General features: G+C 44.6%; 2 protein-coding genes and 1 long non-coding RNA gene across 3 annotated transcripts; 1 reads left to right on the top strand and 2 right to left on the bottom strand.

Annotated features, from left to right (window-relative positions):
- Nucleotides 1–5,718: 5,718 nt before the first annotated feature.
- On the bottom strand, nt 5,719–10,266 carry LOC143942685 (uncharacterized). The gene is made up of 2 exons (XR_013264817.1): nt 9,990–10,266; nt 5,719–6,064 (listed from the first exon to the last, which is right to left on the bottom strand). It is a non-coding gene; the product is annotated as an uncharacterized LOC143942685 (long non-coding RNA).
- A 23,505-nt stretch (nt 10,267–33,771) lies between these two features.
- LOC143942164 (low affinity immunoglobulin gamma Fc region receptor III-A-like) lies at nt 33,772–40,403 on the bottom strand. Its single transcript, XM_077463423.1, has 4 exons — nt 40,286–40,403; nt 38,565–38,585; nt 34,169–34,435; nt 33,772–34,085 (listed from the first exon to the last, which is right to left on the bottom strand). Exons 1-4 carry the CDS (start codon nt 40,314–40,316, stop codon nt 33,772–33,774), a joined length of 633 nt encoding a protein of 210 aa, XP_077319549.1. The 5' UTR covers nt 40,317–40,403.
- A 2,598-nt stretch (nt 40,404–43,001) lies between these two features.
- LOC143942661 (Fc receptor-like B) lies at nt 43,002–63,469 on the top strand. Its single transcript, XM_077464039.1, has 6 exons — nt 43,002–43,215; nt 45,698–45,718; nt 47,973–48,239; nt 48,323–48,592; nt 59,796–60,077; nt 63,023–63,469. Exons 1-6 carry the CDS (start codon nt 43,095–43,097, stop codon nt 63,112–63,114), a joined length of 1,053 nt encoding a protein of 350 aa, XP_077320165.1. The 5' UTR covers nt 43,002–43,094; the 3' UTR covers nt 63,115–63,469.
- The last annotated feature ends 3,125 nt before the right edge of the window (nt 63,470–66,594 follow it).

Raw genomic sequence — 66,594 nt, 5'->3', positions numbered from 1 at the left:
CCATACATCAGACCAGATCACCTTCCTCCTACATCAGAGCAGAGCACCTTCCTCCGTACATCATACCAGATCACCTTCCTCCATACATCAGAGCAGAGCACCTTCCTCCATACATCAGACCAGAGCACCTTCCTCCATACATTTTGGGAGTCTCCCACATGCATTTTCGCAAACTCAAAACGCGTCATTTTGTTTTTTGCTGAAAGTAATGGTTTTCTTCTGCCCACTCTGCCATAAAGCCCAACTCTATGGAGCGTACGGCTTATTGTCCTCCTATGTACAGATACTCCAGTCTCTGCTGTGGAACTCTGCAGCTTCTCCAGGGTTACCTTAGGTCTCTGTGCCGCCTCTCTGATTAATGCCCTCCTTGCACAGTCCATGAGTTTTGGTGTGCGGCCGTCTCTTGGTAGGTTTGCTGTTGTGCCATGTTCTTTCCATTTGGTGATGATGACTTGATGGTACTCCTAGGGATCATCAAAGATTTGGATTTTTTTTTATAACCTAAGCCTGACTTGTACTTCTCAACAACATTGTCCCTTACTTGTTTGGAGAGTTCCTTGGTCTTCATGGCAGTGTTTGGTTAGTGGTGCCTCTTGCTTAGGTGTTGCCGCCTCTGGGGCATTTCAGAAAGATGTGTCTATGTAACGACAGATCACGTGACACTTAGATTGCACACAGGTGGACATCATTTCACTAATTATGTGACTTCTGAAGGTAATTGGTTGCACCAGAGCTTTTTATGGGCTTCGTAACAAAGGGGGTGAATACATACGCACATGCCAACTATCAGTTTTTTATTTATGAAAAATAATTTTATGTGTATATTTTTATAATTTTACTTCACCAGCTTAGACTATTGTGTTCTGATCCATCACATATAATTCAGATAAAAAAAAAACATTGAACTAAAGGCTGTAATGTAACAAATGAGGTAAAAAGCCAAGGGGGGGGGGGGGGGGTGAATACTTTTGCAAGGCACTGTAATTGGTTCAATTTTTCTTCTTTTTTTTTTCTTCTGATGTCTGGCTTCTAGATGATAGTTCCTTTTAAATTTTTACGTCGAAAATATGTTTTCTCAGAGTTTTATTGAGGTCATCAGTTTAATAGAAGTTCTTCCTCTTTTCTACCGCTTTCTACCAGTTCACATAAATGCAGTATATAGATCCACTGTAATCAACATGTACACTCGACCCGTTTCAAATGATCTTCTTTAAGAGTACATGTGAATAAAATCAATACAATGAAGCCCACAGTAATCTTTGAAAACAAAATGATTAAGTCAGCTGGAATCGGGGCCGGATAACATTGGGGCTATTGGAGCTGCAGCTCCAGGCCCCTTACCTTAAGATAGGCCCATTTGCCCAAAAAAAAAACGAGTTTCGAGATTCGTGGTGATCCCAAATTTGAGGGGTAGGTTACTGAAGACCTACCCCACGACTGGTTGGGGTTCCTAGGACCTATGGTTCGGGAGGTATGGGGCTCCTTGCGCAGTCTGTCAGAAGCTGCATACAGAGCGGCCAGTCCGACTGCTCCCAGACCGCCGGTGGGAGAATGGCTCCCCTGTGCGAATCGCTGTGGCTGTACGGTGGCCAATTTAAGGGGATTGGGGAGCGCATGCACACCGCATCACTGAGGAACCTGTGTGCATTGCCGGCGGCCACGATGTCCGTTGGCGCACTCGCGATCCCCCCTGACTGTGCACTACCGCAGATGTGTGTGTGTAAACACACACATACACGTCCTGTCAGGGGAGAGAAGACAGACCATGTGTTCCTAGTATATAGGAACACTGATCAGTCTTCTTCCCTAGTAAGTCCCATCCCCCCTACAGTTAGAACACACAAAGGGAACACAGTTAACCCCTTGATCGACCCCTACTGTTAACCCCTTCCCTGCCAGTGACATTTATACAGTAATCAGTGGCTATTTAAAGCACCAATCGCTGTATAAACGTCATCAGTCCCAAAATAGTGTCAAAGGTATCCAATGTATCTGCCGCAATGTTGCTGTCCTGATAAAAATCGCAGATCTCCGCCATTACTAGTAAAAACAAAATAAATAATAATAAAAATGCCATAAATCTATCCCTTTTTTTGTAGACGCTATAACTTTTGTGCAAAGCAATCTATATACGCTTATTGCGGGCCAAGGGCAAACAGCAAGGCAGAAGGTCAGGTCAAGAACATGTGAGGTCAGCAATGGCAAGAACATCCAGGATCAATCAGGATACAGCTGAAGATTAGTCAGCAAAGGATATGAGAATGATTTCCCTTTAAATAGCCTGTCTGGTGCCAAGGTGGGATTGTGCCTAAGCGTGTGCACATGGCATCCGCGATCGTGAATTACCACGTGCATGCGCACGTCTGTTAGCCGTTCTTTGGGAGCTATCCTGCGCATTCGCATATCTATACGCCAGGCGTATCACAGGGATTCCCCGACAGTGGCATGGTGGTTAAAAAAACGGATGATCTACTGGGCTTTTCACGCACAACCATCTCTTGGGTTTACAGAGAGTGGTCTGAAAAAGAAAATATCCAGTGAGCGGCAGCCGTGTGGAGGAAAATGCCTTGTTGATGTCAGAGGTCAGAGGAGAATAGGCAGACTGGTTCCAGATGATAGAAAGGCAATAATAACTCAAATAACCACTCGTTACATCCAAGGTATGCAGAATACCATCTCTGAACACGCAACACATCGAACCTTGAAGCAGATGGGCTACAGCAATAGAAGACCACATCGGGTGCCAGTTCTGTCAGCTAAGAACAGGAAACTGAGGCTACAATTCGCACAGGCTCACCAAAATTCGACAATAGAAGATTGGAAAAATGTTGCCTGGTCTGTTGAGTCTGCGGCATTCAGATGGTGGGGTCAGAATTGTACATAACCAACATGAATGATGGATCTATCCTGCCATGTATCACCGGTCCAGGCTGGTGGTGGGGGTGTAATGGTGTGGGGGGGATATTTTCTTGACACATTTTGGGCCCCTTAGTACCAATTGAGCATCGATTAAACACCACGGCCTACCTGAGTATTGTTGCTGACCATGTCCATACCTTTACTACTACAGTGTCCCCATCTTCTGATGGCTCCTTCCAGCAGGATAATGCCCCATATCACAAAGCTCCAATTATCTCACCACTGGACAATGAGGTCCCTGTCCTCCATTGGCCTCCACACTCACCAGATCTCCATCCAATAGAGCATTATTGGGATGTGGTGGAAGATTGGCATCATGGTGTCCCCATCTTCTGATGGCTCCTTCCAGCAGGATAATGCACCATGTCACAAAGCTCCAATCATCTCACCACTGGACAATGGGGTCCCTGTCCTCCAATGGCCTCCACACTCACCAGATCTCCATTCAATAGAGGACCTTTGGGATGTGGTGGAAGGGGAGATTGGCCTCATGGATGGGCAGCCGACAAATCTGCAGCAACGGCGTCATGCCATCATGTCACTATGGACCAAAATCTCTGAGGAACATTTCCAGCACCTTGTGGTATCTATGCCACCAAGAATGAAGGCAAAAGGAGGTCCAACCCGCTCCAACCCGCTACTAGCAAGGTGGACCTAATAACGTTGCCGGTGAGTGTATATATTTATGTGAACCTTCAACACAGTTATACTTTATTCTTATTGTGGATTTTGCACCATTCTTTTATTGATGTATAAATAAAAAAAATAGTTTTTATATTGTATACAGTGTTTTGGTTATATCTACAGTGTATGTGCCACCTAATATTTTACTATATTTGTGTTTTGGATCTTATCTTAGTTCTTTTTAAAAAAAAACACTTTATTTCCTTCCTTGTAGACTCTCCTCAATGTGTGACCTCAGTGACCACATCTGCTTTCTCCACAACGTACTATATTCGGAGTATAAGCTCAGTAGTTTCATTTTTCTTTTTTAGATTAACCATTTCCGGGGCCACCCCCCTCCCCCCCACGTAGATATACTGCTGCAGAGTGACCGTTCTGTTCTGGATCACTTACCTGATATGTGACCAGCGCTTCCGGGTAAGGGGGCACGCCACAGGCCTGCCACCCTGGCACTGCTGTGATTTGTTACAGCACAAGCCAATCAGCAGGTGCCGGCCAATGATTGATTGGCGGGAACTTGCTGATCGGCTCCATCATTCAGGGAAGGGAGCCCTGTGCTGTAAACAACACAGAGCTCCGAACTCTGACGTTTTCAATTTTTTATTCCCAGCAAAGCAAGGAAAAAAAAAACAGCTTAGTAAAAGCAGCGCATACAGTAACGCACACATTACACATTGTTAGGCACACATTGAACCCCTTTGATCACCCCTAGATGTTAACCACTTCCCAGCCAGTGTCATTAGAACAGTGACAGTGTATAGTATTAGCACTAACAATTTTGGAGGAACACCAAAAATTTATTGAATGCCATAACAAGAAAAAAATGAATTAAATGATGCAATCTACAGATTGACCTTAATTCACCTTAGACTGACAGTATCAATATCAGTAACTGTAGGCAGAAGGGTCATTGAGTATATCAGCAAGCCCCTGAGATATTGCCATTACACATAGTGTTAGTGCTTACATCTGCTGCATGCTGAGCGGAGATGGTAGAAAGACATCCTCAGCCGGTGGAAATGGGAACAAACTGACCAGGCCCCCAGTGTAGCTGCAGTGGAGGATTGAATTCACTGGGTTGAAGATGGACTTGAGAAAGCGCATGAGTGCGAAACACGTTGTCAGTATCAATATCAGTAACTGTAGGCAGAAGGGTCATTGAGTATATCAGCAAGCCCCTGAGTTATTGCCATTACACATATTGGTAGTGCTTACATCTGCTGCATGCTGAGCGGAGATGGTAGACATCCTCAGCCGGTGGAAATGGGAACAAACTGACCAGGCCCCCAGTGTAACTGCAGTGGAGGATTGAATTCACTGGGTTGAAGTTGGACTTGAGAAAGCACATGAGTGCGAAACACGTTGTCATATGAATGAATGAATGAAATACTTGTATATCGCACAATGCGAACTGAATCGCCTCTAGGCTTGTCATAGTAAAACCCCTCACCATTATTTGTGTTCCACCTGCTCTCCATGGTGTGCAACTGCTTCTCAGCTTTGGTCGGCATTTGGCTGGCCTGTTATGACATCATTCTTGGGCACCGCGACCCTATCCCACGCACAGGGACGCCACATTCTGTATCTCCATCTGCGGCTCTTGATGTGAGCCAGAAGCCATGACTCCATGTTGCTATGACAACACATTTCACGCGCATGCGCTTTCTCAAGTCCAACTTAAGCCCAGTGAATTCCATCCTCCACTGCAGCTACACCAGAGTTCCGGTCAGGCCTTCTTGTTCCTTTTTAAGTGTCTCATAGTAATTATTAGCACTGACCACTGTATTAGTGTCACTATTGATGTCAGTGTCAGTTAGCGTACCCCCCCCCCCCCCCAGCCAGTGTCAGATTGCCCACCACACTATCACAGAGCCACTCACAAGTCGCTGACCAGATACTATAACTTTCACAGAAACCAAATAATATACACTTATTGGAATTTTTTTGGACCAAAGACATGTAGCAGAATAAATTTTTGCCTAAATTCATAAAAAAATATGGATTTTTGAATTTCTTGATTGGATATGTTTTATAGCAGAAAATAAAAAATCCAGTGGTGATCAAATACCACCATAAGAAAGCTCTATTTGTATAAAAACAGTTATAAAAATAAAATGTGGGCACAGTGTTTAATGTCCTTACAATAGCCAGTTAAAGTAGCACAGTTCTGAATATCAAAAAATGCCCCGATCACGATGGGGGTAAAACCATCCGGAGATCAAGTAGTTAATACCAATTTTTTTGGAGAATATTAATTTAATTGTAAAAATGTTGAGGTTCCTTGAAATTCAACCAAGACTATTTCCTTATTCACTTGGATGTCACTTAGATTTCAATGAGGTCCTCAGATTCCTAGATGTTCTTTTTCTCTACCACTTGTTGTGGAAGTAGATGAAACATACGGCAGCAGACAATAGAAATCCAGAGATCACCAGTCGTATTATATTCTGCACCGTGTAATCTGAGGAGAGAACCAGTGATGGAAGTTATTTGATTTTTACAATTGTGAAATATTACAAAAAGTGTATATGAAGGGCCTAGATAAGCTTCCGTCTCATTGGCCACAAGAAATAATATTGTTTCATGCTCCAATAATACAGTATATTCTAATATATTCCATTAATAAGAGGAGAGGTCACTTAACTGGGAGAAAAGTGCGTCACCTGCTCCAGAGGTACGCAAGTCACCAGACTGGCTGACCAAAATTACAAATCCATTGGCAGGCAAACCATTAAAAATATTTATTTCAACTGCGTATTTAACTTTATGTTTTCACTTAGAAGAGCTTTTTCTATAACTTTTCTCCCCAGTGTCTTCACATTATGGAGGTATACATATTTTTTTTTTTAGCGCTTAAAATGTTACTGTCAGAACCCGGATCACCTGCTGGTGGCATTGCGACTGCCAGAGCGGAAGGTTCTAGTTCCAGTGTTCACCAGCAGGTGTCTCCCAGCAGCCAGCAGATCCCAGTGATCAGTCTCCACCTGATGCTGGCTGCTGGGAAGGTATTTAGTCCCTCCTCTATCAGTACCTCTCACTTCAGTGTTTTGCTTTGCTAGCCAGATACTCCTTCCTATTTTTTCCTGACCCTGCCCTTAATCTTGCTTTTGCTCTGTATCCTCTACCTTGCTACCTTGTACCTGCTTCCCTAATCCCTGATCCCAGTCTTGGTTCCCCTCTTCCTTGCATCTCTGGTCTTACCTTTTTTATCTGTGTTTCTCATTTTGTACATATTGGATATAGTTGGTTTTCTAGTTAGAATTTCTGTTACTTAGGCTTTCTTGTTAGAATTTTTTGCCACTTAGGCCGCGTACACACGGGCGGACTGTCCGCCCAACTAGGTTCGTCAAACAGTTTGACAAACAGTCCGTTCAAAATTAGCATGAACGGACTTGACCACACACGACGAACGAACAGTCCGCTGAAAACTTGCGCGATGACGTGAACGGCACGTACGACGGGACGAGAAATTCGGCGTCCGATACACTGCAATGCAACCTTCGCCGTGTAAATTCTTTCTGAGCATGCGCGAGACTTAGTTTGCCGAACAAGCCTACACACGAGCGGACTGTCCGCTCAAACCAAGTTTCAGCGGACAGTCTTACGGAAATTCCGAAAAACGTTGTGCGTCAGACTGTCCGCTGAAACTGTCCGCTGAAGCCCACACACGAGCGGACTGTCCGCTGAAACACTGTTCAGCGGACAAAGTTGGACGAACAGTCCGCCCGTGTGTACGCGGCCTTAGTTGACGGTTCACTTGTATATTTTCATATTTTAGTTTTTTTCCTGTTTGCTGGTGTTTGGATGTCTTTTATTTCAATGCTAATAAACTTTCTTAAATCATATATAGTCTGGTCTCTAGTTTTCTAGTGCAGCTACACAGATTTGGCCATCCCTGCTGCTGATTCCCTGACTTAGAAGAAGGGATCAGTGGTTGAATATAGTTGATGGTTAGAGAAGATAGGTTGGACTTGATGGACTTGTGTCTTTTTTCAACCTCAACTACTATGTAACTATGTACGATTCAAAGCCCGAACATCAGGGTCTTGTTTGGCTGCTGTAGGTCCATCTGACTGAAGGACAAGAAGAAAAGGAAGAAGGAAGCCTTAAAGAGGAAGTAAACCCTGATGGGTTTACTTCCTCTTTTTTTCCCTGCAAAGGTAAAGCATAATGGACTACTATGCATCGCATAGTAGCTCATTATGTGTCACTTACCTGACACAGGAGCCAGCGAAGTCGCCGCTGTCCCCTGTAGTCTGCCGCATCCATGTTGCTTGTGGCGTCTCGCAGCTCCGACGAATCACAGCGGCGCAACCGCGATGACGTCACTCCCGCGCATGCGCACGGGAGTCGCGCCTCGCAGCTGTCATACGGCGAAGCCGCGATGACGTCACTCCCGCGCATGCGCACGGGAGTCAACAAATTTGGCAAATCCATTCTTGGATTTGCCGCATTTAGTGCGCATGCGTGCCGCTGTCTACGGCGCATGCGCCGTAGACAGCGGTGCCCATTTTCGGGCAAATATCTCCTAAACCATATAGGTTTAGGAGATATTGCTTGGACCTACAGGTAAGCCTTAATCTAGGCTTACCTATAGGTCCAAGTTGTTTGGAAGGGTTTACTTCCTCTTTAAATGTCATGTGGGCCAGGAAGAAACCAAAACCCTACTGAAGTAAGTGAAGCTAGGTTGGGTTTTGGTTTCTTCCTGGGACACCTATATATATTTTTGTTTTTATACATCCTCTATATCTCTCTTTACAGCATACTCAGATATCCACTATTGTTAAGTTCTTGCACCATCTTTATTAAGGACGTCATGTTGACCATATAAATGCTGATGTCCACCGAGCTAGCACCATCTACGTTGTTGTTTTCCGAAAGTGTTGTGTAAGTGGCACAGACAGTAATTTATGATGTTGAGAAGATTGTTATGTTAGTAGAAATATTTTTATTTCATATGTTTTGTTTTCAGTTCTGGCCACATTTATTTGCCACCAAGATTTGAAGGTCTGTAGGAAGCTAATAGATGTGAAACGCCTTGACCTCTTGGGATAATCCAGCAAAGATATTTCTAATTGATACTAGATATGGTCTACATTGCCTGTGTTGCTTTTATATATGATTCTACGCTTTGTAATAAAACTCAGTGTAAATTTTTAATATAATCATGGGTCTATCCTTCAGAAAAGTGGGACATGTAAAGGGTCTTTTTGAGGTTGATACAAATAATGGGGAACAATAGAAACAGACATTTTTTTCTTCCAGTTTACAAATCTTGCTTAAAGTTCACAAACTTTTCAGTAAACGCTTTTGAAGTCTAGGGAGGGGGCAAATCTTGTTATTCTGGACATTTTAAGGGATAATTTGCAAGCTATTGCCAAACAAAAGACATGGGAATCTGGGCACTGCCATGGGGCACTGATATGTACCAATGGCAAAAAAGATATGCAATGTGGCTGTTATTGTGACCATCCCTTTTTTAGAATGGGACTGGGTAATCCGTTTTTTCAAATAATTGGCTTTTGCTTTCCCTTATTTTTGGGGGTAAACCTGCAAAATTTTTGGCCAAAAGTTTGTGATTCACAAACTTTGCAAGTCCCTGAGATTTTCTACAAATCAATGGTGACTGTGAACCCGAGCCTCATTCCCTGTACTGACACTGGAATGAAATGAAAAGTGTACATAAGGATAATGTATAATTGATCCAAAGGCATTCATTTTGGTTTACATGCTCACCGTGTATTTGGATATAGAACCCATCACTCATCTTCCCCATTGTGTTATTCACCGTCCTCACAGACAGAGGCTGATTGCAGGTGCAGGAAGACTGGCAGCACATGGCAGGTGGAGAGCCAGCGGCAACCAGGCAGTATGCAGAGCAGGACAGGTGAATGACTGGATGGAAGGTCAGACAAGCCAGGTCAGAAACAGACGGTCAGATATAGGCATAGACGTAAGCAGAGAATGGTCGGAATACAGGCAGAGGACAGCAACACAAGATCGGGCAGATGAGCAGGAGGTAAGCGGAGTCCAGAGGCAAGCCAAGGTCAGGGCAGGTCATGTTCAAGCGAGGTCAGGTCATTCCGGCTCAATCACAAAAGTTAGCACTCGAGCAGATACAGGAACACGGGTAAAAGCTGCAGATCAGACAGCAACCAACTAGTACAGCTGCTGAACTTATATAGGCCGCTTGGCTCCAGTATCATTTGAAAATGAACGCACGCTTGCACATTCCCATATGTGCACGCCTGTGCATTGCAAGATTGCAAGGGCACCCGCAGGGCCGCACCTGCACATTTGTCTGCGACTTGGAGCTTCGACTGCACTATGACCAGTGCGTCCGTGACACACACGTAACTAAGGATGGCCTAATTTCATATGCTCACCATGCATCTGGATATAGAACCCATCACTCATCTTCCACACATTATCAGACACCGTTCTCACTTCACAGGTATAATTCCCAGAATCCTCCAGCTGGGATGACGGCACTCTGTATGTATCAGATACATTGTATCCCCGCACAGTCCATCCATCTCTGTAGAAGGCAAAGTGCAGCTTTGTGCCGCCTCTGAGCGGATCCAGTCTGGTGTCACATCTCACCGTCATCTCATCTCCTTCTATTACCCTGGACGGGGTCACTTTTATTTCTGGAGGAGAGAAGAGTTCTGCAAGAGAAAATTGATAGAAATGACAAATGATGGGAGTATATTAATTATTGCAGGGACATAAAACAATTTATATCATATATATTTATGTCTTTGGTTAAGTGGACCTGTTGTATCCACTATAGTATTACATAGTAATAGAGAACCTAGTAAGGTCAGACAATGGCCACCTCCAGAGCTGAATGGACGTCTTGGCACACATATTCACTACACATCACTACACCGGTTCCTCTAAGTTCCTCTAAGCAAGAATTTCTAGAATTCATGTGAATTTATCATGTTTTTAGGGCAAAATAAAAAATGTGTCCATATCTATCAGATCTGCACCTGGACAGGTTAGACCAATGCCAACTTTCACATCACGGCTCATCACACATTGGGTATTGGCATATCTGAGAGTTTCAGTGTTTTCTGCTGATATCAGAACCAAAGCGAACCAAATTATGTTTTTTGTTTTTCCAACAATGATATAGAAGGATTTACAAGCATCTGCAGGTCAATGGCAATATGCAACTTCTAAAACGAACATTAAGAATGAGCAAAAATGAATGGTTTCTCCAAAATTTTTATGATGTTGGGACTTTTTGGGGATGTTTGCCAGTTTGTTTTTCTTTTTGTTGTTTTATTTATTTTTTTATTTTTTTGGGCAGGGGGTAAAATTAGCTTTAAATGGCTCCTGGGGCAGAATTATTCAACATTTTCATTTTCAATTTTTACATTTTACATTTTTTTTAAATTTCATTTTTCATTTTTTTTTATTAATTTATGTAGCACCGGCTCCTGAAGAGCACGCGCAATATGTTTTGAAATGTAAGTTTCACCTAAACTGCAGTTGTTTTGGGTATAATTGTTCCAAATTTTGACCTCAGCATCAGTCTGACTGGACTATAGGGTGTTCAGCCTGGTCATAGGGGGCGCTGTCTTTTCTGGCAGGCATGGATCCACAGTCTGGTTGGATGCTTTAAGGTTACTTTCTCTCAGAGCCCGCCCAGTGGGAGTGTCACTCTTGCGGTGCTTTCTGAGAGAGGGTACTTAAGATGCAGATGTCACGTGGTTCGGGGTTCTGGTCCAGAAGTATGTTCTGACTCCATGGTCCTGGTCCTCCTGACCAGTCCCCGGGAAGGCTATGGCCTGGGGTGTGGATCCACCCGACTTTATGTCTCGGGGCTGGCTAGCCCAAGGCAGGGAAACTAAAGAAAGGATTCCGAGGTGGTCCGTGCCGTCTCTGGTCGTAGCTATCCAGGGGAGGACTCTTCAGAAGAAGGCCACATACGGGTTGGCTTCTTAGCAAGAGCCTGGTGAGGCTGAGGGACCTAAGTGAATCCAATCTCGTGGGTATCACCGAACCGGCTGAAAGATTCTGGTACAACATGAATGTTCTACAAATTCTAGTTTCCTACATGTTCTACAACAACGTCTGTGGCAGAGACTTGTTCCTGAGTTAAGCACCTTGTTGGCTGCTAGGCCTTGTGAGAGAGGAACTGTCCAACTTGAGTGATCATCCAGTTGTGAATGGTTATTCTCTGGATTTAGTCAAAGTAAGCAAGTCCTTTATTATTGACTTTGACACTAACGCCGCGTACACACGTAGCAGACTATCCGGCAGACTTAGTCTGGCGGACTTCCCGCCGGACTGTCCGCCGGACTTTCCGAACTAGCTACTTTTTCAGCAGACTAATACGGCGTGCTAAGTCCGCCGGACTATCCGCCGTACTTTTGAAATGAACGGACTCGCCCACACACGCGGAGGAAAGTCCACTCATTTTGAGCGCGTCTCCAGGTAGCCGGGGCCAGCGAAGTAGGCGTCGCTGGCCCCGTCACCTGGTATGGACTTAAAGGGGAATACCTACGCCGAAAAATCGGCGTGGGGTCCCCCCTAGGTCCACATCAGACCCTTGTCCGAGCACGCTACCCGGCCGGCCAGGAAAGGGGGTGGGGATGAGCGAGCGCCCCCTCCTGAGCCGCACCAGGCCGCATGCCCTCAACATGGGGGGTGCCTTGGGGAAGGGGGGGCCACGCGGCCCCCCCCACCCCAAAGCACCTTGTCCCCATGTTGATGAGGACAAGGGCCTCTTCCCGACAACCCTGGCCGTTGGTTGTCGGGTCTGTGGGCGGGGGGGCTTATCGGAATCCGGGAGCCCCCTTTAATAAGGGGGCCCCTGGATACTGGCCCCCCACCCTATGTGAATGAGTATGGGGTACAATGTACCCCTACCCATTCACCTGTGAAAAAAAGTAAAAAAAAACACAACACACAAGGGTTAAAATAGTTTATTGCACAGCTCCGGGGGTCTTCTGTCCGTTTTCGGAGGTCTTCTCGCCAGACTCCTCCGCTATCTTCTGCTAGCTCTTTTGCTAGCGGAGGAGCCCGGCTTTCTTCTTCGCCGGCGCTGCCCTCTTCTTCTGACCTCGGGATCTTGTCCCCCTCTTCGGGGGTCTTGTCCCCCTCTTCGGTTCTTCTTGCCGGGCCACCGCGCCTTCTTCTAGCTCTTTTACAGGCGGTGGCCCGGTCTTCTGTCGCCACTGTCGCCGTCTTCTGTTCTTCTCTTCTTCTCTTCAGATGTTGCCTCGTTGCATCCTCCGCTCACTATGGCAGGGACGCAGCGCGCGGCGACTTATATAGGGACATCACCGGATGATGTCCCCGGCTATTATGGTGTCACAGTCCCAGCATCCTCTTGACTTGACTTGACTTGACTTGACTTGAGTCCGCCGGACTTTTCCACCGGATTTTTTGATCGTGTGTACGCGGCATTAGAGTACCTGAACTTCCTTCCTAACCCTCTGATCCTATTTCAAGAGACTGTCCGTTAACTACGTGTTTGCAAATAAAAATCCCTTTATGCGGATCTGTCGTCAGTCTCTAAAGTTTCTGGGCCATCTACCACGGGAAACCCCTAGACACAGATCGAGTTGAAGAAGGTAACGGTAAGCCCAATCAAACCAGCAGCTCCTTTGAGGGTTAGTGCTACATTTATTTGCATTTTTTTTTTTAGGGAATATATTGCTTTCTATGTGCACTCGGTATGCACCTATAAAGAAATGTAGTGCCAACAGACAATGATGGATTTTTGCTTATGTAAGTCATGAAAGAAACCTGGAGCAGCGCTCAGAGCAAGAAGAGAAGACTTTCCTGAGTGTCCAGCAATAGGGGTGACGGTGTCTGTATAAAATCATCCAGCATGCAGACCAGAGAGACTCCACTCTCCCGTCAATGCAGGCACTGACATACTTATGCAGCGTACACACGGTCGGATTTTCCAATAGGAAATGTTGGATGTGAGCTTGTTGGCTGAAAGTCCAACCCTGTGTATGCTCCATCGAACATTTGTTGTCGGACTTATCACCAACAAATGTTTGCTAGCAGGTTCTCAAATTTTCCGCCAATAAAACTTTGTTGTCGGAATTTTTGATTGTGTGTATACAAGTTTGTCGCACAAAAGTTCACGCATGCTCGGAATCAAGCAGAAGGAGCCGCACTGGCTATTGAACTTCCTTTTTCTCGGCTCGTCATACGTCTTGTACGTCACTACATTCGTAATTGTTGGGCAACATTTGTGTGACTGTGTGTATGCAAGACAAGTTGGAGCGTACAACCTTCGAACAAAAATCCACGGTTTTGTTGTCAGAAAGTCCGATCGTGTGTACCAGGTATTAGATTTATAGAAAAAAAAAATGACTTTGAAAGACTCCAGCATGGTGAGGCCAGATGCTATTTCTGACAAAATTTCAGCAAAGACAGAATTGATTTTCAATCAAACATGGATGGAAACAGCTGCGTTGCTGACATCGCGGGACTCCAGGACAGGTAAATGTCCTATTGTTAAAAGCCAGCAGCTGCAGCATGTGTAGCTGCTGGCTTAAATTTTTTTTTGGGGCGAAATACCACTTTAATGAAATGTGTTTGCCTTGCTACGATATACGGTTTCTATGGTTACTGATATGCTACCCTATTTGCCTCCAACCCTTGAGGAAGTCACGTGTCAGTGACGTAACGCGTCAGGAGGAGCCGGGTGATGTCACGTCTGGTCACGGCCGACTGGAGTTTCCGAGTTTCCAGCGATCTGTTTGCGTGTGACCCCACAGTCCCAGCTGCTATACTCATAGCAGTTATTTTAACTGTAAGTCTACCTTTGTTTCTTAATAAATGTATTGTTATATACTACACCATGAGGATTATCATTCTTATTACATGTGCGAGCCGATCGATTGCTACCAAATATTGAATAACATCTACTATACGGAGATCGAGTTTGCAGTTGATACGTGCTACCTTTTGATTTAAGGTGAGCGGCCAATGCACATGGTGGTAGAGTTTGTCTCGGATTGAGCACGGAATATATGATTGCTCCTATTTCACCTGGATAATTTTTTGGGAAGCACTGTTATTAGAGATGGCCTTGCAGTTCGCCCGGCGGTCGGTTTGCGGCAAATTTTGCTTGTTCGCGATTCGCCAAACCAGCGGACCTCTGGCGCTGTTCGCGCGGCGGACATATGCGTTTACATTGTGAAGAACTTTGACCCATGACACATCCATCATGGGGTACAGGACAGCCAATTGAGACATTTCAGCACATGGACAATTGGACATTCCCCCTATCTTATAAATAGACCTGATCTGATGGCCATTTTACATTCTGTATTTTGTCAGTGTAGGGAAAGGAAGCTGTGTGGAGCAGGGAGAGTCAGTCTAATCACTAGCTATTACTATTAGGTCCACAAAAGTTCTACACGTATAATATACTTTCTTTCAAATATAGAAAGTATAATATGGTGCATTGCTGACTGCTGTGCTGCTGAGTGCTGACCGATTCTGCAGCTGTCTTTTATCAGTGTAGGGAATGAGGGACAGTTTGGTGTTTGGAGCAGGGACAGTCTGCAAATCACTAGCTACTAGGGCCACAAAGGTCCTTTTAAGGACTGGTATAGGTGTACAGTATATAGGGTTGTAATACACATATAATATACTTTCTTTCAAATATAGAAAGCATATTATACTGCACTGCTCTGCTGCTGACCGATTCTGCAGCTGTCGTTTCTCAGTGTAGGGAGGGATAGTTTGGTTTTTGGAGCAGAGACAGTCTGTAATTCACTAGCTAGTTACTATTAGGTCCACAAAAGGTCCTTTTAAGGACTGGTATAGGTGTACTATTTGGTGTGCAGTATATAGTTTTGTAATACACGTATAAAATACTTGCACATATAGAAAGCATAGTATAGTGCATTTCCACTGTGCAGCATTGTGACTGCTGAGTGGTTCTGCAGCGATACTACAAAGAGTGACAAACGCAATTAGAAAAAAGTATTATAACTGGTGTGATAGACCAGTGGCCCCCCAAAATGACAGATTGAAGCAGGGTGTTATATACCTTCTTCCACATACATACTGCACTTCTCTAGAGACTTTTGTCACAGGGTCATTTAAAAAATGACAGGCACAGGAAGAGGCAGGCCCTTCCGCAGGGGTGGTAGGGGTAGGGCAGGAGCAACAGGCTTGAGCCAAAGTGGCAAATTGCAGACGGTGCGTTCGATTACGTCAAAGGACGCACCAGACTTGGTTGAGTGGCTCAGTCAGCCTAACTCTTCTGCACCCTCCTCATCCTCTCGATCTGCACCCTCTTCACTCTCTGCTGTGTGCACCCCCAAAGACACTACCACCAACACCACCACCACCATATACCTTCCGCTTGAGTCACAGGAATTATTTTCTGATCCATCACAAGACATTGTTGATGTGCAGCCACTGTTGGCATTGGATCAGGAAGAGGAGGTAGCAACAACCGCCACTAAGCAGTTTGACGACAGTACCCAGATCAGCCCAAGGAGGAGGTTGGTCCCTGGTGTTGCTGCCTACTCCGAGATCTCTAATTATAGCGGTGGGGAAGGTGACGTAGATGATGATGTGTCTAGTGATGTCACATGGGTGCCCACAAGAGAGGAAGAGGAGGGGAGTTCAGAGGGAGATATGGACCAGCAGATAGGGAGGAGAAGCAGGCGGAACTTAGATTGCACAGGAGGGACAAAGCAGACTGCTAATGTATCAGGAGTGAGTCATCGACCATGTACGGTCACATCTGGCGCACCCAGGACGCTCCGCAGTGTGGGCTTTTTTTAACGTGTCCGCTGCTGACAATAGCGTTGCCATCTGCAGCCTTTGCAGTCAACGCATAAGTTGACCTAGGGACGACTGCCTTAACCAGTTGCCGACCGCCGCACGCCGATGTACGTCGGCAGAATGGCACGGGCAGGCATAAGGGCTTACATGTACGTCCTTGCCTGCCCGCGGGTCGGGGGCCCGATCGGGCCCCCGCCCGGTGCCTGCGGCGGTCGGTATTCGTTCGGGAGCGATCCCGGACGAGGGGACGGCCATTCATTCATGGCCACCCCCTCGCGATCGCTCCCGATGAATGAAAATCCCCCGTGACATCACTTCCTCTCCTGTAATGTAAACACAGGAGAGGAAGTGAAGTATTCTCTCCTCGTGTCGGTCTTTTTCGTTCCGGCACGGAGGAGAGAGGATCGGTGAGTTGCACCTAACACTACACTAACAGTAGAACATGCCAGGCACACTTTTCACCCCCCTGATCACCCCCAAATCACCCCCCAATCACCCCTGCCCCCCCCCCCCAGTCACAGTGACACCAAGTGCATTTTTTTTTTTTTTGCATTGGTGTCATTTGTGACTGTAATAACTGTTAGGGCAGTTAGGGTTAGCCCCCTTTAGCTCTAGGGTGCCCCCTAACCCCCCCAATAAAGGTTTAACCCCGTGATCACCCCCCGTCGCCAGTGTCACTAATAAGCGATTTTTTTCTGATCGCTGTATTAGTGTCACAGGTGACGCTAGATAGGCAGGTAAGTATTTGGGTTCGCCGCAGCTTTTTATAGCGTCAGGGACCCCCATATACTACCGCATAGCCCCCTGATTGCCCCCCAGTTAACCCTTTCACCAGTGATCACCATATAACTGTTACAGGTGAAGCTGGTTGGTTAGTTATATTTTTTTGTTTCAGGGCACCCGTCATTTATTACCTAATAAAGGTTTAACCCCCTGATCACCCGGCGGGTGATATAATTTTTTTAGGGTCAGATAAGGCCTGCGTCGCCCCAGCGTCAGGTTAGTGCCAGTACCGCTAACACCCACGCGCAAAGCATACACCTCCCTTAGTAATATAGTATCTGATCAGATATATATTAGCGTTGCCAGCATTTTAGGTTTCCCAAAACGCATTGTTAGCGGGATCAGCCCAGATACCCGCTAGCACCTGCGTTTAGCCCCTCCGCCAAGCCCAGCCCAGCCCACCCAAGTGCAGTATCGATCGATCACTGTCACTTACAAAACACAACACACATAACTCCAGCGTTCGCAGAGTCAGGCTTGATCCCTGCGATCGCTAACAGTTTTTTTTGTAGCGTTTTGAAACAGTCGCTGACAGGCTAGGTGCTTTTTTACCTGTGAGTCTCACTAGTGTACCCCTAAATTTAGAGCCCAAAATGGCAAAGCGAAGGTACACTAGTGATGAGGCCTACACGTTTCTGAGCATGACAGATAGTGAAGAGGACGTCACTCATCTGTCAGATTCAGGCTCAGAATACGATCCTGTAGAGGACAGCGGCTCCATGACAGATAGCTCTGACGACGGAGATGAGGCCGCTGCTAAGAACAGGTGTGCCCAATCCCGTATGTATTCTGTTGTTGAGGTGCAGGAACCACAGGTCACTCGTATGGAGCAGAGACGTACTAGAGCCGCTCATCCTTCTGGTGAACTGGCAAGCACCAGCGGCCTAGTACACCCTGGACCTACATCCAGCACTGCAGTAACACGTGGTGACGTGGCGAGTCCCATAAGTGCAGTTCAAGCTGGCGAGGTGGCAAGCACAAGTAGTGTCCCGCTGCCACCAAGAAGAAGACAAAGACAGGCTCGTCGTACCCATAGTGCCCTTCCTGCAGAATTCGCCAATCCTATTTGGGTGCCCACCACTTCTGCAGAACCCGTACTTCCCCCATTCACTGGCCAACCTGGCATTAACGTGGAAACAGTTGATTTTACGACACTTGACTTTTACTCACTGTTTTTCACCGAAGATCTCTTTAGATCTATTGTGGACCAAACCAATTTGTACGCTGCTCAACACATCGCCACTATTCCCCAGTCCGCCCTTGCCAGACAATGGAAACCAGTTACGGTTTCCGAATTTAAAATCTTTCTGGGCCTCTCCCTCAACATGGGCATAACCAAAAAGAGTGAGTTGCGGTCATATTGGTCCATTGACCCAATTCACCATATGCGCGTGTTCTCTGCTTCCATGTCCAGGGCACGATACGAGATGATTTTGCGGTTCATGCACTTCAGCGACAATGAACTCTGTCGTCCTCGTGGAGACCCTGAGTATGATCGGCTCTACAAAATTCGGCCCCTCATAAACCACTTCAACCAACGTTTTGCAGCCTTGTTTACTCCCGATCAAGTTGTCTGCGTTGATGAGTCCCTGATTAAATTTTCTGGTCGCTTGTCCTTCAAACAATACGTCCCCAACAAGCGTTCCAGATACGGGGTCAAGATGTATAAGCTCTGTGACAGGGCCACAGGCTATACACGTAGTTTCATGGTTTATGAGGGAAGAGATAGTCACGTAGAGCCGGAGAACTGCCCTGACTACATAGGAAGCGCTGGCAAGATAGTGTGGGACTTGGTGTCACCCTTATTCGGAAAGGGGTACCACTTGTACGTGGACAATTATTACACAAGCGTGCCACTGTTTAGTCACTTGTTTGATCAGCAGATTGGAGCATGTGGCACCGTGCGACCTAATCGCCGGGGCTTTCCCCAGCGGCTTGTAGAGTCCCGTCTTAGGCTGGGGGAGAGAGCCTGCTTGCACAGTAATAATTTGCTCGCTATGAAGTGGAGGGATAATAAGAATGTTTTCTTACCTCCCTTCATGCAGACACGACGGTCCAAATTTCTACGGCGACTGGTATTGTGGAGAAACCCCTCTGTGTCCACAAATATAACCTTAACATGGGAGGGGTGGACCTCAATGACCAGTTGTTGGCGCCGTATCTAGTTGCCCGTAAGTCCAGACGCTGGTACAAAAAAGTGTCTGTTTATTTATTCCAATTGGCTATACTGAATGCTTATGTACTACACAAAGCTTCAGGACGGACTGGATCCTTCCTCAAATTCCAGGAGGATATCGTCAGAGCCCTTCTGTATCCAGGCGGTGCTCCACCTCACCTTCCCCTACCAGATGCAGTAAGCCGGCTGCATGAGAGGCATTATTCTTATGTCCTCCCGAGTACCCCTACCCAACGAGCCCCCCAAAGAAAATGTTGTGTCTGCAGAAAGCGCGGATTTAGGCGTGACACCCGTTCTTATTGTCCCCGCTGTCCTGGCAATCCTGCTCTTTGTCAGGGTGAGTGTTTTGAACGCTACCATGAACTAGTTGAGTATTAGCGTAGGGTACAGCATTTCACAAGCTAGGCACACGTTCACAGGGTCTCCCAAGATGCCATCGCATTTTGAGAGACCCAAACCGCTGGAACCGTTACAACAGAAAAAGTGTTAAAGTTACAAAAAAAAGTGTTAAAAAAAAAAAAGTAAAAAAACCAAAAAAAACAAAAAAAATATAAAATAAAAAAACCAAAAATAGTTGTCGTTTTATTGTTCTCTCTCTCTCTATTCTCTCTCTATTGTTCTGCTCCTTTGTACTGTATTCTATTCTGCAATGTTTTATTGTTAACCATTTTTTGTTTTCAGGTACGCCATTCAGCTGTAGCGTGGATTTATTTATCTTGACAGCAACAGCGTTTGCTCCCACGATATGTAAAGCCACGACTCCAGCGCTGTCGGAGGTGATTTCACCACCACAGTTAAAAAAGAGCATATATGCCGAAGCATGGGGGCATAAGGGGTGGAGGATCGATTTTGCTCCTAATGCCGCGTACATACAGTCAAAATTCCGACGGAGGGCTTGCCCGTGGAAAAGTTTGAATGTATGTACGCGGCATAACTTTTTTGCGGGAGGATGCCCCCATGCTTCGGCATATATATATTTTAGGCACAGATTGTGTTAAATGTGTTATTTTTTGTGATTTTTTTTGTATTTGCTTTGCAGGTATGGTAAGTCCTACTGTTATACTGTAATGTTACTTTGTTTTATTGTTAACCATCATTTGCTTAGCAGGTACGCCATTCTGCTGCAGAGCGGATTTATTTATCTTGACAGCAACAGCGTTTGCTCCCACGATACATAAAGCCACGACTCCAGCACTGTCGGGGGTGATTTCACCACCACAGTTAAAAAAGAGCATATATGCCGAAGCATGGGGGCATACGGGGTGGAGGAGCGATCTGCTCCTACCTTTTGCGGGAGGATGCCCCCATGCTTCGGCATATATAAATGGTGCATGTATGCCCACCATTAGAAAGTGGGTGGATGAAGGGTGGTATCTAATGGTGGGCATACCCACCGATCAATATTTTTTTTTCGTTCAGCCCACAGGCTGCATGAAAAAAAAAATACAATATATGCCCAACCAGTTCCAGCAACATACTGGTATGTTGCGGGACTTTGAGTGCTTATACCAGAATGATGCCTGCAGGTTTAGGTATCATCTTGGTATCATTCTTTTCAGCCAGCGGTCGGCTTTTATGTAAAAGCAATCCTAGCGGCTAATTAGCCTCTAGACTACTTTTACAAGCAGTGGGAGGGAATGTCCCCCCCCCCCGCACCATCTTCCATGGTTTTCTCAGGCTCTCCTGTCCCAACAGGGAACCTGAGAATGCAGCCGGTGGTTCCGCCAGCTGACCATAGAGCTGATCAGAGACCAGAATGGCTCCAATCATCTCTATGGCCTAAGACACCGGAAGCTACGAGCATTTCATGACTTAGATTTTGCGGGATGTAAACAGCGCCATTGGGAAATTGGGAAAGCATTTTATCACACCGATCTTGGTGTGGTCAGATGCTTTGAGGACAGAGGAGAGATCTAGGGTCTGATAGACCCTAATTTTTTTAAAAAAGAGTACCTATCACTACCTATTGCAATCATAGGGGATATTTACATTCCCTGAGATAACAATAAAAATCATAAAAAAATATATATAAATGAAAGGAACAGTTTAAAAAAAAAATAAAAAAGCAAAATAAATAATAAAAAAAAAAAAAAAAAAACCCACCCCTGTCCCCCCCCTGCTAAGGCGCAACGCGGAACACAAGCGTTGGTCTGGTGGCATATGTAAACAGCAATTGCACCATGCATGTGAGGTATCACCGCAAAGGTCAGATCGAGGGTACTAATTTTAGCAGTAGACCTCCTCCGTAAATCTAAAGTGGTCACCTGTAAAGGCATTTAAAGGCTTTTAAAAATGTACGTAGTTTGTCGCCGCTGCACGTTTCTGCGCAATTTTAAAGCATGTCGTGTTTGGTATCCATGTACTCGGCCTAAGATCATATTTTTTATTTCATCAAACATTTGGGCAATATAGTGATTTTTAGTGCATTAAAATAAAAAAAAGTGTGTTTTTTCCCCAAAAAATGCGTTTGAAAAATCGCTGCGCAAATACCGTGTGAAAAAAAAAAAATGAAACACCCACCATTTTAATCGGTAGGGCTTTTGCTTTAAAAAACACTTCATGTTTGGGGGTTCAAAGTAATTTTATTGCAAAAAAAAATATTTTTTCATGTAAACAAAAAGTGTCAGAAAGGGCTTTTTCTTCAAGTGGTTAGAAGAGTGGGTGATGTGTGACATAAGCTTCTAAATGTTGTGCATAAAATGCCAGGACAGTTCAAAACCCCCCCAAATGACCCCATTTTAGAAAGTAGACACCCCAAGCTATTTGCTGAGAGGCAGGTCGAGTCCATGGAATATTTTATATTTTGACAAAAGTTGTGGAAAAAATACATTATTATTATTTTTTTTTTTTTTTTTGCACAAAGTTGTCATTAAATGATATATTGCTCAAACATGCCATGGTTATATGTAAAATTACACCCCAAAATACATTCTGTTGCTTCTCCTGAGTACGGGGATACCACAAGTGTGAGACCTTTTGGGAGCCTAACCGCGTACGGTACCCCAAAATCCAAGCACCACCTTCAGGATTTCTAAGGGTGTAAATTTTAGATTTCATTCCTCACTGCCTATCACAGTTTCGGAGGCCATGGAATGCCCAGATAGCACAAAATCCCCCCAAGTGACCCCATTTTGGAAAGGAGACACCCCAAGCTATTTGCCGAGAGGTATGGTTAGTATTTTGCAGACCTTCATTTTTGTCACAAAGTTTTGAAAATTGAAAAAAAGAAAAAAAATATACATTATTTTTTTTTTTCTTCATTTTCAAAAACAAATGAGAGCTGCAAAATACTCACCATGCCTCTCGGCAAATAGCTTGGGGTGTCTACTTTCCAAAATGGGGTCATTTTGGGGGGTTTTGTGCTATTTTGGCATTTTATGGCCTTCAAAACTGTGATAGGTAGTGAGGTGTAAAATCCAAAATTTACACCCTTAGAAATCCTGAAGGCGGTTCTTGGTTTTCGGGGCCCCGTACGCGACTAGGCTCCCAAAAAGTCCCACACATGTGGTATCCCCGTACTCAGGAGAAGCAGCAGAATTTATTTTGGGGTGTCATTTCACATATGTCCCTGGCATGTGTGAGCAATATATCATTTAGTGACAACTTTGTGAAAAAAAAATAAAAAAAAATAAAAGTTTGTAATTTTCCCGCAACTTGTGGCAAAATATAAAATATTCCATGGACTCAACATGCCTCTCAGCAAATAGCTTGGGGTGTCTACTTTCTAAAATGGGGTCATTTGTGGGGGTTTTGTGCCATCTTGGCATTTTATGGCCTTCAAAACTGTAATAGGTAGTGAGGCGTGAAATCAAAGATTTACGCCCTTAGAAAGCCTGATGGCGGTTCTTGGCTTTTGGGGCCCCGTACGCAGCTAGGCTCCCAAAAAGTCCCACATATGTGGTATCCCCGTACTCAGGAGAAGCAGCAGAATTTATTTTGGGGTGTCATTTCACATATGCCCATGGCATGCGTGAGCAATATATCATTTAGTGACAACTTTGTGGAAAAAAAATAAAAAATAAAAAAAGTTTGTAATTTTCCCGCAACTTGCGGCAAAATATAAAATATTCCATGGACTCAACATGCCTCTCAGCAAATAGCTTGGGGTGTCTACTTTCTAAAATGGGGTCATTTGTGGGGGTTTTGTGCCATCTTGGCATTTTATGGCCTTCAAAACTGTAATAGGTAGTGAGGCGTGAAATTAAAAATTTACGCCCTTAGAAAGCCTGAAGGCGGTGCTTGGTTTTCGGGGCCCCGTACGCGGCTAGGCTCCCAAAAAATCCCACACATGTGGTATCCCCGTACTCAGGAGAAGCAGCAGAATTTATTTTGGGGTGTAATTTCACATATGCCCATAGCATGTGTGAGCAATATATCATTTAGTGACAACTTTGTGAAAAATTTATAAAGTTTGTCATATTCCCGCAACTTGTGGCAAAATATAAAATATTCCATGGACTCAACATGCCTCTCAGCAAATAGCTTGGGGTGTCTACTTTCTAAAATGGGGTCATTTGTGGGGGTTTTGTGCCATCTTGGCATTTTATGGCCTTCAAAACTGTGATAGGTAGTGAGGAGTAAAATGACATATGTATGCCCTTAGAAATCCTGAAGGCGGTGCTTGGCTTTCGGGGCCCCGTACGCGGCTAGGCTTCCAAAAAGTCGACCACATGTGGTATCCCCGTACTCAGGAGAAGCAGCAGAATGTATTTTGGGGTACAATTCCACATATAACCATGGCATGTGTGAGCAATATATCATTTAGTGACAACTTTGTGTAAAAAAAAAAAAAAATTTTTTTTTTGTCATTATTCAATCGCTTGCGGCAAAAAAATTAAATATTCAATGGGCTCAACATGCCTCTTATCAATTTCCTTAGGGTGTCTACTTTCCAAAATGGGGTCATTTGGGGGGGTTTTGTACTGCCCTGCCATTTTAGCACCTCAAGAAATGAGATAGGCAGTCATAAAATAAAAGCTGCGTAAATTCCAGAAAATGAACCTTAGTTTGTAGATGTGACAACTTTTGCGCAAACCAATAAATATACAATTATTGACTTTTTTTTTACCAAAGACATGTGGCTGAATACATTTTGGCCTAAATGTATGACTAAAATTGAGTTTATTGGATTTTTCTAATAACAAAAAGTAGAAAATATCATTTTTTTTCAAAATTTGCGGTCTTTTTACGTTTATATCGCAAAAAAAAAAAATCGCAGAGTCAGTCAAATACCTTTAAAAGAAAGCTCTATTTGTGGGAAGAAAAGGACGCAAATTTCGTTTGGGTACAACATTGCATGACCGCGCAATTACCAGTTAAAGCAGCGCAGTGCCAAAGTGTAAAAAGACCTCTGGTCATTTACCAGCAAAATGGTCCGGTCTGAAAGTGGTTAAGAAGGCACATGAGCTGCCATCACCGAGCCCAGTGGGAGCCACGGAACCCACAAAGCCACACTGCAGGTTCTCATCGTCCAGCCTCGTCTTCTACTTCTCCTTCTCCTCTCTCCTCACAATTGTCCTCCACTCCACCTTCCATCATGCCGTCCTCACGTTTTTCTGCAAAAAGGCAGGCTTCCATGGGCCAAATGTTCGAGCGTAAAAAAATTATGATGCTGGATAACCCTCTTGCCCAACGGTTGACCGCTGGCTTGTCAGAACTGATAGCCCGCCAACTACTGCCATATAAACTGGTGGACTCGGAGGCCTTTTTCGAAAATTTGTGGCCATTGGAACACCACAATGGAAGGTCCCAGAAAGGAAGTATTTCTCATAGAAGGGCATCCCAGAGCTATATGGCCATGTTCAGCGGCAAGTGAATGTATCTCTGGCACACAGTGTCGGTGCCAAGATACATCTGACCACAGACACGTGGTCGAGCAAACACGGGCAGGGAAGGTATACAACTTTTACTGCCCACTGGGTGAACCTTCTGACGGCCATCAAGCATGTAACCCGTGGCACCCGTGTAGATTTGGTTTTACCTCCACGGATTGCATGCAGGCCTGCCTCTTCTTCTCCTCCTACTCCATTCTCCTCCTCTCCTCCTCGGCTGACTCCTCCTTTTCCACTGATAGCGTCTCTTCCACTGTGCCGCCCAAGATTCCCAGAACCTGTTCGACATGCCAGGTGAGATGTTGGCATGCTGTGCTGCATCTGTTGTGCCTGGAAGCCAAGAGCCACACTGGCCCGGCACTCCTTTCAGCTTTGCGTTCACAGGCAGATCAGTGGCTAACACTGCTCAATTTGACAGTTGGTAAAGTGATGTGTGACAATGGTGCCAATCTGCTTAGCACATTGAAATAGGGCAAAATGATACACGTGCCATGCATGGCACACGACTTAAACTTGGTCGTGCAGCGATTTGTTGTCAAATACCCTGGGGTCCAGGACATCTTGGGGCAGGCAAGGAAAATCTTGGCCCATTTCAGAAGATCTTACACGGACATTCAGCAGCGACACAAAGACGTCTTATTTGCGATTGCCCGACGCAATGGAACTCAACCTTCTATATGCTTGATAGGCTGCTCCAGCAGAAACGTGCAGTTAACAACTACCTGTACGAACTCTGTGGCAGAACCGGTTCTGGGGAGCTTTGTTTTTTTTCACCGCGCCAGTGGCTGCTCATGCGCGATGCATGCAGACTTCTTGATAAGATCACCAAACTGGTCAGTTGCAGCCATGGCGCCATCAGTGACATGGTACCTTATGCCTTCTTTATGGAGCGTGCATTGCATCGTGTCATTGATCAAGCCGTGGAGGAGCAGGAGCGGGAAGATGAGGAAGTCGCAATGCTGGATGAATTCCCGGAGGGGCTACTCTATCTGAGACAAGTGAACAACAGGAGTCTGAAGAGGAGTCAGAGGAGGATGGTGCCAGGGCGGATGAGGAGGAGCAAGAAGAACATGCTTTAAACCTTTCTGGGATCCCTGTTGTTGTCCGTGGATGGGGAGAGGAGAACGAGGAGGACGACATTATCCTGGATGATGAGCAGGAGCCAGGCCACCACACCACTTCCAGTTTAGTGCAAATGGGGGCCTTCATGCTCCAGTGTTTTAACAGGGACCCCCGTATAAAAAGCATAAGGGTCAAGCACCAGTACTGGGTGGCAACCTACTTAGACCCCCAGTACAAACACAAAATGGCGGAAATGTTACCACCATCACAGAGGGCTGTCAGAATGGAGCACTTATGGGCCTTGCTTAGAGAAATGCTGCATTCTGCTTTTGCGTGCGCTGGCAGAGGAATTCCCACTCCCAGAGAAAGAGTTGCGGTTACCAATCCAACAGCGCCTGCAAGAAGAGGGCGGTTTGAAGATGTGTTGGTGACTTCTGATATGAGATCATTCTTTCAGCCGACCCATCAACAGATGTCATCCGGATCCAGCATCAGGGAACGTCTAGACCGACAGGTGTCCAACTACATCGGGTTGATGGCCAATGTGGACGCTCTGAGAAGTGATGAACCCCTGGACTACTGGGACTGTTGGCTTGCCCCTCGTCCAGTGTCCTGTCCGAAAGGATGTTCAGCGCAGCAGGGGGTATCGTGACCAATAAGCACACTCGCCTAGCTCACGACAGTGTTGACTACCTGACATTTACAAAAATGAATGAGGCATGGATCTCGGAGGAATTCAACACATATGACCAGTAGACCATGTACATGCATAACTCTATAAACGATTTATATAATCTAGCACACAAACCTTTTTTCTACCTTTGGCTCACTTCCTTGTACAAAAAAAGCACACCGTACTATATGCCCGTACCCTCCTGTTTGAAGAGGTTGAACGGTGTCATATTTTTGGGTCCCGCAGCGAGTTGCTGGTATCAGTGCTGGTGTCAGTGCTCTCTATCTCGGTGCTGGTGAGGTCAGTGCTCTCTATCTCGGTGCTGGTGTGGTGTCAGTGCTCTCTATCGCAGTGCTGGTGTCAGTGCTCTCTCTCTATCTCAGTGCTGGTGCCAGTGCTCTCTCTCTATCTCAGTGCTGGTGTGGTGTCAGTGCTCTCTATCTCGGTGCTGGTGTGGTCTCAGTGCTCTCTATCACGGTGCAGGTGTCAGTGCTCTCTATCACGGTGCTGGTGTCAGTGCTCTCTATCTCGGTGCTGGTGTCAGTGCTCTCTATCATGGTGCTGGTGTCAGTGCTCAGTCTCTATTGCGCTGCTGGTTTCAGACAGTGAGGGAGATAGCAGCCGAGAAACCAATCAACAGGCAATGCCAGCACCATGGCTGAGGATCAGCACTGGACTGGCACCTCCGGACCACCACAGTGGAGCCCTGCATAGGTGGGGGTAAGGGTTGGGCAGAGGGAGGGGCTCAGGCACAGGTTGGCACACTGAGACTCTGGCACAGGACTGCGCTGCCCTGACTGTGGCACTGATCATCTCCTGCACCCCCTTCAAAGCCTGCCCTGACCTTGCCTCTCCTCCGTGGCCTTCATGCGCTCCTGAGTCCTGAATTGTCAAAATTTTACAGATTAAAAAAGAATTCTTGTCGTTGTCGATCCCAGATTCACTTAATACTTTTGTTATGTCAGTGTCCATGTGGTGGGACTATGTGTGCACAGCTAGTAAGTATTTTGTAGCTGAAAATATGACCTGGAGGTTTTTAAGGTTCGCCTGCCATTAAAGTCGATGGGGTCCACCGAGAATCTTGTGGTTTGCGAACTTTTGGCCACGTTTGCAGTTCGCGTTCACAAAACGTTGCGTCGGAAGTTCGTCCATCACTAATGGGGAGGCTCTGATGAGGCTGTACTGATAGGTGGCACTGATGGGCTCTAATAGGCAGCACTGATGGGCACTGATTGGCAGTACTGATGGGCCCTGTTGGGGCTGCACTGATCATCAGTGCAGATGGCCCCTTCTACAGTAGTCAGTTACTGGCTCTCTTCTCAGCGTGAGGAAAGGAGTAGTGATGGCCGAACGGTTCACCCGGCGGTCGTTTCGCGGCGAATTTCGGTCGTTCGCGGTCCGCTCGTTCGCTCGCCTATTGCCGTCGTTCGCCCCGGCGGACTTACGTGTTTAATGTGTAAAAGAACTTTGACCTATGATGACACATCCATCATGGGGGACAGGATAGCCAATTGAGACATGACAGCACATGGACACTTGGACATTCCCCCTAACTTATAAATACACCCGATCCGGTGGCCATTTTACATTATTTCTTCTGTCACTATAGGGAAAGGTTGCTGTGTGGAGTAGGGAGAGATAAATCGCTAGCTATTTGGTACACAAAAGTTCTTTTCAGGACTGGTATAGGTGTTAGGTGTATATAGGTTTGCTGTGCTACTGATTGTTGCAGCAGCCTGAGTGTCTTTTGTCAGTTTAGAGAGAGGGACAGGACGGTGTGTGCTACAGGGAGAGTCAGTTTAGTCGTCATCATCATCATCATCATTAGCTGTTACTATCAGGTCCACAAAAGAGCTATTCCAGTAACTACTAATCGTTCCAGTCTCCTCTTTTTTGCCACTTTGTATAGGGACAGGAAGGAAGCAGTGTGTCAGGCAGTGAGGGTCAGTTTAAAGAGTTGCTGTTACTATTAGTTCCACAAAGGTTCTTTTCAGGACTGGTATCAGTGGTATGGTAATAGGCTTGTACACGTATAATATTCTTTCTTCCAAATATAGAAAGAATATTATACTTGACTGCTGCCCTTCTGCTGCAGTCTGCTAATCATTCACAACTCACTTGTTCCACAAAGCTCTTTATCAGGACTGGTAACTTGGTCTGTGTAGGGTGCTACAGTACATAGGGTTGAGTGAGGTACAGTCTGCTGTTCTGTAAGGACCGCTATCGGTCCACAATAGATAGGGTTGAGGTGCACCACTGCTGACCGCTGCCCTATACTGCAGCAGTCCTTCATTGGTATAGGGACTGACGTACAGTCTGCTAATCACTAACACACAACCTGCTTGGTCCACAAAAGTTCTTATAAGGACTGGTAACTTGGTCTAGGGTGCTACAGTACATAGGGTTGAGTGCGGTACAGTCTGCTCTTCTGTAAGGACCGCTATCGGTCCACAATAGATAGGGTTGAGGTGCACCACTGCTGACTGCTGCCCTATACTGCAGCAGTCCTTCATTGGTATAGGGACTGACGTACAGTCTGCTAATCACTAACACACAACCTGCTTGGTCCACAAAAGTTCTTATAAGGACTGGTAACTTGGTCTAGGGTGCTACAGTACATAGGGTTGAGTGCGGTACAGTCTGCTGTTCTGTAAGGACCGCTATCGGTCCACAATAGATAGGGTTGAGGTGCACCACTGCTGACCGCTGCCCTATACTGCAGCAGTCCTTCATTGGTATAGGGACTGAAGTACAGTCTGCTAATCACTAACACACAACCTGCTTGGTCCACAAAAGTTCCTATAAGGACTGGTAACTTGGTCTAGGGTGCTACAGTACATAGGGTTGAGTGCGGTACAGTCTGCTGTTCTGTAAGGGCCGCTATCGGTCCACAATAGATAGGGTTGAGGTGCACCACTGCTGACCGCTGCCCTATACTGCAGCAGTCCTTCATTGGTATAGGGACTGACGTACAGTCTGTTAATCACTAACACACAACCTGCTTGGTCCACAAAAGTTCTTATAAGGACTGGTAACTTGGTCTAGGGTGCTACAGTACATAGGGTTGAGTGAGGTACAGTCTGCTATTCTATAAGGACTGTTATCGGTCCACAATACATAGGGTTGAGGTGCACTACCTTCTTTCTTCATTTGGCTCACTTCCTTGTCCCAAAAAAGCACACCGTACTATATGCCCCTACCCTCCTCTTTGAAGAGGTTGAGCGGTGTCATATTTCTACTGGGGCTGCTTATGATATCCCTGTCCTATGCTGACTTCCTCCTGGGGGTTCTTATTATGAGGGGATCACACCATCCCTGTGCTGTGCTGACTTCCTCCTGGGGGTTCTTATTATGAGGGGATCACACCATCCCTGTGCTGTGCTGAGTTTCTCCTGGGCCTGCTTATTATGAGGGGATCACACCATCCCTGTGCTGTGCTGACTTCCTCCTGGGGGTTCTTATTATGAGGGGATCACACCATCCCTGTGCTGTGCTGAGTTTCTCCTGGGCCTGCTTATTATGAGGGGATCACACCATCCCTGTGCTGTGCTGACTTCCTCCTGGGGGTTCTTATTATAAGGGGATCACACCATCCCTGTACTGTGCTGAGTTTCTCCTGGGCCTGCTTATTATGAGGGGATCACACCATCCCTGTGCTGTGTTGACTTCCTCCTGGTGCTGCTTATGGTGCTGCTGTCAGTGCTGTATATCATGGTGCTGGTGTGAGTGCTTAATGTCACGCTTCTGATGTCAGTACTCTCTATCACGGTGCTGCTGTCATTGCTGTATGTCACGCTTCTGATGTCAGTGCTCTCTATCACGGTGCTGCTGTCAGTGCTGTATATCGCGGTGCTGATGTCAGTGCTGTATGTCACGCTGCTGATGTCAGTGCTCTCTATCACAGTGCTGCTGTCAGTGCTGTATATCACGGTGCTGATGTCAGTGCTGTATGTCACGCTTCTGATGTCAGTGCCCTCTATCACGGTGCTGCTGTCAGTGCTGTATATCACGGTGCTGATGTCAGTGCTTAATGTCACGCTTCTGATGTCAGTACTCTCTATCACGGTGCTGCTGTCAGTGCTGTATATCACTGTGCTGATGTCAGTGCTGTATGTCACGCTTCTGATGTCAGTGCTCTCTATCACGGTGCTGCTGTCAGTGCTGTATATCACGGTGCTGATGTCAGTGCTGTATGTCACGCTTCTGATGTCAGTGCCCTCTATCACGGTGCTGCTGTCAGTGCTGTATATCACAGTGCTGATGTCAGTGCTTAATGTCACGCTTCTGATGTCAGTACTCTCTATCACGGTGCTGCTGTCAGTGCTGTATATCACGGTGCTGATGTCAGTGCTTTATGTCACGCTGCTGATGTCAGTGCCCTCTATCACGGTGCTGATGTCAGTGCTGTATATCACGGTGCTGATGTCAGTGCTTAATGTCACGCTTCTGATGTCAGTACTCTCTATCACGGTGCTGCTGTCAGTGCTGTATATCACGGTGCTGATGTCAGTGCTTAATGTCACGCTTCTGATGTCAGTGCTCTCTATCACGGTGTTGCTGTCAATGCTGTATGTCACGGTGCTGGTGTTAATGCTTTATGTCACGCTGCTGATGTCAGTGCCCTCTATCACGGTGCTGTTGTCAGATGACTCTATCACGGTGCAGGTGTCATTGCTGTATGTCACACTGCTAGTGATCATCTCCTGCACCCTCTTCTTTGCCTACCCTGGTCCCTGACCTTCCATCTCCTCCATTGCCTTCATGCGCTCCACAGTCCTGAATTGTCAGAACAATTTCCCATATAAAAAAAGAATGCTTGTAGTTATCGATCCCAAATTCACCTCATACATGTATTATATCATTGGCCATGTGGTGGGACTATGTTTGCCCAGCTAATAATTATCTTGTGGCTGCAAATTTGACCTAAAGGTTTGCGAAGTTCACTTCCCATTGAAGTCAATGGGGCCCGCGGTGAACGTTCGGTTTCGCGAACGGTCGGCCTCGTTCGCGGTCCGCGTTCGCGAAACGTCCCGTCGGAAGTTCGTCCATCACTAGAAAGGAGTGCTGATAACCAACAAGTGTGTTTACATTGTGATCAACTGTATTTGGACACAGCTGATCACGTGGTAAAGAGCTGCTGAGATTGGCTCTTGTGATGGACCCCCGTACTCAAGAGGAGTATGTCTGCCATAAAAGCTTCCCTTGCTTAATACCAGCACGATTCAAGACCCCTTAGCTTACCCATTCACTTGTCGAGACATCAGAGCAGGGTGGCACGAAACATAAGACTGTTTATTCAAACACAGGTACAAAGAGATATAAACTCAAGGGACAATCCCCCGCCCCCAGTCAACATGCTAGAAACACAGTGAAGAGGAGCCAGGTGTGGTAACAATGGTGGCCGATAATAGTTCCATAAGCCTGGCTGGGAGATATGTGACTGTCTGGTGACTTAGAACCTTGAGACTGCAGTCACACTTTAAATCTGGGTAACCAAGTGCTGTATGGTCGGTGAAAAGTGTTATTTCCAATGTCAGTGTCACAGGGAATGACCGGGGCACATCAGGCAAATATACCCAGAAATAGTCCCGTACAAGTCTATAACAATAGATAACTTGGTCAGTTCAGGGAATCCAGGTAAACAAGGACAGAGACTAAATGGTGGTTAACCGGTTGTCAACCAGCTGCCATCATACAGCGGCAGGTCGGCACGATCCCACGAGTCGTCGTAGATATACGTTGGCTCGCAGTATCGGGATAGCAACACAGCGGGGGTGCCGATGCTCGTGGCCAGCGGTCATCGTGACCGTTAATGGCGCTTAACCGCTTGCCGACCAGCCGCCGTCATTATACGGCGGCAGGTCGGCACGATCCCATGAGTCGTCGTAGCTATACGTCGGCTCGTGGGATCGGGATAGCAACACAACAAGGGGTACCGACGCTAGTGGCCGATGGTTGCAATGACCGCCGGCCACGAGCATGAGAGGCAGAACAGGGACATGTGTGTGTAAACACACAAATTCCTGTTCTGTGAGGAGAGACAGATCCCCTCTAGTCAGTTCCCTCCCCCTACAGTTAGAAACACACACAGGGAACACAGTTAACTCCTTAATCGCCCACTAGTGTTAACCCCTCCCCTGCCAGTGACATTTTTACAGTAATCAGTGCATTTTTATAGCACCGATCGCTGTATAAATGCCAATAGTCCCAAAAATGCAGCAAAAGTGTGTGATGTGTCTGCCATAATGTTGTAGTCCCAATAAAAACCGCAGCTTGCCGCCATTACTAGTAAAAAAATAATAAAAATGCTATAAATCTATGCCCTATTGTGTAGACGCTATTAATTTTGCGCAAACCAAACAATAAACGCTTGTTGTGAGTTGTGATTTTTTTTACCAAAAATATGTAGAAGAATACATATCGGCCTAAACTGACAAAAAAAATTTTATAAAAATATTGGGATATTTATTATAGCAAAAAGTACAAAACATTGTTTTTTTTCAAAATTGACACTCTTTTTTTATTTATAGTGCAAAAAATAAAAACCGCAGAGGCGATCAAATACCCCCAAAAGTGAGCTCTATTTGTGGTGAAAAAAGGGACGTCAATTTTGTTTGGGTGCAATGTCGCACGACCTCACAATTGTCAGATAAAGTGGCGCAGTGCCGAATTGCACAAAAATGGCCTGGTCATTCAGCAGCCAAATCTTCCGGGACTGAAGTGGTTAATCATAGCTACGATTAAGCGCCATTAACGGTGCGAAACACGTCAGATATCATCTGGACCTGTGTCTCTGATTGGTGTATGGACTAAGCTTTGTCAGTAAAGGCATTATATTGGAGGGGACGGCCGTCCTCTTCTCAACATACTGTAGTCTCTTTAGAGCTTATGGACTTTATTTTACCTTTCACAGAGATAAAGGATTCATCTGAGCGCTCTATCACATTTGGATGATCATTGCGGTGTATTCGTTTAGTACATTTGTACCGTCCAGACTGACTCCTCGTTATATTAGGAATATGGAATGTGGAGTCGGATTCTGATGATTTTATCTCCTGATCATCCTTGTAGAATTTTGTGTTTATTGCAATAAAATCTCTTGTATGATGACATCTCAGAGTCAGGGGGTCTCCTTCATAGATGGCAGATGGAGGTCTCTGCAGGAGGACAAGATCTGAAATGTAATAAAATGATACTTTAGGTTGTTCTATTCACACCCAACAATCTGTAATGATGGAGATGAGATGGACGACTCACTTATTGTAACATTTAGGAAGACGGGATCACTGATATCACCACCGATGGTCTGGCACTGGTAATCTCCTCTGTCCCGTCCTACTGAAGATCTAATGATATGAAGGTTCTGTTGATCTCCTTCTATCTTTGTCTGGTTTCTGTACCAGTGATAGGTTCGGGGCTCCTCTGGTACAGTAGACGGCACATCACATGTTAGAGTCACATCATCAAAGTATAATATATTCCCCCAGTTGGGTGTGAAGGTCACCACAGGTTTGATGGCCCCTCCTATAGAAGAAAAGAGATCACACAGAACACATAGAGAGCACAGTGTGCAGCAAAACACAGAGAGGTGAACACATCTTGTATGAGAAAAATACATTCTCTATAGAAATGGGAATGTTTGGAGTCCCGGGCACAGGAAGTTTCCAAAATGTTGTTCAATCTCTACTTGCTGCCACGAAAACTACTCCCCTTAATCCTTATGCTGCCAGAGCCATTTTGGTATTTTTCGCACACATTTTTAAAAAATAATTTTAGGCCTGAAGATTATCCACTAGCTGGCTGCCTCACGTATGAGTACGGTGGCAAAGCAGCTCTCTGATCACTCTCACATAGCTAGCATGTGATCCTGCACTTCTGGGTAGGAGGTGCGCAAAATATCAGTGCCGTTTCGTTTGTTAAAACGATAACGAAAATACCAGAAATTCGGACGAAAACGAATGCACATGTCTACTGATTACTGTATAAATATCACTGGCAGGGAAGGGGTTTTACACTCAAGGGGTTTAATGTGTGTCCTATGGAGCGTTTCTAACTGTGTAGGGGGTGGGACTGCCTGGGGGAGGAGACCAATTGTTGTTCCTAAGCATTAGGAACAACTAATCAGTCTCCTCACCCCTGACATAACGGAGATCTGTCTATTTACATTGACAGACCTTCGTTCTTTCTCTGTGTGGGGCGATTGCGGGTGCCTGACAAACATCGCGACAGCTGCGCATGCGCATCGGCTCAGTCGTCACGCTGCGGGCGTGCGCACGCCACCTGGTGGTCTTAAAGTGCCCGGCGTACAGCTATGACGGCTCGCCCAGGGGAGCCAACCTGCCGCAGTATAACTGTGGCGGCTGGTCGGGAAGCAGATTAACACACCTCCCAGGTCTATACATAAAGGACAAGAAAGAGGACAGTGAGTGTCATTTTTGTTGAATAACATATCAAAAAAGTATTGTATGTGTATTCGTTATGTGTATATGTATATCTTATCCGTATGTTATCCGTATCTTCCCTATCTTCTTATTGCTATTCTTATTGTCTTATTCTTTCTAGCTTACCACACAGTGTACCTAAAACTCCTGAGGAAGCTCAGATGAGCAAAACATGTTGAGTGGTATATGCCGATTGGTATCTTTTGTCACAAATCAACTGTGGGCGATCGAGAATACACATACAATTTTCATATATATATATATATATATATATATATATATATATATATAAGTGTCATTTTTGTTGAATAACATATCAAGAAAGCATTGTATGTGTATTCGTTATGTATATCTTATCCATATCTTCTTATTGTTTCTAGCTTACCACACAGTGTACCTAAAACTCCAGAGGAAGCTCAGATGAGCGAAACATGTTGAGTGATATACTCCGATTGGTATCTTTTGTCTCAAATCAACTGGGGGCGAAGAAGAATACAAATACAATTTTCATATATATATATATATAATGTAATTTTTGTTCAATAACATATCAAAAAAGTATTGTATGTGTATTTGTTATGTATATCTTATCCATATCTTCTTATTGTTATTGTTTCTAGCTTACCACCCAGTGTACCTAAAACTCCTGAGGAAGCTCAGATGAGCGAAACATGTTGAGTGGTATACTCCGATTGGTATCCTTTGTCTCAAATCAACTGGGGGCGATCAAGAATACACATACAATTTTCACATATATATATATGAGTGTCATTTTTGTTGAATAACATATCAAAAAAGCATTGTATGTGTATTCGTTATGTATATCTTATCCATATCTTCTTATTGTTTCTAGCTTACCACACAGTGTACCTAAAACTCCTGAGGAAGCTCAGATGAGCGAAACATGTTGAGTGGTATACTCCAATTGGTATCTTTTGTCTCAAATCAACTGTTTTGTCCTGTAGAAAATTTGATGTGGGTCATTTTAATGTGCTTTGGTTACTACGCATTTCATTTGCAGTTAAATAAAACTTTTATTATGGATATCTTTTGAATATCTATCTATCTAAGTCCCGGGGTTTGTTTACCCCGCTGTCCTCCTTCTTGTCTCTTTATATATTTAGGGATGTGGTGTTAAGTTTGTTGTTTTCAGCCCTCATTACTCGTTTTGGTCTATACATAAAGGGTTAAATGTCAGTTCACTAAAAAAAAAAAAATTGTAAGTCCGTTACCGGTTTGGGGAAGTGCCATAAAGTTGTATGTGGGGATGCAGAGTCACCGCGGTTTCCTGGAGCAGCCTTAGTGAAGAGATTATTCTGGCAGTGTGCAGGCAGGTGCCACTCCAGTTACTGCCATTTATTTTCTCAGTGTTTAAAACGGTGTAATTAAGTTGGTGCCTCCGGGTTATGAAGGGTTAAATTTTCTACTCCGTTTCCCAGGTTTTCATAGTGCTGCCCCCAGTTGGTAGCATATAAATACAAGGGAAGGGCGGCCTCGTGGGCTGCTGCCACCGGTCACTCCACATATGGGAACCAGAGAGAGAGGATTGTGTAACCATGTAATCGATCTTTGCTTCGTCATCTCCCCTTGATGTTACCCTCTTCGGGGTTCCGAGGACATGAACTAATGGACTTCATATTGAACTTTCATGGTGGACTTTATGGAGTTTGTCTACATTCAGAGGTATGATCAATTTCAGGGCAGGGATACCAGGAAACACCAGGAGTTAGAGGAATTGTCAGGATACTATCTGCTTTTGCGCAAAAGTTATAGTGTCTACAAACTATGGGAAAGATTTATGGCAAAAATTTATAAATTTATTTTTTACTAATAATGGCGGTGATATGCGATTTTTAGCAATACTGCGACATTGCAGCGGACTGATTAGACACTTTTGAATAAAAAACAAATACCACCAAAAGAAAACTCTATTTGTGGGAAAAAAAAGGACGTCAATTTTGATTGGATGCAACGTCGCACGACAGCGCAATTGTCAGTTAAAGCGACGCATCGCAAAAAATGGCTTGGTCGTTAACCATTTTCAGACCGGACCAATTTGCTGGTCAAAGACCAGACCACTTTTTGCGATTCGGCACTGCGTCATTTTAACTGACAATTGCGCGGTCCTGCGACGTGGCTCCCAAACAAAATTGACGTCCTTTTTTTCCCACAAATAGAGCTTTCTTTTGGTGGTATTTGATCACCTCTGTGGTTTTTATTTTTTGCGCTATAAACAAAAATAGAGCGACAATTTTGAAAAAAACGCATTATTTTTTACTTTTTGTTATAATAAATATCCCCCAAAAATATATAAAAAAATATTTTTTTTCCTCAGTTTAGGCCGATACGTATTCTTCTACATATTTTTGGTAAAAAAAACCCGCAATAAGCGATTATTGATTGGTTTGCGCAAAAGTTATAGCGTTTACAAAATAGGGAGAGTTTTATAGCATTTTTATTAATAATTTTTATTATTTTTTTTTACTAGTAATGGCGGCGATCAGCGATTTTTATTGTGACTGCGACATTGTGGGGGACCCATCGGACATTTTTGGGACCATTGTCATTTATACAGTAATCACTTCTATATAAATGCACTGATTCCTGTGTAAATGACACTGGCAGTGAAGGGGTTAACCAATGGGTAGCAGTGTAGGGGTTAAGTGTTCCTAGGGGTGTGTTACTAACTGTGGAGGGGGCTGGGCTTTCATTTAGTGAACATTGATCTCTGCTCCAATCACATGGAGCAGCGATCAGCGTCACTAGTTGCTAGGCAGAATGAAGAAATGTTGTTTACAACGGCATTTCTTCATTTCGCCGCTCCGTGAGACGATCGCGGGGATGCCCGCGGCGATCGAGTCCGCGGGTCCGGCGACCGGACTCACGGAGATCCCGACCAGCGCGGGAGCGCGCCACCGGCGGCGCGCTCCCGATTGCAGGGCGGCAAATTTAAAGGGACGGAAATGTACGCCCATTTGCCTGCCCGTGCCATTCTGTCGACGTACATCGTCGTGCGCTGGTCGGCAAGTGGTTAAGGGGGTAAAATCTTCCGGGGCTGAAGTGGTTAATGAAAATCAATAAACGAAATTAGTGACCCAAATCCCTTTTTTTTTCTTTTTCTTTTTTTTTTTTTAGAAAACATTAAAATCAACCTTTTTTTTTTAGTACTATTGTATTTATAGTATATTATCCAGTATCAGGTCTATACTCACCAGATTTCCCCATGTTCAAAGCTGAAAAGCCAAAATACACTTTTTAGAAAATATTATATACAGTACACGTCATTAAAACATATCTAATGCATTTAAATGCTTTTTTCTTTAGTTCTCACTTAGAAATTATACATTTTTTTATGATAAAGCTGTTAAGATCACAGTTTTCTATTGGTCACCAGTAGAAGATCAAACCGCCACTTTCTCTTAGGTGATAAGTAAGCATGGAAAAACGAATGCCTAGTACGCACGATGAGAAAATTGGACAAAAAAAAAACACCACTTTTCAGGGGAGCGATCGTACGATAATCTTATCGCTAGCATACAGTTTTCGACAGTTGATCGCGGCAGTTCTGCCCCACACACGCAGTCGTAAATTCCGCCAGAAAAAGTCCGATTGGATTATGTTGTTGGAAAATCCGAAAGTGTGTGGGCTCTATCAGACTTTTTCTGGCATAATTTCCGTCGGAAAAAGTTTGAGAGCTGGATCTAAAATTTTCCGACAACAAAATCCCATCGGACTTTTTCCGATGGTGTGTAGTGAATTCCGACGCACGAGGTGCCATGCATGCTCAAAAAAAAAATTGGAGATGAAAGCTATTGGCTACTGCCCCCTTTATAGTCCCGTCGTACGTGGTTTGCGTCACCTCGTTCTGAACGATCGGATTTTCCTGATAACTTTGCGTGACCGCGTGTATGTAAGACAAATTTTCGGCCAAAATCCGATGGATTTTGTGGTCGGAATGTCCGACCGTGTGTTTGGGGCATTCAACCGAAATTATTAGAAGGGAGAAACACGAAAATTTTTCTCTCGCGATACCGGAGCGTCCAATTTTCCTTTAACCAGTTCCCAACCGGCGCACGCCGATGTACATCGGCAGAATGGCATGGGCAGGCATATTGGCGTAGAGGTACGTCCAATTTTAAATGGCGGCCTGCCATCGCGAGCGTGCCACCGGCTGGTCGGGACCCCAGTGAGTCCGGTCGCGGGTCCCGCGGACTCGATCGCCGTGGGCATATCCACGATTGTCTCAAGGGGCGGCTGAACGAGGAGATGCCGTTGTAAACAGCATCTCCCCTTTCTGCCTAGCAACAAGTGACGCTGATCTCTGCTCCATGTGATTGGAGCAGAGATCAGTGTTCACTAAAACAAAGCCCAGCCCCCCACAGTTAGTAACACGCACCTAGGAACACTTAACCCCTGCACTGCCACCCCCTGGTCAACCCCTTCACTGCCAGTGTCATTTACACAGGAATCAGTGCATTTGTATAGCACTGATTGCTGTATAAATGACAATGGTCCCAAAAACGTGTCAAAAATGTCCGATGTGTCCGCCATAATGTCGCAGTCACAATAAAAATCGCTGATCGCCGCCATTACTACTAAAAAAAAAAAAATATTAATAAAAATGCCATAAAACTATCCCCTATTTTGTAAACGCTATAACTTTTGTGAAAACCAATCAATAATCGTTTATTTCGATTTTTTTTACCAAAAATAGACAGTTCCTACAGTGCCCATTAGATGGTGAACATCATATAAGAAGAAGAGGGGTCACCATACTTTGTTCACAACAGATGCAAATATAATGAGTGTGTTTTACCTAAAGCCTTCAACAGGTTCACACCAATGATTTGTTTTGTGTGTTTCATGCGATCCCCAAAGGAAAGACATTCAGCCGATACTCAGATAATGGAAAGAATAAAAACTTTCTACTTACATAGGAGCAGGATGGCGAGGACGACAGACATGGCAGCCGAGACCTAGAAGGTGTGACTGTCTTTCTGAGAAGCAGAAGTTACGAGTGTCTTCACATTTCCTGAGCTTTTATACATGGACATTTCATAAGAGTTAAAACCAATGGCGTAAAGAAAATGTAGAAAGAGGAATAATCTGTGAGAATCAAATCTCAAACAAAACTTATATTAACATTTGAGGGTGGACATTGCTGGTCTGCACCCAGGATTGCTGGTCTAGCTGGATCATACAATAGTGAGGACCATGTCTGTAGTCCAATGTTGTCACTTTGGCAAGGTATGGCTTCCATTGCACTACCTCACTGCATAGTACACTCAGGTGATACCATATGGGCAATCTATTGGGTAAATGTACCATATGGGCAATTTATTGGGTAAATGTACCATATGGGCAATCTATTGGGTAAATGTACCATATGGAAAATCTATTGGGTAAATGTACCATATGGGCAATCTATTGGGTAAATGTACCACATGGGAAATCGATTGGGTAAATGTACCATATGGGCAATCTATTGGGTAAATGTACCATATGGGCAATCTATTGGGAAATGTACCATATGGGAAATCTATTGGGTAAATGTACCATATGGGCAATCTATTGGGTAAATATACTATATGGAAAATCTATTGGGTAAATGTAGCATATGGGAAATCTATTGGGTAAATGTACCATATGGGAAATCTATTGGGTAACTGTACCATATGCAAAATCTATTGGGTAAATGTACCATATGCAAAATTTATTGGGTAAATGTACCATAAAGAAAATCTATTGGGTAAATGTACCATATTGGCAATCTATTAGGTAAACGTACCATATGGGAAATCTATTGGGTAAATGTACCATATGGGCAATCTATTGGGTAAATGTACCACATGGAAAGTCTTTTGGGTAAATGTACCATATGGGCAATCTATTGGGTAAATGTACCATATGGAAAATCTATTGGGTAACTGTACCATATGTGAAATCTATTGGGTCAATGTACCAAGTACCATGTACCATTGCACTACCTCACTGCATAGTACACTCAGGTGATACCATATGGGCAATCTATTGGGTAAATGTACCATACGGGCAATCTATTGGGTAAATGTACCATGTACATCCTGTCCTGTCGTCCTTGCCCATATGGTACATTTACCCAATAGATTTCCCATATGGTACATTTACCCAATAGATTGCCCATATGGTACATTTACCCAAAAGATTTCCCATATGGTACATTTACCCAATAGATTGCCCATATGGTACATTTACCCAATAGATTTTCCATATGGTACATTTACCCAATAGATTGCCCATATGGTAGATTTACCCAATAGATTTCCCATATGGTACATTTACCCAATAGATTGCCCATATGGTACATTTACCCAATAGATTTCCCATTTGGTACATTTACCCAATAGCTTGCCCATATGGTACATTGACCCAATAGCTTGCCCATATGGTACATTTACCCAATAGATTTCCCATATGGTACATTTACCCAATAGATTGCCAATATGGACATTTACCCAATAGATTTTCCATATAGTACATTTACCCAATAGATTGCTCATATGGTACATTTACCCAATAGATTTCCCATTTGGTACATTTACCCAATAGCTTGCCCATATGGTACATTTACCCAATAGCTTTCCCATATGGTACATTTACCCAATAGATTGCCCATATGGTACATTTACCCAATAGATTTCCCATATGGTACATTTACCCAATAGATTGCCCATATGGTACATTTACCCAATAGATTTCCCATATGGTACAGTTACCCAATAGATTGCCCATATGGTACATTGACCCAATAAATTTTACAGCGTTTTGCGATTTTGTGCAGGGCAACAGGTCACCAATGTGAAAAACGTGGACCAACCACGTTTTTCCTAAACTGCATAGAAAAGCACAGGAACCCAGTGATGATGATTGGGTCTCAAATAAGCCCGTGAAAAAGGCAGTTTCTACTGCACAAGGGATATGCCTCTTACTTGTTGCATATAACGAGGCACGCTATACGAACGGAGGAACGAGGGACCCCCAGGACCACAGCAGAGACAAGCCAGAGAGCAACACAGTGGCTTACACCGGGAAGGCTAATCCACCCCGGATGGGGTTCTACCTCTTGTGAGAGCAATTACATTAGCAGTCACCAAGCACAGCGAGCAGCAATTGCAGTCACCCTCCTCCTTCTCCTTTCAAAGACACTCATAACAGATTTTTTCACCATTTTTTCACTATTTTTTTCACTGTTTTTCACTGTTTATCATTATGATTATTATTATTATTTTTAAAAAAATTATTTTTTGTTTGTTTTTCCAATATCTAATTTTTAATTTCCACTTTTATATGGGCTAGTCACTACTATTTTTATAATGTTTTTTTATATATTTCTAGGCCACTCACCATTTCAATTTTAATTTTAATTTTTAATTTTAATTTTAATTTTATTTTTATTTCTAGTTTTATTTTTTACCCTTTTACGGGCCATTCGTCACATGGTATTTTATGTGAGCACCGATTGAGATACAATATACAATGCAGTGAGGTAGTGCAATGGAAGCCATACCTTGCCAAAGTTACAACATTGGACTACAAACATGGTCCTCATTATTGTATGATCCAGCTAGACCAGCAATCCTGGGTGCAGACCAGCAATGTCCACCCTCAAATGTTAATATAAGTTTTGTTTGAGATTTGATTCTCACAGATTATTTCTCTTTCTACATTTTTTTTTTTGCGCCATTGGTTTTAACTCTTATGAAATGTCCATGTATAAAAGCTCAGGAAATGTGAAGACACTCGTAACTTCTGCTTCCCAGAAAGACAGTCACACCTTCCAGGTCTCGGCTGCCATGTCTGTCGTCCTCGCCACCCTGCTCCTATGTAAGTAGAAAGTTTTTATTCTTTCCATTATATGAGTATCGGCTGAATGTCTTTCCTTTGGGGATCGCATGAAACACACAAAACAACTCATTAGTGTGAACCCATTGAAGGCTTCACGTAAAACACACTCATTATATTTGCATCTGTTGTGAACAAAGTATGGTGACCCCTCTTCTTCTTATATGATGTTCACCATCTAATGGGCATTAGGCTTGTGCAATTCGTTTCGTTACGAATCGAAATTCGGCCGAATTTTGCATCTTTCGGACATTCGGATGCATCCCAATGTCCGAATAAAAAAATAACGAATTACAACGAATACGAAAGAAATATAACGAATGAATTCGAATGAATTCGATATGATTCGGTAATTCTTTAAAGATCTAATGAAACAAAAGGTCAGCTCAAAGTAAATCTTATAGTCCAATCAGATAATATATTTTTTTGCTGGAGGTTGGATTACTGGCAAAGTGCATTCCTGAGAACTGAGTTAGAAGGGTGTTGTATTCTATTTGAGCCGAAGTACTAAATGATTTCAACATGATTCGACATTATTTCAACCGCATTCGATATGATTTCATCATGATTCGACATTATTTCAATCAATGACAGCGGCTTATAATAGTTGTAACATAATGTATTTCTCATGAATCAAGACAGTTCCTACAATGCCCATTAGACATGTGCAAAAGGAAAAAATTTGTTTAGTTTCGTTTCGTTTTAATTCGTTAATTCATTAATTTCGTTAAGTTATATTTGTTAACTTCCTTAAATTCGTTTTCGGATTTCGTTTAGTTTTCTACTGAATTCGAAAAATCGGCCACATATTTCAACCAAATTCGTAAATATTTCTACCGGATTCGAAATGATTTCAACATGATTCGAAATTATATCAACCGCATTCAAAATGATTTCAACATGATTCGACATTATTTCAACCGCATTCGAAAATATTTTGTGACCCGACTTTAGGGCCATGTATCTCGGGGTCACTTGGTGCTAGAAACTCCAAATTTTGATATGTTGTAGTGCTAGTACTATTATGTTTGCATACCAAATTTGGGGTTTCTAGCTATAAGTTACCCCGAGATATGTGGCCCCAAATTCGGGTCGCAAAATGTTATTAGTTATTAGAGCAGAGAATGACATCTTGCGACCCGATTTTGGGGCCACAAAATGGCGGCGATCAGCGATTTTTAGTGTGACTGCGACATTGTGGCGGACACATCGGACATTTTTGACACGTTTTTGGGACCATTGTCGTTTATACAGCAATCAGTGCTATACAAATGCAGTGATTCCTGTGTAAATGACACTGGCAGTGAAGGGGTTAATCAGTTGGTGGCAGTGTAGGGGTTAAGTGTTCCTAGGGGCGTGTTACTAACTGTGGGGGGCTGGGCTTTGTTTTAGCGAACACTCCATGTGATTGGAGCAGAGATCAGCGTCACTTGTTGCTAGGCAGAACGGGGAGATGCTGATTACAACAGCATCTCTTCGTTCAGCCACCCTGTGAGACGATCGCGGGTATGCGACCGTACTCACGGGGGTCCCGACCGGCCGGCGGCGCGCTCGCAATGGCAGAGCGCCATTTAAATTTGGAGGTACCTGTACGCCAATATGCCTGCCCGTGCCATTGTGCCGACATACATCGACGTGCACCGGTCGGGAACTGGTTAAAGGAAAATTAGACACTCCGGTATCACGAGAGAAAAATTTTCATGTTTCTCCCTTCGAATAATTTCGGTTGAATGCCCCAAAACACACGGGCGGACATTCCGACCACAAAATCCGTCTGATTTTTTTCCCGACGGATTTTGCCCAAAAATTTGCGCAAAGTTGTCGGGAAAATCCAATCGTTCAGAAGGAGGTGACGTAAACCACGTGAGACGGAACTATAAAGAGGCCAGTAGCCAATAGCTTTCATCTCCAAATTTTTTCTGAGCATGCATGGCACTTCGGAATTCATTACACACGATCGGAAAAAGTCCGATGGGATTTTGTTGTCGGAAAATTTTAGATCCAGCTCTCAAACTTTTTTCGGTTGGAAATTCCACCGGAAAAAGTCCGATAGAGCTCACACATGATCAGATTTTTTCCGACAACATAATCCGATCTGACTTTTTTCCGTCTGAATTTCCAACCGCGTGTATGGGGCAGAACTGTCTCGATCAACTGTCGAAAACTGTGTGCTAGCTGTAAGATTATCGTACGATCGCTCCCCCGAAAAGTGGTGTTTTTTTTGTCCGATTTTCTCATCGTGCGTACTAGACATTCGTTTTTTCCATGCTTACTTATCACCTAAGAGAAAGTGGCAGTTTGATCTTCTACTGGTGACCAATAGAAAACTGTGATCTTAACGTCATAAAAAAATGTATAATTTCTAAGTAATAACTAAAGAAAAAAGCATGTAAATGCATTAGATATGTTTTAATGACATGTACTGTATATAATATTTTCTAAAAAGTGTATTTTGGCTTTTCAGCATTGAACATGGGGAAATCTGGTGAGTATAGACCTGATACTGGATAATATACTATAAATACAATAGTACTAAAAAAAATGTTGATTTTAATTGATCATACCTCTGAATGTAGACAAACTCCATAAAGTCCACCATGAAAGTTAAATATGAAGTCCATTAGTTCACGTCCTCGGAACCCCGAAGAGGGTGACATCAATGGGAGATGGCGAAGCAAAGATCGATGACATGGTTACACAATCCTCTCTCTCTGGTTCCCATATATGGAGTGACCGGCGGCAGCAGCCCACGAGGCCGCCCTTCCCTTGTATTTATATGCTACAAACTGGGGGCAGCACTATGAAAACCTGGGAAACGAAGCAGAAAAGTTAACCCTTCGTAACCCGGAGGCAACGACTGAATTACACCGTTTTAAACACTGAGAAAATAAATAGCAGTAACTGGAGCGGCACCGGCCTGCACACTGCCAGAATAATCTCTTCACTAAGGCTGTTCCAGGAAACCGCAGTGACTCTGCAACCCCACATACAGCTTTAAGGCACTTCCCCAAACCGGTAACGGACTTACAATTTTCTTTAGTGAACTGACATTTAACCCTTTATGTAAAGACCAAAACCAGTAATGAGGGCTGAAAACAACAAACTTAACACCACATCCCTAAATATATAAAAAGACAAGAAAGAGGACAGCGGGGAAAACAAACCCTGGGACTTAGATAGATAGATATTCAAAAGTTAGCCATAAAAAAAGTTTTATTTAATTGCAAATGAAATGCGTAGTAACCAAAGCACATTAAAATTTCCCAAATCAAATTTTGTACAGGACTAAACAGTTGATTTGAGACAAAAGATACTGATCAGAGTATACCACTCAACATGTTTCGCTCATCTGAGCTTCCTCAGGAGTTTTAGGTACACTGTGTGGTAAGCTAAAACAATAAGACAATAACAATAAGAAGATATGGATAAGATATACATAACGAATACACATACAATACTTTTTTGGTATGTTATTCAACAAAAATGACACTCATGTATATATGAAAATTGTATGTGTATTCATAATGTATATCTTATCCATATCTTCTTATTGTTATTGTCTTATTGTTTCTAGCTTACCACACAGTGTACCCAAAACTCCTGAGGAAGCTCAGATGAGTGAAACATGTTGAGTGGTATGCTCCGATTGGTATCTTTTGTCTCGAATCAACTGTTTTGTCCTGTACAAAATTTCATGTGAATAATTTTAATGTGCTTTTGTTGCTACGCATTTCATTTGTAATTAAATAAAACTTTTTTATGGATATCTTTTGAATATCTATCTATTTCTCTTGTGGCACCTTAAAAGTCCCGAGGTTTGTTTACCCCACTGTCCTCTTTCTTGTCCTTTATGTATAGACTTGGAAGGTGTGTGTTTAATCTGCTTCCCGACCTGCCGCCACAGTTATACTGCGGCAGGTTGGCTCCCCTGGGCGAGCCGTCGTAGCTGTACGCCGGGCGCTTTAAGACCACCAGGTGGCGTGCGCACGCCCACAGCGGGACAACTGAGCCGATGCGCATGTGCAGCTGTCGCGATGTTTGTCAGGCACCCGCAATCGCTCCACACAGAGACAGAACGGAGGTCCGTTTATGTAAATAGACAGATCTCCGTTGTGTCAGGGGTGAGGAGACTGATTAGTTGTTCCTAATGCTTAGGAACAACAATTGGTCTCCTCCCCCAGGCAGTCCCACCCCCTGCACAGTTAGAAACGCTCCATAGGACACACATTTAACCCCTTGATCGCCCCCTAGTGTAAAACCCCTTCCCTGCCAGTGATATTTATACAGTAATCAGTAGACATGTGCATTCGTTTTCGTCCGAATTTCTGGTATTTTCGTTATCGTTTTAACAAACGAAGCGAAACTGATATTGTGCACCTCCTACCCAGAAGTGCAGGATCACATGCTAGCTACGTGAGAGTGACCGGAGAGCCGCTTTGCCACCGTACTCATATGTAAGGTGGCCAGCTAGTGGATAATCTTCAGGCCTAAAATTATTTTAAAAAAATGTGTGCGAAAAATACCAAAATGGCTCTGGCAGCATAGGGATTAAGGGGAGTAGTTTTCATGGCAGCAAGCAGTGATTGATCAACATTTTGGAAACTTCCTGTGCCCGGGACTCCAAACATTCCCATTTCTATAGAGAATGTATTTTTCTCATACAAGATGTGTTCACCTCTCTGTGTTTTGCTGCACACTGTGCTCTCTATGTGTTCTGTGTGATCTCTTTTCTTCTATAGGAGGGGCCATCAAACCTGTGGTGACCTTCACACCCAACTGGGGGAATATAATATTCTATGACTCTGTGACTCTAACATGTGATGTGCCGTCTACTGTACCAGAGGAGCCCCGGACCTATCACTGGTACAGAAACCAGACAAAGATAGAAGGAGATCAACAGAACCTTCAGATCATTGGATCTTCAGTAGAGCGGGACAGAGGAGATTACCAGTGCCAGACCATCGGTGGTGATATCAGTGATCCCGTCTTCCTAAATGTTACAGAAAGTGAGTCGTCCATCTCATCTCCATCATTACAGATTGTTGGGTGTGAATAGAACAAACTAAAGTATCATTTTATTACATTTCAGATCTTGTCATCCTGCAGAGACCTCCATCTGCCATCTATGAAGGAGACCCCCTGACTCTGAGATGTCATCATTGTAGATTATATAATGCAATAAAGATAAAATTCTACAAGGATGATCAGGAGATAAAACCATCAGAATCCGACTCCACATTCCATATTCCTAATATAACGAGGAGTCAGTCTGGACGGTACAAATGTACTAAACAAATACGAAGCCGTGATCGTAGACATGAAATAGAGCTCTCAGATGAATCCTTTATCTCTGTGAAAGGTAAATTAAAGTCCATAAGCTCTAAAGAGACTACAGTATGTTGAGAAGAGGACGGCCGCCCCCTCCAATATAATGCCTTTACTGACAAAGCTTAGTCCATACACCAATCAGAGACACAGGTCCAGATGGTATCTGAAGTGTTTCGCACCATTAATGGTGCTTAATCGTAGCTATGATTAACCACTTCAGCCCCGGAAGATTTGGCTGTTGAATGACCAGGCCATTTTTTTGCGATTCGGCACTGCCCCGCTTTAACTGACAATTGCGTGGTTGTGCGACCTTGCACCCAAACAAAATTGACGTCCTTTTTTCACCACAAATAGAGCTTACTTTTGGGGGCCTCTGCGGTTTTTATTTTTTGCACTATAAATAAAAAAAGAATGTCAATTTTGAAAAAAAACAATGTTTTGTACTTTTTGCTATAATAAATATCCCAATTTTTTTATATATTTTTTTTGTCAGTTTAGGCCGATATGTATTCTTCTACATATTTTTGGTAAAAACAAAATCACAATAAGCATTTATTGTTTGGTTTGCGCAAAATTAATAGCGTCTACACAATAGGGGATAGATTTATAGCATTTTTATTATTTTTTTACTAGTAATGGCGGCGAGCTGCGTTTTTTTATCGTGACTACAACATTATGGCAGACACATCACACACTTTTGCTGCATTTTTGGGACTATTGGCATTTATACAGCGATCAGTGCTATAAAAATGCACTGATTACTGTAAAAATGTCACTGGCAGGGGAGGGGTTAACACTAGGGGGCGATTAAGGAGTTAACTGTGTTCCCTTGTGTGTGTTTCTAACTGTAGGGGGAGGGAACTGACTAGAGGGGATCTGTCTCTCCTCACAGAACAGGAATTTGTGTGTTTACACACACATGTCCCTGTTCTGCCTCTTATGCTCGTGGCCGGCGGTCATTGCAGCCGTCGGTCACTAGCATCGGTACCCCTGCTGTGTTGCTATCCCGATCCCACGAGCCGACGTATAGCTACGACGACTTATGGGATCGCGGCCAACCTGCCGCAGTATAATGACGGCGGCTGGTCGGCAAGCGGTTAAGCGGCATTAACAGTCACGATGACCGCTGGCCACCAGTATCGGCACCCCCGCTGTGTTGCTATCCCGATACTGCGAGCCGACGTATAGCTACGACGACTCGTGGGATCGTGCCGACCTGCCGCTGTATGATGGCGGCTGGTCGACAAGCGGTTAACCAGCATTTAGTCTCTGTCCTTGTTTACCTGGATTCCCTGAACTGGCCAAGTTATCTATTGTTATAGACTTGTACGGGACTATTTCTGGGTATATTTGTCTGATGTGCCCCGGTCATTCCCTGTGACACTGACATTGGAAATAACACTTTTCACCAACCATACAGCACTTTGTTACCCAGATTTAAAGTGTGACTGCTGTCTCAAGTTTCTAAGTCACCAGACAGTCACATATCTCCCAGCCAGGCTTATGGAGCTATTATCGGCCACCATTGTTACCACACCTGCCTCCTCTTCACTGTGTTTCTAGCATGTTGACTGGGGGCGGCGGGGGGGGGTATTGTCCCTTGAGTTTATATCTCTTTGTACCTGTGTTTGAATAAACAGTCTTATGTTTCGTGCCACCCTGCTCTGATGTCTCAACAAGTGAATGGGTGAGCTAAGGGGTCTTGGATCATGCTGGTATTAAGCAAGGGAAGCTTGTATGGCAGACATACTCCTCTTGAGTACGGGGGTCCATCACAAGAGCCAATCTCAGTGGCTCTTTACCACGTGATTAGCTGTGTCCAAATACAGTTGATCACAATGTAAACACACTTGCTGGTTATCAGCACTCCTTTCCTCATGCTGAGAAGAGAGCCAGTAACCGACTACTGTAGAAGGGGCCATATGCACTGATCATCAGGGCACTGATCATCAGTGTCCTGATGATCGGTGCAGCCCCAACAGGGCCCATCAGTGCTGCCAATCAGTGCCCATCAGTGCTGCCTATTAGAGCCCATCAGTGCCACCTATCAGTACAGCCTCATCAGAGCCTCCCCATGAGTGATGGACGAACTTCCAACGGGATGTTTCGTGAACGCGAACTGCAAACGTGGCCAAAAGTTCGCAAACCACAAGGTTCGCGGTGGACCCCATTGACTTTAATGGCAGGCGAACCTTAAAAACCTCCAGGTCATATTTTCAGCTACAAAATACTTACTAGCTGTGCACACATAGTCCCACCACATGGACACTGACATAACAAAAGTATTAAGTGAATCTTGGATCGACAACGACAAGCGTTCTTTTTTTATCTGTAAAATTTTGACAATTCAGGACTCAGGAGCGCATGAAGGCCATGGAGGAGAGGCAAGGTCAGGGCAAGCTATGAAGGGGGTGCAGGAGATGATCAGTGCCACAGTCAGGGCAGCGCAGTCCTGTGCCAGAGTCTCAGTGTGCCAACCTGTGCCTGAGCCCCTCCCTCTGCCCAGCCCTTACCCCCACCTATGCAGGGCTCCACTGCGGTGGTCCAGAGGTGTCAGTCCAGTGCTGATCCTCAGCCATGGTGCTGGCACTGCCTGCTGATTGGCTTCTCGGCTGCTATCTCCCTCACTGTCTGAAACCAGCAGCTCGATAGAGACTGAGCACTGACACCAGCACCGTGATAGAGAGCACTGACACCAGCACCGAGATAGAGAGCACTGACACCAGCACCGTGATAGAGAGCACTGACACCTGCATCGTGATAGAGAGCATTGAGACCACACCAGCACCGAGATAGAGAGCACTGACACCACACCAGCACCGAGATAGAGAGCACTGACACCAGCACTGATACCAGCAACTCGCTGCGGGACCCAAAAATATGACACCGCTCAACCTCTTCAAACAGGAGGGTACGGGCATATAGTACGGTGTGCTTTTTTTGTACAAGGAAGTGAGCCAAAGGTAGAAAAAAGGTCCGTGTGCTAAATTATATAAATCGTTTATAGAGTTATGCATATACATGGTCTACTGGTCATATGTGTTGAATTCCTCCGAGAGCCATGCCTCATTCATTTTTGTAAATGTCAGGTAGTCAACACTGTCGTGAGCTAGGCGAGTGCGCTTATTGGTCACGATCCCCCCTGCCGCGCTGAACATCCTTTCGGACAGGACACTGGACGAGGGGCAAGCCAACAGTCCCAGTAGTCCAGGGATTCATCACTTCTCAGAGCGTCCACATCGGCCGTCAACCCGATGTAGTTGGACATCTGTCGGTCTAGGCGTTCCCTGATGCTGGATCCGGATGACATCTGTTGATGGGTCGGCTGAAAGAATGATCTCATATCAGAAGTGACCAACACATCTTCAAACCGCCCTCTTCTTGCAGGCGCTGTTGGATTGGTAACCGCAACTCTTTCTCTGGGAGTGTGAATTCCTCTGCCAGCGCACGCAAAAGCAGAATGCAGCATTTCTCTAAGCAAGGCCCGTAAGTGCTCCATTCTGACAGCCCTCTGTGATGGTGGTAACATTTCCGCCATTTTGTGTTTGTACCGGGGGTCTAAGTATGTTGCCACCCAGTACTGGTGCTTGACCCTTATGCTTTTTATATGGGGGTCCCTGTTAAAACACTGGAGCATTAAGGTCCCCATTTGTACTAAACTGGAAGCGGTGTGGTGGCCTGGCTCCTGCTCATCATCCAGGATAATGTCGTCCTCCTCGTTCTCCTCTCCCCATCCACGGACAACAACAGGGATCCCAGAAAGGTTTAAAGCATGTTCTTCTTGCTCCTCCTCATCCGCCCCGGCACCATCCTCCTCTGACTCCTCTTCAGACTCCTGTTGTTGACTTGTCTCAGATAGAGTAGCCCCCCCTGGGAATTCATCCAGCATTGGGACTTCCTCATCTTCCTGCTCCTGCTCCTCCACGGCTTGATCAATGACATGATGCAATGCATGCTCCATAAAGAAGGCATAAGGTACAATGTCACTGATGGCGCCATGGCTGTTTGGTGATCTCATCAAATGGCCACAGAAGTCTGCATGCATCGCGCATGAGCAGCCACTGGTGCAGTGAAAAAAAACAAAGCTCCCCAGAACCTGTTCTGCCACAGAGTTTGTACAGGTAGTTGTTAACTGCACGTTTCTGCTGGAGCAGCCTATTAAGCATATAGAAGTTTGAGTTCCATCGTGTCGGGCAATCGCAAATAAGACGTCTTTGTGTTGCTGCTGAATGTCAGCAAGGCCATGGCCGTGTAAGATCTTCTGAAATGGGCCAAGATTTTCCTTGCCTGCCCCAAGATGTCCTGAAACCTAGGGTATTTGACAACAAATCGCTGCACGACCGAGTTTAAGTCATGTGCCATGCATGGCACGTGTATCATTTTGCCCTGTTTCAATGCGCTAAGCAGATTGGCACCATTGTCACACACCACTTTACCAACTGTCAAATTGAGTGGTGTTAGCCACTGATCTGCCTGTGAACGCAAAGCTGAAAGTAGTGCAGGGACAGTGTGGCTCTTGGCTTCCAGGCACAGCATGGCAACATCTCACCTGGCATGTCGAATAGGTTCTGGGGATCTTAGAAGTGGAAGAGACGCTAGAAGCGGAAGAGGAGAAGAAGAGGCAGGCCTGCATGCAATCCGTGGAGGTAAAACCAAATCTACACAGGTGAAACTGGTTACATGCTTGATGGCTGTCAGAAGGTTCACCCAGTGGGCAGTAAAAGTTGTATACCTTTCCTGCTTGTTTGCTAGACCATGTGTCTGTGGTCAGATGTATCTTGGCACCGACACTGTGTGCCAGAGATACATTCACTTGCCGCTGAACATGGCCATATAGCTCTGGGATGCCCTTCTGTGAGAAATAATTCCTTCCTGGGACCTTACATTGTGGTGTTCCAATGGTCCCAAATTTTCGAAAGGCCTCCGAGTCCACCAGTTTATATGTCAGTAGTTGGTGGTCTATCAGTTCTGACAAGCCAGCGGTCAACCGTTGGGCAAGAGGGTTATCCAGCGTCATCATTTTTTTACGCTTGAACATTTGGCCCATGGAAGCCTGCCTTTTTCCAGAAAAACGTGAGGACGGCATGATGGAAGGTGGAGTGGAGGACAATAGTGAGGAGAGAGGAGAAGTAGAAGATGAGGCTGGACGATGAGAACCTGGAGTGTGGCTTTGTGGGTTCCGTGGCTCCCACTGGGCTCGGTGATGGCAGCTCATGTGCCTTCTTAAGGCAGTCGTCCCTAGGTGAGTGTTGGGCTTACTGCGACTTATGCATTGACTGCAAAGGCTGCAGATGGCAACACTATTGTCAGCAGTGGACAAGTTAAAAAAAGCCCACACTGCGGAGCCATGTTTCGGCGTCCTGGGAGCGCCAGATGTGACCGTAAATGGTTGATGCCTCGCTCCTGATACATTAGCAGTCTGGTTTGTCCCTCCTGTGCAATCTAAGTTCCACCTGCTTCTCCTCCCTATCTGCTGGTCCATATCTCCCTCTGAACTCCCCTCCTCTTCCTCTCTTGTGGGCACCCATGTGACATCACTAGACACATCATCATTGACATCACCTTCCCCACCGCTATAATTAGAGATCTCGGAGTAGGCAGCAACACCAGGGACCAAGCTCCTCCTTGGACTGATCTGGGTACTGTCGTCAGACTGCTGAGTGGCGGTTGTTGCTACCTCCTCTTTCTGATCCAATGTCAAGAGTGGCTGCCCATCAACAATGTCTTGTGATGGATCGGAAAATAATTCCTGTGACTCAAGCGGAAGGTATATGGTGGTGATGGTGGTAGTGTCTTTGGGGGTGCACACAGCAGAGAGTGAAGAGGGTGCAGATCGAGAGGATGAGGAGGGTGCAGAAGAGTAAGGCTGACTGAGCCACTCAACCAAGTCTGGTGCTTCCTTTGACATAATCGAACGCACTGCCTGCAATTTGCCACTTTGGCTCAAGCCTGTTGCTCCTGCCCTACCCCTACCATCCCTGCGGAAGGGCCTGCCTCTTCCTCTGCCTGTCATTTTTTAAATGACCCTGTGACAAAAGTCTCTAGAGAAGTGCAGTATGTATGTGGAAGAAGGTATATAACACCCTGCTTCAATCTGTCATTTTGGGGGGCCACTGGTCTATCACACCAGTTATAATACTTTTTTCTAATTGCGTTTGTCACTCTTTGTAGTATCGCTGCAGAACCACTCAGCAGTCACAATGCTGCACAGTGGAAATGCACTATACTATGCTTTCTATATGTGCAAGTATTTTATACGTGTATTACACAACTATATACTGCACACCAAATAGTACACCTATACCAGTCCTTAAAATGACCTTTGTGGACCTAATAGTAACTATCTAGTGAATTATACACTGTCCCTGCTCCAAAAACCAAACTGTCCCTCCCTACACTGAGAAACGACAGCTGCAGAATCGGTCAGCAGCAGAGCAGTGCAGTATAATATGCTTTCTATATTTGAAAGAAAGTATATTATATGTGTATTACAACCCTATATACTGTACACCTATACCAGTCCTTAAAAGGACCTTTGTGGCCCTAGTAGCTAGTGATTTGCAGACTGTCCCTGCTCCAAACACCAAACTGTCCCTCAGTCCCTACACTGATAAAAGACAGCTGCAGAATCGGTCAGCACTCAGCAGCAAAGCAGTCAGCAGTGCACCATATTATACTTTCTATATTTGAAAGAAAGTATATTATACGTGTACAACTTTTGTGGACCTAATAGCAATAGCTAGTAATTAGACTGACTGTCCCTGCTCCACACAGCGTCCTTTCCCTACACTGACAAAAGACAGAATGTAAAATGGCCGTCAGATCAGGTCTATTTATAAGATAGGGGGAATGTCCAATTGTCCATGTGCTGAAATGTCTCAATTGGCTGTCCTGTACCCCATGATGGATGTGTCATGGGTCAAAGTTCTTCACAATGTAAACGCATATGTCCGCCGTGCGAACAGCGCCAGAAGTCCGCCGGTTTGGCGAATCGTGAACAAGCAAAATTCACCACGAACCGACCGCCGGGCGAACCACAGGGCCATCTCTAATAACAGTGCTTCCCAAAAAATTATCCAGGTGAAATAGGAGCAATCATATATTCCGTGCTCAATCCAAGACAAACTCTACCACCATGTGCATTGGCCGCTCACCTTCAATCAAAAGGTAGCACGTATCAACCGCAAACTCGATCTCCGTATAGTAGATGTTATTCAATAGTTGGTAGCAATCGATCGTCTCGCACATGTAATAAGAATGATAATCCTCATGGTGTAGTATATAACAATACATTTATTAAGAAACAAAGGTAGACTTACAGTTAAAATAACTGCTATGAGTATAGCAGCTGGGACTGTGGCGTCACACGCAAACAGATCGCTGGAAACTCAGAAACTCCAGTCGGCCGTGACCGGACGTGACATCACCCGGCTCCTGCTGACGCGTTGTGTCACTGGCACGTGACTTCCTCAACGGTTGGAGGCAAATAGTGTAGCATATCGGTAACTATAGAAACCGTATATCATAGCAAGGCAAACACATTTCATTAAAGCAGTGTTTCGCCCAAAAAAAAAAATTTAAGCCAGACTACACATGCTGCAGCTTCTGGCTTTTAACAATAGGACACTTACCTGTCCTGGAGTCCCGTGATGTCAGCAACGCAGCTGTTTCCATCCATGTTTGATTGAAAATTTTGCACTGAAATAACCAATTCTGTCTTTGCTGAAATTTTGTCAGAAATAGCATCTGGCCTCACCATGCTGGAGTCTTTCAAAGTCATTTATTATTTTTTTTTCATAAACCTAATACCTGGTACACACGATCGGTCTTTCTGACAGCAAAACCGTGGATTTTTGTTCGAAGGTTGTATGCTCCAACTTGTCTTGCATACACACAGTCACACAAATGTTGCCCAACAATTACGAATGTAGTGACGTACAAGACGTATGACGAGCCGAGAAAAAGGAAGTTCAATAGCCAGTGCGGCTCCTTCTGCTTGATTCCGAGCACGCGTGAACTTTTGTGTGACAAACTTGTATACACACAATCAGAAATTACGACAACAAAGTTTTGTTGGTGGAAAATTTGAGAACCTGCTAGCAAGCAATTGTTGGTGATAAGTCCGACAACAAATGTTCGATGGAGCATACACAGGTTTGGACTTTCAGCCAACAAGCTCACATCCAACATTTCCCATTGGAAAATCCGACCGTGTGTACGCTGCATAAGTATGTCAGTGCCTGCATTGACGGGAGAGTGGAGTCTCTCTGGTCTGCATGCTGGATGATTTTATACAGACACCGTCACCCCTATTGCTGGACACTCAGGAAAGTCTTGTCTTCTTGCTCTGAGCGCTGCTCCAGGTTTCTTTCATTGTCATTTCATGGCTTACATAAGCAAAAATCCATCACTGTCTGTTGGCACTACATTTCTTTATAGGTGCATACCGAGTGCACATAGAAAGGAATATATTCCCTAAAAAAAAAAAAATGCAAATAAATGTAGCGCTAACCCCCAAAGGAGCTGCTGTTTGGATTGGGCTTACCGTTACCTTCTTCACCTCGATTTGCATCTAGGGGTTTCCCGTGGTAGATGGCCCAGAAACTTTAGAGACTGACGACAGATCCACATAAAGGGATTTTTATTTTCAATCACGGACAGTCTCTTAAAATAGGATCAGAGGGTTAGGAAGTTCAGGTACTCTAATGCCGCGTACAAACGATCAAACAATCCGGTGGAAAAGTCCGGCGGACTCAAGTCAAGTCAAGTCAAGTCAAACGGATGCTGGGACTGTGACATCATAATAGACGGGGACATCATCCAGTGATGTCCCTATATAAGTCGCCGCGCGCTGCGTCCCTGCCATTTTGAGCCGAGGATGCGACGAGGCAACATCTGAAGAGAAGAACAGAAGACGGCGACAGCGGCGACAGCGGTGACAGCGGCAACAGCGGCCACAGAAGACCGGCAAGAAGAACCGAAGAGGGGGACAAGACCCCCGAAGAGGGGGACAAGATCCCCGAAGTCGGAAGAAGAGGGCGGCGGCAGGCGAAGAAGAGAGTCCGGTAAGAAGACCCCCGAAGATGGACAGAAGACCCCCGGAGCTGTGCAATAAACAATTTTAACCCTTGTGTGTTGTATTTTTTTTACTTTTTTTCACAGGTGAATGGGTAGGGGTACATTGTACCCTATACTCATTCACATAGGGTGGGGGGCTGGATTCCGATAAGCCCCCCGCCCGCAGACCCCGGCAACCAACGGCCAGGGTTGTCGGGAAGAGGCCCTTGTCCTCATCAACATGGGGACAAGGTGCCTTCCCCAAGGCACCCCCCATGTTGAGGGCATGCAGCCTGGTAGGCTCAGGAGGGGGGGCGCTCGCTCGTCCCCACCCCCTTTCCTGCCGGCCGAGTAGCGATTTTTCAGCGGAGGTATCCCCCTTTAAGTCCATACCAGGCTACCTGGAGACGTGCTCAAAATGAGCGGACTTTCCTCTGCGTGTGTAGGCGAGTCCGTTCATTCCAAAAGTACGGCGGATAGTCCGGCGGACTTAGTACGCCATATTAGTCCGCTGAAAGTGCCATGTTTGGGCAAGTAGCTCGTTCGGAAAGTCCGGCGGACAGTCCGCCAGACTAACTCCAGCGGATAGTCTGCTATGTGTGTACGCGGCATTAGTGTCAAAGTCAATAATAAAGGACTTGCTTACTTTGACTAAATCCAGAGAATAACCATTCACAACTGGCTGTTCACTCAAGTTGGACAGTCCCTCTCTCACAAGGCCTAGCAGCCAACAAGGTGCTTAACTCAGGAACAAGTCTCTGCCACAGACGTTGTTGTAGAACATGTAGGAAACTAGAATTTGTAGAACATTCGTGTTGTACCAGAATCTTTCAGCCGGTTCGGTGATACCCACGAGATTGGATTAACTTAGGTCCCTCAGCCTCACCAGGCTCTTGCTAAGAAGCAAACCCGTACGTGGCCTTCTTCTGAAGAGTCCTCCCCTGGATAGCTACGACTAGAGACGGTACGGACCACCTCGGAATTCTTTCTTTAGTTTTCTGCCTTGGGCTAGCCAGCCCCGAGACATAACGTCGGGTGGATCCACACCCCAGGCCATAGCCTTCCTGGGGACTGGTCAGGAGGACCAGGACCATGGAGTGAGAACATACTTCTGGACCAGAACCCCAAACCATGTGACATCCACATCTTAAGTACCCTCTCCCTCTGAGAGAAAGTAACCTTAAAGCATCCAACCAGACTGTGGATCCATGCCTGCCAGAAAACACAGCGCCCCCTATGACCAGGCTGAACACCCTATAGTCCAGTCAGACTGATGCTGAGGTCAAAATTTGGAACAATTATATCCAAAACAACTGCAGTTTAGGTGAAACTTAAATTTCAAAACATATAGCGCGTGCTCTTCAGGAGCCGGTGCTACATAAATTAATTAAAAAAAATATATTAAATTTAAAAAAAATGTAAAATGTAAAAATTTTAAATATTGAATAATGCTGCCCCAGGAGCCATTTAAAGCTAATTTTACCCCCTGCCCAAAAAAATAAAAAAATAAATAAAACAACAAAAAGAAAAACAAACTGGCAAACATCCCCAAAAAGTCCCAACATCATAAACATTTTGGAGAAACCGTTCATTTTTGCTCATTCTTCATGTTCGTTTTAGAAGCTGCATATTGCCATAGCCTGCTCCTATTATTCCATTGACCTGCAGATGCTTGTAAATCCTTCTATATCATTGTTGAAAAAAAAAAAAAGCATTTGGTTCGCTCTTCTGATATCAGCAGAAAACACTGAAACTCTCAGATATGCCAATACCCAATGTGTGATGAGCCGTGATGTGAAAGTCGGCATTGGTCTAACCTGTCCAAGTGCAGATCTGATAGATCTGGACAAATTTTTTATTTTTCCCTAAAAACATGATAAATTCACATGAATTCTAGAAATTCTTGCTTAGAGGAACTTAGAGGAACCGGTGTAGTGATGTGTAGTGAATATGTGTGCCAAGACGTCCATTCAGCTCTGGAGGCGGCCATTGTCTGACCTTACTAGGTTCTCTATGACTATGTAATACTATAGTGGATACAACAGGTCCACTTAACCAAAGACATAAATATATATGATAAAAAATTGTTTTATGTCCCTGCAAAGCATTGTGTAATTGTCAACAGAATAATTAATATACTCCCATCATTTGTAATTTCTAGCAATTTTCTCTTGCAGAGCTCTTCTCTCCTCCAGAAATAAAAGTGACCCCGTCCAGGGTAATAGAAGGAGATGAGATGACGGTGAGATGTGACACCAGACTGGATCCGCTCAGAGGCGGCACAGAGCTGCACTTTGCCTTCTACAGAGATGGACGGACTGTGCGGGGATACGATGTATCTGATACATACAGAGTGCCGTCATTTCAGCTGGAGGATTCTGGGAATTATACCTGTGAAGTGAGAACGGTGTCTGATAATGTGTGGAAGATGAGTGATGGGTTCTATATCCAGATACATGGTGAGCATATGAAATTAGGCCATCCTTAGTTACGTGTGTGTCACGGACGCGCTGGTCATAGTGCAGTCGAAGCTCCAAGGCGCAGACAAATGCGCAGGTGCGGCCCATCTTGCAATGCACAGGCGTGCACATATGGGAATGTGCAAGCGTGCGTTCATTTTCAAATGATACTGGAGCCAAGCGGCCTATATAAGTTCAGCAGCTGTACTAGTTGGTTGCTGTCTGATCTGCAGCTTTTACCCGTGTTCCTGTATGTGTTCGAGTGCTAACTTTTGTGATTGAGCTGGCATGACCTGACCTCGCTTGAACATGACCTGCCCTGACCTTGGCTTGCCTCTGGACTCCGCTTACCTCCTGCTCATCTGCGCGATCTTGTGTTGCTGTCCTCTGCCTGTATTCCGACCATTCTCTGCTTACGTCTATGCCTGTATCTGACCGTCTGTTTCTGACCTGGCTTGTCTGACCTTCCATCCAGTCATTCACCTGTCCTGCTCTGCATACTGCCTGGTTGCCGCTGGCTCTCCACCTGCCATGTGCTGCCAGTCTTCCTGCACCTGCAATCAGCCTCTGTCTGTGAGGACGGTGAATAACACAATGGGGGAGATGAGTGATGGGTTCTATATCCAGATGTAAACCAAAATGAATGCCTTTGGATCAATTATACATTATCCTTATATACACTTTTCATTTCTGTTCATTTCATTCCAGTGTCAGTACAGGGAATGAGGCTCGGGTTCACAGTCACCATTGATTTGTAGAAAATCTCTGGGACTTGCAAAGTTTGTGAATCACAAACTTTTGGCCAAAAATTTTGCAGGTTTACCCCCAAAAATAAGGGACAGCAAAAGCCAGTCCCATTCTAAAAAAGGGGTGGTCACAATAACAGCCACATTGCATATCTTTTTTGCCATTGGTACATATCAGTGCCCCATGGCAGTGCCTAGATTCCCATGTCTTTTGTTTGACAATAGCTTGCAAATTAGCCCTTAAAATGTCCAGAATAACAAGATTTGCCCCCTCCCTAGACTTCAAAAGCGTTTACTGAAAAGTTTGTGAACTTTGAGCAAGATTTGTAAACTGGAAGAAAAAAATGTCTGTTTCTATTGTTCCCCATCCATTATTTGTATCAAGCTCAAAAAGACCCTTTACATGTCCCACTTTTCTGAAGGATAGACACATGATTATATAAAAAATTTACACTGAGTTTTATTACAAAGCGTAGAATCATATATTAAAACAACACAGGCAATGTAGACCATATCTAGTGTCAATTAGAAATATCTTTGCTGGATTATCCCAAGAGGTCAAGGCGTTTCACATCTATTAGCTTCTTACGGACCTTTAAATCTTGGTGGCAAAGAAACGTGGCCAGAACTGAAAACAAAACAAACGAAATAAAAATATTTCTACTAACATAACAATCTTTCAACATCATAAATTACTGTCTGCGCCACTTACACATCGCTTTCGGAAAACAACAACGTAGATGGTGCTAGCTCAGTGGACATCAGCATTTATATGGTCAACATGACGTCCTTAATAAAGGTGGTACAAGAACTTAACAATAGTGGATATCTATTATGCTGTAAAGTATGCTGTAAAGGGAGATATAAAGGATGTATAAGAACAAAGATATATATATAGGTGGGCCAGGAAGAAACCAAAACCCAACCTAGCTTCACTTACTTCAGTAGGGTTTTGGTTTCTTCCTGGCCCACATGACATTTAAGGCTTCCTTCTTCATTTTCTTCTTGTCCTTCAGTCAGATGGACCTACAGCAGCCCAACAAGACCCTGATGTTTGGGCTTTGAATCGTACATAGGTACATAGTAGATAAGGTTGAAAAAAGACACCAAGTCCATCAAGTCCAACCTATCTTCTCTCTTCTCTAACCAACAACTATATTCAACCAATGACCCCTTCTTCTAAGTCAGGGAATCAGCAGCAGGGATGGCCAAATCTGTGTAGCTGCACTAGAAAACTAGAGACCAGACTATATATGATTTAAGAAAGTTTATTAGCATTGAAATAAAAGACATCCAAACACCAGCAAACAGGAAAAAAAACAAAAATATGAAAATATACAAGTGAACCATCAACTAAGTGGCAAAAATTTCTAACAAGTAGCCTAAGCAACAGAAATTCTAACTAGAAAACGAACTATATCCAATATGTACAAAATGAGAAACACGGATAAATAAGGTAAGACCAGAGATGCAAGGAAGAGGGGAACCAGGACTGGGATCAGAGATTAGGGAAGCAGGTACAAGGTAGCAAGGTAGAGTATACAGAGCAAAAGCAAGATCAAGGGCAGGGTCAGGAAAAATAGGAAGGGGTATCTGGCTAGCAGAGCAAAACACTGAAGTGAGAAGTACTGATAGAGGAGGGACTAAATACCTTCCCAGCAGCCAGCATCAGGTGGAGACTGATTACTGGGATCTGCTGGCTGCTGGGAGACACCTGCTGGTGAACACTGGAACTAGAACCTTCCGCTCGCTCTGGGAGTCACAGTGCCACCAGCAGGTGATCCGGGTTCTGACAGTAACATTTTAAGCGCTAAAAAAAAAAATATGTATACCTCAATAATGTGAAGACACTGGGGAGAAAAATTATAGTAAAAGCTCTTCTAAGTGAAAACATAAGGTTAAATACGCAGTTGAAATAAATATTTTTAATGGTTTGCCTGCCAATGGATTTGTAATTTTGGTCAGCCAGTCTTGTGACTTGCGCACCTCTGGAGCAGGTGACGTACTTTTCTCCCAGTTAAGTGACCTCTCCTCTTATTAATGGAATATATTAGAACATACTGTATTATTGGAGCATGAAACAATATTATATCTTGTGGCCAATGAGACGGAAGCTTATCTAGGCCCTTCATATACACTTTTTGTAATATTTTAAAATTGTAAAAATCAAATAACTTCCATCTCTGGTTCTCTCCTCAGATTACACGGTGCAGAATATAATACGACTGGTGATCTCTGGATTTGTATTGTCTGCTGCCGTATGTTTCATCTACTTCCACAACAAGTGGTAGAGAAGAAGATCATCTAGGAATCTGAGGACCTCAATGAAATCTAAGTGACATCCAAGTGAATAAGGAAATAGTCTTGGTTGAATTTCGAGGAACCTCAACATTTTTACAATTTAATTAATATTCGCAAAAAAAATTGGTATTAACCACTTGATCTCCGGATGGTTTTACCCCCATCATGATCGGGGCATTTTTTGATATTCAGAACTGTGCTACTTTAACTGGCTATTGTAAGGACATGAAACGCTGTGCCCACATTTAATTTTTATCATTGTTTTTATACAAATAGAGTTTTCTTATGTTGGTATTTGATCACCACTGGATTTTTAATTTTCTGCTATAAAACATATCCAATCAAGTAATTCAAAAATCTCTTTTTTTTATGAATTTAGGCAAAAATGTATTCTGCTACATGTCTTTGGTACAAAAAAAAATTCAATAAGTGTATATTATTTGGTTTCTGTGAAAGTTATAGTATCTGGTCAGCGACTTGTGAGTGGCTCTGTGATAGTGTGGCGGGCAATCTGACACTGACTGGGGGGGTACACCAACTGACACTGACATCAATAGTGACACTAATACAGTAGTCAGTGCTAATACTATGAGACACTTAAAAAATGAACAAGAAGGCCTGACCGGAACTCCGGTGTAGCTGCAGTGGAGGATGGAATTCACTGGGCTTAAGTTGGACTTGAGAAAGCGCATGCACGTGAAATGTGTTGTCATAGCAACATGGAGTCATGGCTTCTGAGAGAAGACTCACATCAAGAGCCGCAGATGGAGATACAGAATGTGGCATCCCTGTGCGTGGGATAGGGTCGCGGCGCCCAAGAATGATGTCATAACAGGCCGGCCAAATGCCGACCAAAGCTGAGGAGCAGTTGCACACCATGGAGAGCAGGTGGAACACAAACAATGGTGAGGGGTTTTACTATGACAAGCCTAGAGGCGATTCAGTTCGCATTGTGTGCTATACAAGTATTTCATTCATTCATTCATTCATATGACAACGTGTTTCGCACTCATGCGCTTTCTCAAGTCCAACTTCAACCCAGTGAATTCAATCCTCCACTGCAGCTACACTGGGGGGCTGGTTAGTTTGTTCCCATTTCCACCGGCTGAGAATGTCTACCATCTCCGCTCAGCATGCAGCAGATGTAAGCACTACCACTATGTGTAATGGAAATAACTCAGGGGCTTGCTGATATACTCAATGACCCTTCTGCCTACAGTTACTGATATTGATACTGACAACGTGTTTCGCACTCATGCGCTTTCTCAAGTCCATCTTCAACCCAGAGAATTCAATCCTCCACTGCAGCTACCCTGGGGGGCCTGGTTAGTTTGTTCCCAATTCCAACGGCTGAGGATGTCTTTCTACCATCTCCGCTCGGCATGCAGAAGATGAAAGCACTAACACTATGTGTAATGGCAATAACTCAGGGGCTTGCTGATATACTCAATGACCCTTCTGCCTACTGTTACTGATATTGATACTGTCAGTCTTAAGCCGCATACACACGGGCGGACTGTATGGCCTACTTAGTCCGTCGAAACACATTTCAGTGGACAGTCCGCTTGTGTGTGTGGGCTTCAGCGGACTTTTTCAGCGTGCAGTCTGGCATACTAAGTATTTCGGAATTTTCGAAATTCTGTCCGTCATACTTTGGTTTCAGCGGACTAGTCTGCTCGTCAGTAGGCTAGTTCGACGGACTAAGAAAGGCGCATGCTCAGAAAGGATTTACACGGCGAAAGGGTGCATTGCTGTGTATTGGACTTCCTATTTCTAGTCCCGTCGTATGTGCTGTACACGTCATCGTGCAAGCTTTCGACGGACTGTTTGTGCATCCGTGTGTGGTCAAGTCCGTTCATTCGAAAGTATAACGGACTGTCCGTCGGATTGTATGACGGACTAAGTAGGCCATACAGTCCGCCCGTGTGTACGCGGCTTAAGGTGAATTAAGGTCAATCTGTAGATTGTATCTTTTCTTTTTTATTAATTTAATTCATTTTTTTCTTGTTATGGCATTCAATCAATTTTTGGTGTTCCTCCAAAATTGTTAGTGCTAATACTATGCACTGTCACTGTTCTAATGACACTGGCTGGGAAGGGGTTAACATCTAGGGGTGATCAAAGGGGTTCAATGTGTGCCTAACAATGTGTAATGTGTGCGTTACTGTATGCGCTGCTTTTACTAAGCGATCTTGCTGTTTTTTTTTTTCCTTGCTTTGCTGGGAATGAAAAATTGAAAAGAGTTCGAAGCTCTGTGTTGTTTACAGCACAGGGCTCCCTTCCCTGAATGATGGAGCCGATCAGCAAGTTCCGCCAATCACTCATTGGCCAGCACCTGCTGATCGGCTTGTGCTGTAACAAATCACAGCAGTGCCAGGGTGGCAGGCCTGTGGCGTGCCCCCTTACCCGGAAGTGCTGGTCACATATCAGGTAAGTGATCCAGAACAGAACGGTCACTCTGCAGCAGTATATGTGTGTGTGTGTGTGTGGGGGGGGGGGGGGGGGTGGCCCGGAAATGGTTAATCTAAAAAAAATATGAAAAATGAAACTACTGAGCTCATACACCGAATATAGTAAGTTGTGGAGAAAGCAGACGTGGTCACTGAGGTCACACATTGAGGTGAGTCTACAAGGAAGGAAATAAAGTGGTTTTCTTGAAAAAGAACTAAGATAAGATCAAAAACACAAATATAGTAAAATATTAGGTGGCACATATACTGTAGATATAACCAAAACACTGTATACAATATAAAAACTATTTTTATTTATTTATACATCAATAAAAGAATGATGCAAAATCCACAATAAGAATAAAGTATAATTGTGTTGAAGGTTCACATAAATATATACACTCACCGGACACTTTATTAGGTCCACCTTGCTAGTAGCGGGTTGGAGTGGGTTGGGCCTCCTTTTGCCTTCATTCTTGGTGGCATAGATACCACAAGGTGCTGGAAACGTTCCTCAGAGATTTTGGTCCATAGTGACATGATGGCATCACGCTGTTGCTGCAGATTTGTCGGCTGCCCATCCATGAGGCCAATCTCCCCTTCCACCAAATCCCAGAGGTGCTCTATTGGATGAGATGTGGTGAGTGTGGAGGCCATTGGAGGACAGGGACCTCATTGTCCAGTGGTGAGATGATTGGAGCTTTGTGACATGGGGCATTATCCTGCTGGGAGGAGCCATCAGAAGATGGAGACACTGTAGTAGTAAAGGTATGGACATGGTCAGCAACAATACTCAGGTAGGCCGTGGTGTTTAATCGATGCTCAATTGGTACGAAGGGGCCCAAAATGTGTCAAGAAAATATCCCCCACACCCAGGGCTGGACTTACCATTGGGCTTGACTGGGCTCAAGCCCATGGGCCCCGCCCAATAGGGGGCCCCATGGTCCCCGCTGAGATACACAGCTGAGTGTACTCGGCTCGGCTTGGCTCACAGTCACGCCCAGTCCCACCCTATGATGG

This window comes from Lithobates pipiens, unplaced genomic scaffold (genome assembly GCF_037356315.1).
Source record: "Lithobates pipiens isolate NorthernLeopardFrog02 unplaced genomic scaffold, aLitPip1_a1.2 Scaffold_30, whole genome shotgun sequence".
In the NCBI taxonomy this organism is placed as follows: domain Eukaryota; kingdom Metazoa; phylum Chordata; class Amphibia; order Anura; family Ranidae; genus Lithobates; species Lithobates pipiens.
Note: the sequence above shows the minus strand (reverse complement) of the source record. Positions and strands in the feature narration are given on the sequence as shown.

Bases quoted from the DNA above. Each gene is read 5' to 3' on its own strand.
- LOC143942164 (XM_077463423.1), bottom strand. From the start codon at position 40,316: ATGTCTGTCGTCCTCGCCATCCTGCTCCTAT. The intron at 34,436-38,564 runs GTGAGTATAGAC...TTTCTTCTATAG, and splicing joins TTTGAACATGGGGAAATCTG to GAGGGGCCATCAAACCTGTG. The intron at 34,086-34,168 runs GTGAGTCGTCCA...ATTACATTTCAG, and splicing joins CTTCCTAAATGTTACAATAA to ATCTTGTCCTCCTGCAGAGA.
- LOC143942661 (XM_077464039.1), top strand. From the start codon at position 43,095: ATGTCCATGTATAAAAGCTCAGGAAATGTGAAGACACTCGTAACTTCT. The intron at 43,216-45,697 runs GTAAGTAGAAAG...TTGGCTTTTCAG, and splicing joins CCTCGCCACCCTGCTCCTAT to CATTGAACATGGGGAAATCT. The intron at 48,593-59,795 runs GTAAATTAAAGT...TTTCTCTTGCAG, and splicing joins ATCCTTTATCTCTGTGAAAG to AGCTCTTCTCTCCTCCAGAA.